Below are 69294 nucleotides of genomic sequence, written 5' to 3' on the forward strand. Positions count from 1 at the left end.
AAATTAAAACCTAAATAAATGGAGAGGTATACCATGTTCATGAATCAGAAGACTCAATATTCTTAAAATGTCAAGATTCAAATTAACCTAAAGATCCAAAGTAATCACAATAAAAATCCCACAGCCTAGTATTTTTATTTTAGAAATTGACAAGTTGATCCCAAACTTTGTATGGAAATGAAAAGAACTTGGGATAGTCAAAACTATTTTGAAAAAGAACAAAGCTGGAGGACTCACATTACCACATTTCATATCTCTTACAAATTTATAATAATCAAAACTGCAGTTTTAATATATGGTAGACAGATTGATGGAACAGAATAGAAAGTTCAAAAATAGGCCAGGCACGGTGGCTCACGCCTGTAATCCCAGCACTTTGGGAGGCTGAGGTGGGTGGATCACCTGAGATCAGGAGCTCAAGACCAGCCTGGCCAACATGGGGAAACACTGTCTCTACTAAAAACACACATAAAAATAAGCTGGGCATGGTGGCAGGTGCCTATAATCCCAGCTACTCGAGATGCTGAGGCAGGAGAATTGCTTGAACCCGGGAGGGGGAGGTTGCAGTGAGCCAAGATCATGCCACTGCACTCCAGCCTGGGTGAAAAGAGCAAAACTCCATCTCAAAAAAAAAAAAAAAAAAACTTCAAAAATAGACCCACACATATAAGTCAATTGGTATAGACAAAGATGCCAAGGTAAATAGTTCCAAAGGAGAAAGGATCGTCTTTTCAACAAATGGTGATGCTGGAACAATTGGACATAAATGTGCAAAGAAATGAAATTTGACTCTGACCTTGTATCATATAAAAAATTAACTCAATAGGCAAATCTATAGAGACAGAAAGTAGATTGATGATTGCTTATAGCTGAGGAGATGGGAGAAGGAATGAAAAGTCTCACTAATGGGCATAGGGTTTCTCTGTGGGTTAACACAAATGTTTAAAATTAGATCATGATGATGACTGCACAACTCTGTAAATATACTAAAAACCATTGAATTCTACACTAGAATAGATTCAATGTGTGATATATGAATTATATTTCAATAAAACTGTTAAAAATTTAACTCTAAATGAATCATAAACCTAAATATAAGAGCTAAAACTGTAAAGGACTAAAAGAAAACATAAGAAAACTCTGTGTCACCTTCAGTTAGGCAAAGATTTCTTAAATAGAACAAAAAAAGGACAAACCACTCAAGAAAACAAATACATTTTATCAAAACTTAAAACTCTTGCTGTTCAAAAGACACTGTTCATGGGCCAGGCGTGGTGGCTCATACCTGTAATCCCAGCACTTTGGGAGGCCGAGGAGGGCGGATCACTTGAGGTCAGGAGTTTAAGATGAGCCTGGCTAACATGGTGAAATCCTGTCTCTACTAAAAATACAAAAATTTGCTGGGTGTGGTGGCACACACTTGTAATTCCAGCTACTCTGGAGGCTGAGGCTGGAGAATCACTTGAATCTGGGAGGCAGAGGTTGCAGTGAGCTGAGATCACACCACTGTACTCCAGCTTGGGCGACAGAGCGAGACTGTCTCAAAAAAAAGAAAAAAAAGGCACTGTTCAGAGAATAAAAATTCAGGTCTTAGCTGCTTTCAAAAAAGAAAAAAAGTAAAAAGACAAGTCACAAACTGGGAGAAAATATTTGCAAAAACACATCTGTGATAAAGAATTTATATCCAGAATATATTAAGAATTTACAATTCAGGCCGGGCGCGGTGGCTCAAGCCTGTAATCCCAGCACTTTGGGAGGCCGAGACGGGCGGATCACGAGGTCAGGAGATCGAGACCATCCTGGCTAACACGGTGAAACCCCGTCTCTACTAAAAAAATACAAAAAACTAGCCGGACGAGGTGGCGGGCGCCTGTAGTCCCAGCTACTTGGGAGGCTGAGGCAGGAGAATGGCGTAAACCCGGGAGGCGGAGCTTGCAGTGAGCTGAGATCCGGCCACTGCACTCCAGCCTGGGCGACAGAGCGAGACTCCGTCTCAAAAAAAAAAAAAAAGAAAGAAACAGGCCGGGCACGGTGGCTCATGCTGTAATCCCAGCACTTTGGGAGGCCGAGGTGGGTGGATCCCGAGGTCAGGAGATCAAGACCATTCTGACTAACATGGTGAAACCCCATCTCTACTAAAAACACAAAAATTAGCTGGGTGTAGTGGCGCATGCCTGTAGTCCCAGCTACTCGGGAGGCTAAGGCAGGAGAATCACTTGAGCCCGGGAGGCGGAGGTTGCAGTGAGCCAAGATTGCGCCACTGCACTCCAGCCTGGTGACAGAGTGAGACTCCATCTCAATCAATCAATCAATCAATCAATCAATCAAATCTCCACAAGCATCATAATGGGTGAATCTATCTGGCATTTTGCTAAGTGAAAGAAGCCAGGCACAAAAATGTCCATGCTTACAGTATGATTCCATTGATATGACATTCTAAAAGAGACTAAACAATAGGGACAGGGAGAGAGTGGAGACAGGAGATGGACTGCAAAAAGGGCAGGAGAGAAATTTGAGTGTGGTGGAAGTGTTCTTTTTTGTTTTTTATTTGTTTGTTTGTTTGTTTGTTTTTTAAAGACAGAGTTTCGCTCTTGTTGCCCAGGCCGGAGGGTAATGGCATGATCTCGGCTCACTGCAACCTCCGCTTCCCGGGATCAAGTGATTGTCCTGCCTCAGCCTCCCGAGTAGCTGGGATTACAGGTGTCCGCCACCATGCCCAGCTCATTTTTTGTACTTTTAGTAGAGACAGGTTTTCACCATATTGGCCAGGCTCGTCTTGAACTCCTGATTTCAGGTGATCTGTCTGCCTCAGCCTCCCAAAGTGCTGGGATTACAGGCATGATCCACCATGCCTGACCTGGAAGTGTTCTATATCTTGACTGAGGTGGTGGTTACATGACTGTACGTTTCTCAAAACTCATCTAACCATAGACTGTTTTTTTTTTTGAGAGAGGGTCTCACTCTGTTGTATAGGCTGGAGTGTGGTAGCACAATCATAGCTCACTGCAGCCTCAATCTCCTGGGCTCAAGCGATCCTCCCACCTCAGCCTCCCAAGTAGCTGAGACTACAGGCACATGCCACCACACATGGTTAACTTCAAAAAAATTTTTTAGAGACAGGGTCTTACTATGTTGTCCAAGCTGGACTTAAACTCCAGGGCTCAAGGGATTCTCTTGCCTTGGCCTCCTAAAGTGCTGAGATTACAGGCATGAGCCACTGTGCCCAGCACCATAGACTTTTTTTTTTTTTTGAGATGGAGTCTCGCTCTGTCGCCCAATCTGGAGTGCAATGGCATGATCTCAGCTCACTGCAACCTCCACCTCCCGAGTTCAAGCAATTCTCCTGCCTCAGCCTCCTGAGTAGCTGAGATTACAGGTGCGTGCCACCACATCTGACTAATTTTTGTATTTTTTTTTTTTTGAAATGGAGTCTGGCTCTGTCGCCCAGGCTGGAGTGCAGTGGCGGGATCTCAGCTCACTGCAAGCTCCACCTCCCGGATTTACGCCATTCTCCTGCCTCAGCCTCTCAAGTAGCTGGGACTACATTAGCTGGGACTACAGGCGCCTGCCACCTCGCCCGGCTAGTTTTTTGTATTTTTTAGTAGAGACGGGGTTTCACGTTGTTAGCCAGGATGGTCTTGATCTCCTGACCTCGTGATCCGCCCGTCTCGGCCTCCCAAAGTGCTGGGATTACAGGCTTGAGCCACTGCGCCCGGCCTAATTTTTGTATTTTTAGTAGAGATGGGGTTTCACCATGTTGGTCAGGCTGGTCTTGAACTCCTGACCTCATGATCCGCCCACCTCGGCCTCCTAAAGTGCTGAGATTACAGGCTTGAGCCATTGCACCAGGCCCACCATAGACTTTTAATAGGGTGATTGTACTGTATGTAACTGTTACTTCAATGAAGCTTCAATGACTATATTATAAGTAATATAAGTACCAAAAAAGATTTTAGGGGTAGGGGAAAGTAATGCATTATATTTAGAAAAAACTCAAAGAATATAAAAGCATACAAAATTTTTAAAATCTCCTCTTTGCCATTTTCAATCCTAGCTCTATTAACAGTTTGTAACTATTATTCCAGATTATTTTTATATAATCATTTATATTTGTAAAAATATGTAAATATGATACCACAGTACATATTGTTTTGTAACCTGCCTCATTCATATTACTTTTCATTCTGGACATCTGTTCCTCTCTTATCAGTAGATTAAAATCTCTCATCTCCCACATCAGCACATCTCACTGTCAAGGATGGAATGGGCTTTCCATTATGTTGACCATTTCTGCTTGCCATAGGTCAGCTGGCCGGAGAGGGTCGGCCTGACCGACTAGAACTAGAACAGACATCTTCCAGCGGCTGTCAACGTCCAAAGGACACTGTGTTCCTCGGACCTCTTACCAAACCAGCCAGGTCAGTTTCTCCTCCTATTTCAAAGCATATTTCCTCTCATCCTCTTGAATTGCCACAGCATTTGGCCTGTCATTTCACTACAGGATCTGGGGAGAAAGAGAGGACTGTGTCCTAGAAGAAAATATTTCTATAAATACCGAGCAACTGTTCACACATTATAATTCCTGTTATTTTAATCAATATACTTCGGGCTTAAACAGTTCTACTAATGCTTGAGAGACCTTTTCAAGGTCACACAAGGGACTGGTAGTGATGAGAAGGGAGAGAGTAAGATGTATTCAGCCAAGACAGCCTGCGCCAGGGGCTGCTATCTCTACCAAGCCCAAAGTGGAATGACAGGAGCATGAAGTTCAACATTGGCAGCTGGAAGTGACAACTGGATTGTGGAAACTTACATCACAGTGTGGTTGGCGTTTGCCCACTCACCCCTAGAAAGAGCACCTGAGTGCTCTAGACACCCAGGTTCTCTTTCACAGACCGCCGCCCTTCTCTCCCTGACATCCCAGAACACCTGTCTTGGTGAAGTACGTGGCAGCTTCAGACTGTGCTGATCACATAATGCTCTCAATCCACAAAAGGAGTTCACAAGCTGGAGTTCTCCAGATCACTGTTCTACAAACTGGAGTTGGCGAGGAGCTGACAAAACTGGAGAGGTCACAGCCACTATGCTGTGGTTGATCGAAAGGTGTGGTTTGGGGTTTCTCAGGGCCTTTAACATAATTTTTCTTTTTTTTTTTTTGTCATTAGTTTAGATATCATTAGTATGTTACCAAAGAGAGACATGGAAATTATACATGATGAAATATTTTGGAACTTCAGTGGGATGGGCAGGTTCATGTTGATGCTATTTCAATACTGATTTCTTTCAATCTACGTACTTTGCAAGAATATCACCATCTCTAAATAAGAAATAATCCTTGTAGGTCGGGCACAGTGGCTCACGCCTGTAATCCCAGCACTTTGGGAGGCCGAGGTGGGTGGATCACCTGAAGTCAGGAGTTCAAGACCAGCCTGACTGGCCGGGCGCGGTGGCTCAAGCCTGTAATCCCAGCACTTTGGGAGGCCGAGATGGGCGGATCACAAGGTCAGGAGATCAAGACCATCCTGGCTAACACGGTGAAACCCTGTCTCTACTAAAAACTACAAAAAACTAGCTGGGCGAGGTGGCAGGCGCCTGTAGTCCCAGCTACTCGGGAGGCTGAGGCAGGAGAATGGCATGAGCCCAGGAAGCGGAGCTTGCAGTGAGCTGAGATCCGGCCACTGCACTCCAGCCTGGGCGACAGAGCGAGACTCTGTCACCAAAAAAAAAAAAAAAAAAGACAAAAAAAAAAAAAAAGACCAGCCTGACCAACATGATGAAACCCTGTCTCTACCAAATACAAAAAATTAGCCGGGCGTGGTGGCGCATGCCTGTAATTGCAGCTACTTGGGAGGCTGAGGCAGGAGAATCCCTTAAACCTGGGACGTGGAGGTTGCAGTGAGCTGAGATTGTGCCATTGTACTCCAGCTTGGGCAATAAGAGTGAAATTCTGTCTCAAAAAAAATAAATAAATAAATAAATAAAAATAATAATCCTTGTCATCTAGAACTACTTTGGTAGGGCCCTTCACATTCTAAAATTCTTTGCTATGTTTCTAATCCAAGGCAGCAGTGCCATGGTTAAGAGCATATGCATTTCAGTGTCAAAAACTTGGGCTCAGGTCCTGGTTCTGCCACCTACTTGCCAAGTGTTGTTGGACAAGTTATTTGACTTTGCCCGACCTGTTTCTTCATCTTTGCTGGGCTGCTGGGAGGTTTCTGTGGTATGATGCAGGACACAGGACAGCACTTGGGACCTGGAAGGTGCTTAGTACCATGGCTATCATTGTTACTATTATTAAGAAATTTCTTGGCCGGGCGCGGTGGCTCAAGCCTGTAATCCCAGCACTTTGGGAGGCCGAGACGGGCGGATCACGAGGTCAGGAGATCAAGACCATCCTGGCTAACATGGTGAAACCCCGTCTCTACTAAAATACAAAAAACTAGCCGGGCGACCTGGCGGGCGCCTGTAGTCCCAGCTACTCGGGAGGCTGAGGCAGGAGAATGGCGTGAACCCGGGAGGCGGAGCTTGCAGTGAGCTGAGATCCGGCCACTGCACTCCAGCCTGGGCGACAGAGCGAGACTCCGTCTCAAAAAAAAAAAAAAAAAAAAAAAAAAAAAAAAAAAAAAAAAGAAATTTCTTGAGGCTTGAGGCTGGGTGTGATAGCTCACATCTGTAATCCCAGCACTTTGGGAGGATCACTAGAGCCCAGCCTAATTCGATACCAGCCTGGGCAACATAGTGAGAACCCCCATCTCTAAAAATAAAAGTAAAATAAAATGTGGGTGCTGTGGTCATGCCTGTAATCCCAGCACTTTGGGAGGCTGAGGCAGCTGGATCACTTGAGGTCAGAAGTTGGAGAGCAGCCTGACCAACATGGTGAAACCCTGTCTCTACTAAACATACAAAAAATTAGCCACGCGTGGTGGCACATGCCTGTAATCCCAGCTACCCAGGAGGCTGAGGCAGGAGAATTGCTTGAACCTGGGAGTTGGAGGTTGCAGTGAGCCGAGATTGCGCCACTGCACTCCAGCCTTGGCAACAAAGCGAGACTCAGTTACAAAAAGAAAAGAAGAAATAAGTCACTTAACATCTCTGGGTTAAGAAAGGTGCAGTGGCTCATGCCTGTAATGCCAGCACTTTGGGAGGCTGAGGCAGGTGGATGGCTTGAATCCAGGAGTTTGAGACCAGCCTGGGCAACATGGCAAAACTCCATCTCTACGAAAAATACAAAAATTAGCTTGGTGTGCTGGTGCATGCCTCTAGTCCCAGCTACATGGGAGGCTGAAATGGGAGCATCTCTTGAGCCTGGTAGGCAGAAGTTGCAGTGAGCTGAGATCACGCTGCTGCATTCAAGCCTAGGCAGCAGAGCAAGACTCTGTCTCAAAACAAAACAAAATAGATAAATCTCTGTGTTGTATTAATGTTAAGCTATTGTTTATTGAGTACTCACTATTTGCCTGGCACTGTGCTCTCATCATCATTCATCCAATCCTTAAAACACCCCATGCGTAAATGCCTCCATGTGAAGGTGAGAATGGACCCACATCAATGCAAAAAGTGAAGAGGGAGTCTGTATCTTGGCACAAGACTTTCAGTTCTTCTCAAATTGGGAAAGGATGGTCATTCCACCCCACTTTCTCACATATAGTTAGACTGACAAGAGGCTTTCTTCCCAGAATACCTCTGAAGATATGTAATTTATGGCATGGTTCTGATGAAGCTAGTAAGGCCGAGAGCCCAGGACTGCGCCTAGAAGAGAAGCCCCGTGACACAGCAGCAGCTAATTTTTGTATTCTCAGTAGAGACAGGGTTTCACCATGTTGGCCAGGCTGGTCTCGAACTCCCAACTTTAGGTGATCTGCTCGCCTCGGCCTCCCAAAGTGCTGGGTGTGAGCTACCACGCCCATCCAAGGAAAGGATTTATAGTTAGTACATGAAAGGAAAAATCTTAGAGGCATTCCCAGAACTAGGGTTAATCAGAAGTCAATATGGCAGATTAGCATCCATGATGGAGTTACTTTAGTCCCCACAGTAAGTATCACTTATGCACAGAGAAACATAGGCACAGAGAGTTAATCATCTTGTCCAAGGTCACATAGCCCGTGAGCGGTGGAGTCAGGACTGCAGCAGTGATCTATTTTAGTGGATACAGGGGATGAGACTATATTATTTCCAGGGTCCCTGTCAGTGACAAGCAATGTCTGTGGATGTTAGGGTTCCAAGGTTTTCTGAAGCACTCAACATTATCTCCCTAAAATTATGCCTGTAGTCCCAGCCACTCAAGAAGCTGAGGTGAAAGGATCGTTTGAGCCCAGGAGGTGGGAGAATGAGATCCTGTCTCAAAAAAAAAAAAAAAAAAAAAAAAAGGTTTGGCTACGGGTGTCTGAATTTTGCAAAGCTTCAGAGAGCCACCTCCTTTCAAAGTCCCAAGTTTTGTCATAGGGAGGAGACAAGGAATACCTGTTTAGAGGAACCAACTGCCCCAGGCATGTTCCTCCAAAATAAAAGGAACTTGGAGTTTGTAAGCAAAATATTCTTGCTTTGATAAGATTCTTTGCTTGACCATACCTTTTTCAGGCTTCTGAATTGTCTGTTAGGCCCATCTGTGCACTTCCTTGTAAAATCTGGTTTTAGCAAAGAACCCTAAGTCCATTTATCAAGAAGGTCCTATCCTTGATATCATCTTCAGTATCTGATCAGGATCCTCATCCTCCATTATCCCCCAGGCAATGTTTAATCACCCTGGCCTATCTTCAGCAAGAATCCTATTAGGAATGTTTGGCCAGAATCAACCTTACCCCGATGTTTCCTCTTGGTAATTTTCTACCCACTGATCCCTATAGTGCTCCTTGGCTACAAACTCCCATTGAGCCCAATCTCTTTACCCCTCTGCAAGACCCCGTTGCAGTGGTCCCTCTATACTTGGTGGTCCTGAATAAAGTCTTCCTTACCATGCTTTAACAAGTGTTATTGAATAATTTTTTCTGTTAACACTTTTAAACTGTCTCTTGAACTACATTTTGCCATTTGGAGAGCATCAGAATGGAGACCCTGATCGAATTATATTTTAAACAGAAGTTATTGTTCCAGGCTGGGCACAGTAGCTTACACCTTTAATCCCAGCACTTTGGGAGGCTGAGGCGGGTGGATCACCTGAGGTGAGGAGTTTCAAGACCAGCCTGGCCAACATGGTGAAACCCTGTCTCTACTAAAAATACAAAAAATTAGCTGGGCGTAGTGGTACACGCCTGTAGTCCCAACTACTTGGGAGACTGAGGCAAGAGAATCGCTTGAACCCGGGAGGCGGAGGTTGTAGTGAGCTGAGATTGTGCCATTTTGCTCCAGCCTGGGCAAGAAGAGTGAAATTCCATCTCAAAAAAAAAAAAAGTTATAGTTCCATTCAACCTCAAACATCTTCATTAAGGATCTGTGATTTTTTGTTTGTTTGCTTTGTAAGTTGGGCTTTGACTATAGGATGGGACATACTATAATGGGTGCAATACTATTCCATTATATTAAAATTTCTCCTGTATCATATAAAATCTGTTGTACATTATTAACAGTAGCCAAAGTGATCAATCAATCAACTTCCATCAACAAACTTACAATGCATATTAGGCAACTAACCCTGGTGTTAACAAAACATCCTCTGCTGGCTCTTTCTTACAAAAACTATGAACAAATGCCTTTGGTTTTCTGACAAAGGAGTCAAATTAATTCAAGGACTTCAAGTAAGGTATAGACTAAGCACAGATCAGCCCTTGACATTAATCTCCTCTCCACCATGACCCCGAAGTCCTCAGGATTGTCTAAACACATTTGGAGAATAATTCAAAGCTAAGCATTAATAGCAGGGACTGCCCTGCCAAGCACACTGTGTGGAACAGGACACAACAGCTTCTTTGTTATCCATCAACCCTGGGATGGGTTGCTCTTACCTCCAGGTAGGGAAGCTCTTCTTAGCTCCCTGGCAAATGTGAAACAATCTTCATGATTTGTTTCCAGGTACTTCTAGGTGTGAATTAACATTTATGCAGTCTGTAAAATATGATGAAATTAAACATTTGTGAGATTCAGTCCCCCAATATTTATTGTCTTAGAACATTCAGGCTGCTATATGACAAAATACCATAAACTAGGTGGCATATAAACAATAAACATTTATTTCTTACAGTTCTGGAGGCTGAGAAGTCTAAGATCAAGGCACCAACAGATTCAGTATCTGGTGACAACCCAGTCCTCATGGACACCACCTTCTCATTGCATCCTCACATAGTGGAAAGGGCAGATGTGCCTCTTTTATTATTCTTTTTTATTTTACTTTTTTTATACAGACAGGGTCTTGCTCTGTCACCCAGGCTGGTCTCAAACTCCTGGGCTCAAGGAATCTTCCCATGTTGGCCTCCCAAAGTGCTGGGATTACAGACATGAGCCACCGCCCCTGGCTCCTTGTGCCTCTTTCATAAGGGCACTTATCCCATCTATGAGGACTCTGCCCTCCTGACCTAATTATCTTCCCAAAGGCCCCACCTTGTAATACCATTGTATCATTGCTTGGGGGGATAGGATTTCAACATATGAACTTTGGAGAAACACAAACATTTAGACTATAGAATATTGTGTGCCTACCATGTGCCAGGTACCATGCTAGGTACCAGGGATATGACTAGAAACAAAATGGACAAGGTCTCTGGTCTCATAAAGCTCATTGTGGTCTAATAGGGCAGTAGCCAATAAATAAACAAACACCGAATAATAATCGATGTCAGCCGGGCGACTCATGCCTGTAATCCCAGCACTTTGGGAGGCCGAGGCAGGCGGATCACGAGGTAAGGAGATCAAGACCATCCTGGCCAACATGGTGAAACCCCCATCTCGACTAAAAATATAAAAAACTAGCCGGGTGTGGTGGCACGTGCCTGTAGTCTGTTACTCAGGAGGCCGAGGCAGGGGAATTGCTTGAACCTGAGAGCTGGAGGTTGCAGTGAGCCAAGATCGCACCACTGCACTCCAGCCTGGCCTGGTGACACAGCAAGACTCTATCTCAAAAAAAAAAAACCAAAAAACAAAACAAAACTATGGCAATAAATGCAGCCTACCTGACAAGGTAAGAAGGCCTCTTGGAGCAGCTAAAAGTGAGCAGACCACTCCAAAGCCGGGGTGACAAGCATCCAGCCGGGGGAACTGCAAGCACAATGACCCTGACTGGAAGGAGGTGAAGGGAGGCCAGGGGAGACCTGGGGGGTAGTGACGAGGTGGGGGCAGTGACAGCTGAGGTCAGAGAGGTAGGCAGGGGCCAGATCACACAGGATCTCACAGGCTAGTAAAAAGGTGATGTCAAGGTCACTGAAAGTTAAGCACAGAGCAACATGATCTGATTTACCTTTGTAACCAATCATGCTGGCTGTTTGAGTGGAGAACAGATTAAAACGGGAGAAAGGACAGAAGTAGGAAACCAACTTTTTATTAATTCAAAACTTTTTATTAAATGCCTACTACATGCTAGGCTCCTTGACTAATATGAGATGGTAGAAAAGGAAGAAAATGAATAAAGAGTGAGCTCTGTTCTGGAGGGAAAACCAACAGGACCTGCTCATGGTGAGAATTCAGGCACCCTGCAGAGAGAGAAAAGCAGAATTTAACTCCCAGTTTTCTGGTTTTGGTAACTGAGAGGATGGTGGCACCATCTTGGGAAAAAGGTAGAAAACCAGGTTGGGGAGGGGTGGGAGGACTCGAGCTGTTTGAGGGCCAGGCGCAGTGGCCCACGCCTGTAATTCCAGCACTTTGGGAGCCGAGGCAGGAGGATTGCCTGAGTAGAGACCAGACTGAGCCACATGGGTAAGACCTGTCTCTTAAAAAAAAAAAAAAAAAAAAAAAAAAGTTGTTTTGAAGAGGTAAGTCTGAGGTGTGAGGTGCTTAGTTGACACCTAACAGGAGATACCAAGTGCTATGAATGAATGGAGGGCTTCAAGGAAGATCTGAGCTAGAAGACCATCAACATATACATGACAGTGGACATGAACATCTAGAGGAAAGAACTGAACCCCAAATATCTCCAGCAAGCAATCAGGTAGAAGAGTCAGCAAATGTGACAGTGAGATGAGAGTGAAACCACTGAGTGCAGAGCATTGTATACCTGAATACACACACCCCAGGATGCAGAGGGAGCTATCTTTGAGGAGCTTACAGTCAATCTAGTGCAGGAGAGAGACATACAAACAGGAAGTCACAAAACAAAAAGAGTCCTATGAGAAGGAACACACCAGGTGCAATGGGAACAATAGATGGGCACCTAATCCAGCCTTGGAGAATCCAGGAGGACTTCCAGGAAGAGGTGATGGATAAGCCCCAAAGATGAGAAGAAAATGGAGATAAGTGGGAGGAGTTTGGGGGAGATAACACTTAAGGCAGAGAGCGCAGCACGTGGAAATTCCTGGAAGCAAAAGAAGACATGATCCTTTTGGGGAAAGGCAAGAAATTCTGCACGACTGGAGTGTGGAAGATGAGAGAGCAGGAACTGAAAGAAGAGGCTGACACCGGGGCCAAATCATGGAGGGCCTTAAGTGCTAGTCTAAGGAGGCTAGTCTTATCCCCAGGTCACTGGGAGGGAGTGAAACATTTTATCGACTTGGTGAAGATACTTCATTCCGCACAGATCACTCTGGCTGCTGGTGAAGAATGGCAGGTGGCATGGAGACTCACCAGGGAGCTGTGGCCCATGAGAGATGGTGGAGGCCTGAATGAGGCGGGATCTGCAGTGGAAACGAGGGGTGTGAAAGGCCTGGGATATAGCAGGCTTCCTGAGTGACTAGATGAGGGATTGGTAGGTGAGGGAGGGATGTTGAGGTTGAAGAGGGCCAATGGATAGCATCCAGGCCTCCTACCCTGAATTTGGAACCAGTTCAGACAGAGACACAATCAGACAGATGGAGACAAAAGTGGTAGCTTCATTATTGATAAGGCTTAATTGGAGAACAAGGTTCAGCCTGTGTAGCTTCCCTGACATTTCTTTCTTTATTACTTAAATTATTTTATTTAATTAATTAATTTATTCTTTTTTTGAGATGGAGTCTCGCTCTGTTGCCCAGGCTGGAGTGCAGTGGCACAATGTTGGCTCACTGCAAACTCTGCCTCCCAGGTTCAAGTCATTCTCCTGCCTCAGCCTCCCAAGTACCTGGGACTACAGACATGCGCCACTACGCCTGGCTAAGTTTTGTATTTTTAGTAGAGACAGGGTTTCTCCATGTTGGTCAGGCTGTCTCCAACTCCTGACCTCAGGTGATCCACCTGACTTGGCCTCCCAAAGTGCTGGGATTACAGGTGTGAGCCACCACTCCTGGCCGTCTTTGTTTTTGTTTTGAGGCAGGGTCTCACTATGTTGCCAAGGCTGGCCTTGAACTCCTAGGCTCAAACTATCCTCTTGCCTCAGCCAGGTAGCTGGGACTACAGGTGTATACCACTGCGCCCAGCCTCCTTCATATTTCTTGAATTAACTGTACCCACACAGTCATAGCAAAACTAGGCAAACATAAGCCTCCTCCCTAAGGACAGCTCCCTACAGCTCAGGGAGAGAGGGCTGAGCCACATGGGACCAGTTTCTCCTTGCAACTCACCAAGTTGATGATTTAGTCACTCACCCACCAATGGGAAATGAAAGAGAGGGCAGAGAGGCCAGAAGTATTCCTCCCATATTTTCCCTTTCCTATAGAGTGGATTGGAAGTTCTCAGCCTTCTCTAAAAATGTGAGAAGAGGAGGAAAGGGTCCCTCAGTGTGCTTGGAGATCTTCCATTTGGCCTTCTGGATCCAACCACTCTGGGCCATGGGTCTAAGTTCTCTCCATACACACAATCTCCAACCCCCCAGTTCTGGTCACTACTCTGTCCCCTCTCCCCTGTAGACCTCGGGGTGAGAACAGACTCCCAGTGGTACTGTGCAATCCCTTGCAGTTTCTTTAGAGCCTGCCCACGTATTTGCAAACAACCTCTTTATTAAAAACTCAAATGATCCTAATTTGAGTGTGTCAGCTGTTTCCTGTGGGGAACCTTGGCAGTCACACCCCTTCCCCCAAATAAAGAGAAAGAAAGCACAGCTGACATGGGAAATGATTAGGACGGTCTTCCTAAGGGTTATGGCTTGAGAAGTTTGCTGCTCAGGAAAGATAGTGGGCTTATTGCGATAGCAGTTGTCTTGTAATAGCCCTACTATTTTGGTGAGAATGATGCTACTCAGTTAAAAAAAATCATTGAAAATTATTGAATCATTGAAATTTTTTTTAACTCGGAAACAAACATTATTAAAATGTTTTCTCTTTGTGTGTGTGTGTGTGTGTGTGTGTGTGGAGATGAAGGTCTCGTTATGTTGCCCAGGCTGATTTCTAAGTCCTGGTCTCAAGCAATCTTCCCACCTCAGCCTCCAAAGTGCTGGGATTATAGGCATGAGCTACTATGCCCAACCAGCTATTAAAGTTTTTGATTAATACTATTCTATGTATTTCTCTACACATATATGCTCCTACAGATATACTTGATTTTACTTGAATGAGTCATACTCTAAATGCTGTATCAAAACCTGCTTTTGGCACAAATATTCTCAGGATCTCCTGAGGGCTGTGTCACAGGAAATAAAAAAAAGAAAGAAAAAAAAGAAAACCTTGCTTTCTCTCCCTAATCCATAAGCTTGTGTTTTGAGTTTCCTGTGGAATAATTCAAGTAGATGTGTCCAGAAGTAAACTGCCTATAACAATCCAGAACTAAAAAGAGAGGTGTGGTCTTGGGGTCACCATCAGAGAGCTGGTCACCAAAGCCTCAGGAGGTAGAAGATCCTAGCAGGCAGAAGGTGGAAGACAGAGACGCAAGTGCCAACCACAAAGTCCCTGGAACGCAAACAGTGATGGTGGGAAGGAGAAAAGCACAGCGATTCTTGGTCTTCAAGAGAGGAGTGGCCAATAGCGTAGATGGTCAACATTAGGTCAAATAAGATGAAGGCTTTGGATTTGGCAATAAAGTGGTAGCTAGTGGCCTGGAAAAGAGTGATTTTAGTCAAGTGGTAGTGTAGGAGCTAAATTGTAAAAGAGCTAAAGAGATAACGGAAGGAATCCACCCGCTCACACCACCACTACTCCACTCCCTCTTCATCACAGCTCTCAGACTCCAATGTGCATATGAATTACCTGGGCATAATGTTATCATGTAGATCTGATTTAGGAGGTCTGGGTGGGGCCTGAGGCTCTGTATTTCTTACCAGCTTCTTTGTGATGTGTTTGCAGTTCAGCCCTGATAAGCTAACCTGGGGCTTTACCAAAGATACTCAAGTGTGGATGAAAATGAGTTCTTGGGGTCCTAGATGCACATCAGAGAAAAACTGAAAAGGAACACTAAGGAACTTCTCAGCTGCTTCATTCTTTGCTGTGTGTATGTGCCTCACTCATGAAAATCCCTACATTTGGGTCATTTAAAAGTTAACCTTTTTTTTTTTTTTTTTGAGTCTGAGTCTCGCTCTATTGCCCAGGCTCACTGCAACCTCCACCTCCCAGGTTCAAGTGATTCTCCTGCCTCAGCCTCCTGAGTACCTGGGATTAAAGGCATGTGTCACCACACCCAGGTAATTTTTGTAGTTTTAGTAGAGAAGGGATTTCCCCATGTGATTCTCCTGCCCTGGCCTCCCAAAGTGCTAGGATTATAGGAGTGAGCCACTGTGCCTAGCCTAAAAGTTTCTTAAATCCTAAATGTAGGAGACTTTTCTAGTTAACTTTTTGTTATTTTTCTACTTTAATTGCACTAGGTCCAAGAATACACTACTATTACAGTCCTTTAAAACTTGTTGAGATTTGGCCGGGCAGGGTGGCTCATGCCTATAATCCCAGCACTTTGGGAGGCTGAGGCAGGCAGATCACCTGAGGTTGGGAGTTTGAGACCAGCCTGACCAACATGGAGACACCCCATTTCTACAAAAAATACAACTTTAGCCGGGCGTGGTGGCTCATGGCTGTAATCCCAACTACTTGGAAGGCTAAGGCAGGAGAATCGCTTGAACCCAGGAGACAGAGGTTGTGGTGAGCCGAGATCATACCATTGCCTCCAGCCTGGGCAACGAGAGCAAAACTGAGTCTCAAAAAATTAAAAACTTGCTGAGATTTGCCTTATAGCTAAGTATATGGTCAATTTTTGTAAATGTTCCATGAATGCTTGATGACAACATATTCTACAACTGTTGGGTGCAGTCTTATGTCTATTAGGTCAAATTTGTTAACCAGGTTGACAGGTCTTCATATTCTATTGATAACTAAAAGGAGATGTGTAAAAATCTCCAGTCTCTCTACCAGGAAAACCTTTCCTCCTCACCTCAGTCCACCTTATTCATGATAAGCAAAATGTTACCTGGTCTTTGCAGACCCAGCCCTTACCCTAATGAGAGTGTCAACCTAAGAAGACTTCCTTGATCACCAACACCTCCCTAACCCCACCTCATACCTGGCACTCCTTCTCCCTCCTCAGAGCCCTTACAGCATTTGCTGTCTGTACAAACAATTTGACACTTAACCTAATTTGTCTTCATCACAATTATTTGAGTTGATAATTTACTCCTGTCAGGTTTTAAATTCCACGTGGGTAAAGATTATCTTATTTTTCTTTTATAACAGTTTTATTGAAACATAATTATTGACATACTATAAAATTCACGCTTTAAAAAAGCAAACAATTCAGTGGAAGACTATCTTATTTATTCTGGCATCGTCTATAGCTGTGGTTCCCAGTCTTGGGTGCACACTGGAATTACCGGAAGAGCTTTAAAAAATAACCTTCAGTCTGGAAAAAAAAAAAAATCCTTCAGTCTGGATCTCACCTCCAGAGGTTCTGGCTTAACTGGTTTGGGGTGTGGCCTGGGGGGACGGGAATTTTTAAAGCCCCTAGGATGATTTTAACTTGTAGCCGGGGTTGCCCTAGAGTGCTGTTCATAGCAGGCACCCAACAACTGTTTGTTGTAATCATCAATTAGCTTTAACTTCTAGTATCCAGTTAATTAACCCACTCAAGAGTGGCCATCTGTCTCCCCAATAGCCCAACAGCTCTTATCACAGAATGGTCAGCTTATATCTGTCTACCCAACGCAGCAGGAAAGTAACACTATGAGACAAAAGCATGTAGAAAAGGTAAGTTCACTTGCAAAGATCTGCAGACTTCATTAAGACTTGATCACGGAGTAAGAAATACAACAGATATTAGACCGTGCGTGGTGGCTCACGCCTATAATCCCAGCACTTTGAGAGGCCGAGGCCGGTGGATCACGAGGTCAGAAGTTTTGAGACCAGCCTGGCCAATATGGTGAAACCCTGTCTCTACTAAAAAATTAGTCGGGCGCGGTGGCGGGCGCCTGTAATCCCAGCTACTCGGGAGGCTGAGGCAGGAGAATCGCTTGAACCCGGGAGGCGGAGGTCGCAGTGAGCCAAGGTCGCGCCCCTGCACTCTAGCCTGGGCGACAAAGCAAGACTCCGTCAGAAAGAAAGAGAGAAAGAGAGAAAGAGAGAAAGAGAGAAAGAGAGAAGGAAAGGAAGGAAGGAAGAAGGAAGAGGAAGGAAGGAAGGAAGGAAGGAGGGAGGAGGCGAGGGAGGGAGGGAGGGAGGGAAGGAAGGAAGGAAAAGAAAGACAACAGATATTAAAGGAAAAAAATTAAAAGGAAAAATTTACCACATTTACATTTGTCTTTCAGCATGGATGACACTCTCAACGTTGAGGAATGCATGTCACAAGAATGTGGTGGACATATCCCAAGATTTCCAATTCAAAAGTCAAGGGATAATCGTGTTTTCATCCGGGAATCAGTAACTCATGGGAAAGCTCAAGATGTCATTCATTTTGGAGATCAGATGTAAAGGAGTAGTATGGGTACTTCGTTTCAAGGTGGAAATGTCTTTCTTGTTTTTTTTCCTTCCCATGGGACTTTGTTGCACACTCTTAATAATGGCGGGCAGGGCAGGCACGTTTGCTTGCACAGCTGTGAGCTGCATGCATAAAAGCAGGGCAGGTTTTGGCCTAAGAAGGGGTGGTTTTGGTCTTAATCCGTTATGCATCCCCTTGTGGCACATGTTTAGGTTTCAATAAATATTGGTGGGAATGGAGTGATTACACTTCATGCCACAGTATATAAAATATGGATTTTGACTGGACAGGGAACTGCACAAGTTTCCCATATTGTCCTTTTTGCGATCTTAATTATGGTACTCTGAGCTGGGATACTGCCTAAACTGCCTGGGCCTACAACAAACTCTAAAGGCTTTTACTTTACGTCCACAGTGGTTGAGGGTTCGCGTCTGTGATGCTGGAACCTCACGCGAGTAGCTGAGTAGCTGAGGATAGTCACTCCAGATAAATGAATAACAGGATTCCTCCGCGGCTGGGAGCGGTCGCCCGGCGAGGTCGGTCAATCCTGCTGTCCGGTAACACCACGAAACACCTGCCACTGATACCTCCCCACCCAGCTCCGAGGGTTCGCGCGGGCATCCGAGCCGCACCCCTATTCCGACCGTAGCCGGATTCCTCCCGGGCGGGTTACGCCCCCTAGGCGCGCAAAACGGAACCAACTTCGCATCAAGAAAGACAAAGTATAACCAGTCACACCAAAAAGAGGCAGCATTATTGAGACATGCCGGTACTCCCCCAGAGACTCCACCCATTCCTTGAGCTGCCACCCCCCAGTCCCCTGGGGCCGGGCGTTCACGCCGCCCAGACCGGTGCCGGCTGCCGCCAGGAGGCTCCCAGCCTCCCTCCCACGTGTGCCTGTCTTCCAGCAGCCTCCCTCTGGCCGCTCCTGGAGGAAAATCTCCCTGACAACTCCCCGCCGGTCCTGCCGGACTAGTTGACGACTGCGCCAGGAGGGCGCCGCGCCCGCGGCCTCTCCGCCCCCCTTCCCGCGACGCGCAGGGTCCCTGGGGCTCCATCTACCAGCGCTGCTGGCGTCGCTCTGGATGCGGTCTTCTTCCGGGATTTGTAGTTTTCTGGAGCCTACCCGGGGCCGTCTGTCCAAAGGGACAAGAACTAGCAAGTCACCCCCCCCCCTCGGCTGCCCCATGCGCTGCGAGCCTGGTCCAGCCGTGGCCCGGGGGCCGACGCGGGCGTGCGTGCCGCCGTTGATCCGGTGCTTGGCCAGTGAGGAGTGGTTCTTGCTCCGTGTTGTGTGTGTGTGTGTGAGATGAGAGAGCGAGTGAGTGAGTGGGAGTGAGTGTAGGTGTGTGGGTACTCGGCTTTTGTTGTCGGTGACTTCCCCCCTCCCCCTTCACTTCCCCTTCCCTCGCCGGCCGCTGCAGTGGCCGCTCCCCTGGGCCTGTAGGAAATGAGGCCGACTAACGATGACATCGAGGTCGGAAGAGGCGACGTGAGTCCTGGGGCTTCTTCCTTACCCGTGGCGGGTTTGTCCCAGGCGGGGACAGCGGCCGGGGCTCTCAGGGGCCGACGGCGGAGGGGGCCGGGCCGCCGCCGCCTCCTTCCTTCCCCTTCCCACTCGGGGCCAGGACTGGCTCCGTCCCCGCGTTCGGCTCGCTCCCCTCCGGCTCCTGGCCGGAGCGGCCTCCTGGGACTGGAGGTGGGGGGAAACACGGGACGGGCCTTCTGGGACCCCCACCTTCTCCCGATGGGGGAGGGTGCTGCGGCCCTCCCGCTCCCCCACCTTCCGGGCTCAGATCGGGGGACAAGATGGGGGCGCCCCGGGATCCCCATTGTCCGGATGCGCAGGGGAAGGGGACGGCGTTCAGGACCTGCCCCTTCGGAACGCCTATCCTCTCTTCACCGTGGACCCCGCGGATCCTGGCGAGGAAGGGCGGAGAGGGGGTTGGGGGGTGCCTAGATGCCCCGAGCTGGTTCTGCAGGGAGGAGACAGTGCCCGGGACGCCCCTCGGCACCGGTCGGATCCGCGCGGAAGAGGGGGCGGCGCTCGGGACCCCTCATACCCCGCCTAACCGATAGCCGCCCGAGGGTGAAGGGTGGGGGCAGGGGTGGGCGAGGGAGGAAGGGGTGTCAGGTACGGCTGACTCCCCACCCCTCCCGGCTTCCTCTGCCGCCGGCATTTTCTTTTCTTATTATTGAATGTTAAGTGTAAAAATAACTTCTATATTTTCTATTTTTTTTTTCTCTCCTATTCCAGGAAGAGCAACCGAGGTTTCAATCTGCGGTACGTCTCCTACTCTCCATTTCATTTTTATTTCCGTTCAGTTCTATTCCTTTTTGGGGTCAGAGAGAAAAAGAGATCGTACTGTTACTTTTAATATTGTAGTAAATCACTAATGTTAACCACTAAGGTGAAGTGGGGCCTGGTTCTGGAGGGTGGGGGGGTTGCAAATCCTATCATTCTAGATTCTCAGGTGATAAGTTCAGTGAGTAAGAGGAGCTGTATGCAAAGAATTGAATTGTTCTGTAGTTTTCAAATAGGGGATCCAGCTGCCACTATGTAAGTGGAAATGAGAAATGCAGCATTCTGAAGTCAGTGGTAGTATTATTTCAGGGCAAAGTGGTCAGAAGATTTATTTAGGAACAAGTAGGTTTTAAACCATATCTGTATAATTGTGTGAACCTGAAGCCACATGCAATAATCGCCTTTAAGCAAGTCATGTGACTGCTATAGACCCCTAGAATCTAGCACAACGTGGTATTCTAACGCAAAAACTGGAAATGTAGAGGAGCCAAACGTTGCATCATCAAAGTGTCACATAAAGTTATTATGGTCTGATTCTCTGTATTTGAAGAAGAGGTAAAGAAAATTTAAAAATAGCTGAAGAAAAGTGGCATTGCAGAGACAGCTTTGCTGAAAGGTGATGGATGAGACCATATAATGTTATCAATAATTTCTTAGGGCTTTGGTATTAATGTTCCCAGTAGATGGTTCTGTGGATTTAGATATGCACTAATTTCATGTCTTTGGAGTCTGAGACAGTGATATGGGTTTTTCATGAATAGATTAGAGGAGAAAAAAAGAAAACATATAGAATAAATCAGAATCAGAGGGGAAGAGAAATAAGTATATCAGAGTTCTAATATTTGAAATTGGGAACAGTAGGAAGTGTGTAGAATGGGGGTAAAAAATTTGAATGCCCATGAGGGCCATAAAGAATAAAGAAAGAAGAGGTGAGGACTTGGGTACTGGAGAGCAATGCCTCTTCTAAAAAGTCAGCCACTACTGAATTCCAGTGGTTTGTTATGTAGGAGTGAAGAGTCAGTATTGCCAGATCTTCCTATTTTTTATTTATTTTATTTTATTTATTTATTTTTGAGATAGAGTCTCGCTCTGTCACCAGGCTGGAGTGCAATGGTGCTGTCTCGGCTCACTGCAACCTCCACCTCCTGGGTTCAAGCGATTCTCCTGTCTCAGCCTCCTGAGTAGCTGGGACTACAGGCGCATGCCCCCACACCCAGCTAATTTTGTATTTTAGTAGAGACGGGGTTTCACCATGTTGGCCAGGCTGGTCTCGATCTCTTGACCTCGTGATCCGCCCACCTCGGCCTCCCAAAGTGCTGGAATTACAGGCGTGAACCACCGCGCCCGGCTGATCTTCCTATTGTTTAAGAAAGATTAGAAATCCAAAGCGTTATGTTATTTTTCTGATTTTTAAAATGATGTGTGGAACAACTGTTTGGGCTTGTTAGAATTTGCAGGATGTCACTTTGATACCTCTTGTATAAGAACTTAATAACCACAGGATAAAGGCAAGCCATCTCAGTTGTACCTGCTCTTCATTAGAGCAAGCAAAGATTATGCAGATTGTCTAAGCAAATAGGCATTAAGAAAACTTATTTATTGAGAGCTGGTATTTTCTTAAAATCCGGGGATGTAGTTGTTCCAGAAATCTTAAAAATTATCCCTGGGTAATAGTCATTAAAGATAATTTGTTTTGTTTTATTTATCCTTGAAGTATTCTCATATACTTACGTATATATTTGAAAATTGAATTCCTTTTTTTCATTTACTTTTATCCTTCATGTTTGGGGCCTAGTCTGTTGAAAACTTTTTTTTTTTCCTGCAAGTCTCCAGTTGTAAAATCTGTGCCAGGGCTTGATCAGAGACAGAGGGTAAGGATCGTTAGGCTTCCTTTGCAGAATTATCCTTTGAATTGGAATTATACTGAATCGTAGTAAGAGAAAGTTTTTTTTTTGTTTTTTGTTTTTTTTGGTGAAATTTTGGCTCACAGTTCTTGAAAGCTTTCTGCTTTTCAAAATATTCATCCACATGATTGTTGATGTAAATTTGTTTATTAAATTTTTATAATGTTTCTGCTTTCCTGGAATGCTAATCTCACTGTTTTGTCTAGATGTTTTTAGTTTGCTATTAAGGTGCCTAGGGTTTTTCCTTTTGATTTTCGGAGTAGGCAAGGGAAGTTGGTTTGACTCTTTGTTTTTAGTTTAACACATCTATTTGTTGAGATTTCTAAGTATTACTCTGCACAATATAATTACAACAGCAAGGAGAGAAAAAGCAGATGTGTTTTAGACAAATTTTATAGTGTATCAAACAACTATCGTGAATGTGTAGGGTAAAAAGGATTCCATTTTTTCACCTCTGTGAATGCATCTGCTTACTTCTTAATATTTTAGATAATAAATATATTTGTTAAAATTTAAGAGGGAGCTATTCTTAAGTTTTGCCTTAAAAAAAGGTTTAAAAAAAGATATGGACTATGAACAACCAAATACTTAGGTATTTAGGACTACAGAAGAAGTTGAAAAGTTATTTGAAAATGTTCTGTGGATCCTAATATAAAAACATTCATGTATGTTTTATAATGTCACCTAATTATCTAGGCCTTACTACATGAGAAATGTAAGATACTGAGAACAGAGTTAGGAAGTTAGGCTAACTCTAACAGAAAGTGAAACTGATTTGGCAAATATTTTTTTCTATTGCTTCAGTACAAATGGAAAACAGCTTCTCCAATGACCAGTAAGCTTTGTTAAAGGAAGTAACCCCAAAGAGTATTCTTATTACTAAATTCAGTACATCGCAAAATCCCACTGATGTTATCTTATTTTTATTATATTTTGGAGGGAAGAGGTTGCATTTTAAAGATAAATTTCTGGGACAGGTATATTATATTGCAAGGGCTTCCTTTTGCTTTCTTTCTGTTTGGGAAATTTCTTTAGGAAAGACTGAAAGTATACAAGAAATGTATGGGTTAGTGTGTTGGTCAGGAAATGCAAGTTTTTTTCCAGTGACCATGCTTGATGGCACCTGAGTGAGTTGCAGTTGCAGTATGCCTATGAGGGGTTTGAAAACAGATTTGTGCAATTCTGCTTCTGGACCTTTCTGGTATGAAATATTTTTAACTTCTCAGAGCTCTTTGCTTCTTTAGGAATATTCAGAAGAGAACAAGCTTGGTAGCATGAGATTGGAATTCACTCAGGAAACTGCTCTCTGTTTTACCTGCAGTCAGTTGCATGACAGAAGTGCTGCACAATGCATGTACTTTTTCTCTGCTTAGAGTGTTGACAGTGATAACAGAAATGCCAGAGTGAGTTCCTAAATGTGCCTGTGTTAGAGTAAAAGTTGTTCTTATGTCTAAAAGAATTTTTCCAAGATGCCAGTAGTGGTGAAATCGTTGGTCAAAGAATTCAGGTTGGTTTTTAATTAAAATTTCCTGACTAAGGCATCCTTCTCTGAAATGGTTATGGTATGAGGCCCTGTTTGAATAACATTCGCCAGTTGTTTTAGGCACCAAATGAAAAAAGTTTGAAAACAAATACATACATTAGATAGTGTTGGAAATGTATACCAGGCAATCAGCTACAAGCAGGACAGATATTGGAAAATTGAAATCGATGTCTTTCTTTTAGGGAGCTTGGTGAGTTTATCTCATCCTACCTGCCTATTATTTTATGTTATAATTTTGGGGTTGATTAAAATGAGTATTTTAAGTTGTTTAGAAATTGAACTTAATCTTATCTTGTTCTTATCTATCAGAAGTAAAAAACAGATCTTTTCGGATGAGATTTTTGGGTCTGTGTATTCTCAAGTGTCCTTAGTCTCTAACAAGAATAGCTTGATAAGAATCATAAGCAACACAAGCTTCCCTCTAAAATACAACCTTCACATTTTGTAAAGGTAGTAAATATTTAGTGGGCAACTAATTGCCTATGTGCTGAGAATTTTCTGTATTAGAATTGAGATGATTCCCCTTATAGGTGGGGTTATCTGTCAGGTAGCCTGCAAGACATGGCATTGTTCTGGAAAACCTTGTGCATCCTGGAATAATGAAGCGTTTATTTCCACATGCTATTTGTCTAGAACTTGGAGAAAATAAGCTTACTGACTGATGTGATGCCTTGAACAAAGATGCAGTCTCTGTGCAGTAAGTTGGAAGGAGATAATTTTAAGAGATTTCCCTCAATTTTCAACAGACCTCCTTAGCCTAGATGACTTCCTGCCAATGTAGCAACTTCTTGGCTAACAAAATAATGTTTGCTTTCAACATCTAACAACACAAGATACACGTGCTTGGTAGTGTCAAAAATGGACAAATTGTAGGTGAAGATTTTTATTCTGGCTACCAGTGTGGAAAGTTGGGTAGAAATATAACTGAAAGGCTGAATAAAAACCTTGGCAGAGATGTCAAAGCTGGAAGTGATTTGGTGCAGGAGTTTCTGTTGAGCATCTGTGGACCACTGCATAGCCCCTTAGTATTTCTGTTAGGGATGCCCTGGAGGAAGGGTTTTCTGGCAGAAATCCAGATGTACAAATTCAGTGTACTAGAAGAGTGGGCAGTGTCCAGCCACTGTTCCCATAGGATGTATAGGGGAGATGTTTGGGAGCCTGCTGTACAGTCCAAGAATACCTCTGTTGTCTCCTAGAATAGGGCCTAATTAACTCCACAAGGAGGCTTTCCGTACCATTCGTTTTCATTATTGAACATCATTCTCAGTACAGGCTTATCTGAGTAGAGTTTTATTTGTTCAAGAAAATTGTTTGGCCCTGTTTTTTAAAACCAGTTTTGCATTTGTGGGAGGTTATTAGATGCCTTACAGTGGGAGTCTTCACCCAGTTTTTCTTCTTCAACTCTGAAATCTTGGCCCTCTCAGAAAGGGTTGCCAGCAAGCAAAGACAGTTAACAAGGCAGTGATAAAGCCTGCAAACTGGTCCTCCAATGGGGGTGGGGGTGAGGCGCGGGCAGTGTTATCGGGCTGGGTGGATCTGTGGTTTGGAAATATTTCCCACAGAATTCTCAGCCTCCTGTAAAGGTTTTTATGTTTTTCATGTGCTCTTTCAAAACATTAGTGATAACATTTAATTCAGAGTTGCCTGGAATTAGGCTTGTTAGTTGTGTATGTTTTTAACTTGTTCTTTCAAATCAAGCTTGGGGAAGAGAAAAATACATCCTTGCCATTATCTCTGAGAGATTTAAAATTGACTCCAGTAGTAGCTCAGGGATGGACATGGCAGCAAGGATTGGTCTAAGATTCCACTCTTCTGCTAGTTAAATTGGGCCTGGAACCACTACAGAAATTCCATCCACTACTTTGAGAACAACAGTCCCCAGCCCAGGCTTTCTACCAGGCAGTGGACTGCTGCCTTTCCTTGTTGAGCCAACTTCTCAAACTTGGCCGGCTCCCCAGATGAGAAGCCAAGATTTCTGCTCATGATCTACAGCCAAGTTCACTTACGATCCTCTAACCGAGAGACTTGTCCATTTGAGTCCTTTCAGAGCTCAGTGAATGGGAGGGGGTAGTGCACTGTGGGGATGATTTTGATGTTAGATTATACTTAGCTCCACCCCTTTAGTGCAGGTCCACGTGAAACCAAGTGCAACTGCATTCTAGCCGTTTGAGATTTGCAGGGCTCTCCCAGAAAGAAAACAGACAATTAGAATTTTATTTGTATCAACAGGAGGGATTGTGGGTAATTCTGGTGCACAGCTCTTACCTGGGAGGAGGGCCAAGAATCAGGGTGATTTAGTAGACAGGAGTATCTTGGGCTGCTCTGGAGACCAAAGATGGGCGATTAATTTGCATGTAAATAAACCACCTTAGGTAGTATATAGCAACAGGAGCTGCAGACACATGCCAAATGTTGTCTCTTGGCCTTTAAGCTCCTTAGGTATAGTCCCAGCCCAACTTATCTTTATGTAGATGATCAGAGGGAACAACAGGAAGTTCAAAAGGACTAGATAAATAGGTTTAATTCTGTTGAGCTATTTCATGCTACTGTTAGAAGGCATCTATAATTTTGCTCTAAAGTTGTATGATACAGAGTACCTGCCTCTAGCCTCAGATTACCTGGTGTTCCAAGCTTGACTGTCCTCAGCTTCTCCGTAATATTTCATATGTGACTATAGTTCAGTAAACATTCATTTTACAGTGAAACCAGACTTAACAAGATTAGGACAACTTTAGAAGTGCTCCAGGCATCTGCCCCCAAAAGAGAGAGATGCTGTGGAGAACCATGGTTGTCATGGGAACCTTATGTCCAGTTCAATAGAGCTGTAGAAGAGGTGCTATGCTTAAGAGACCAGGAAGTACTCAGATGACCACAGGTGCTCCCAGCCTCCTCTTCCTCTGTAATGAATAGGACTTTTAGGATTAAACAACAGGAGAATTTCAAGTCCTTTGGTTCTCACAACTCTTGATAGATTTTTGTCTGTACATCTTCTCTAGTACAAGGATTCATGTGAGGCAGCATTATTCTTGTGCTAAGCCAAGTTATTTACTCTTGTTCCATTTTTTGAATTTCTGGCCCCGTGTGTGTAGATTTAAGCTACCTGAACTTCCCATATACAAACTTGCTCTCTAGGTTAGCTCAATGCAACCATGTGCATTGAAGGTGAATGTTCAGTGTATAATTTCCATAATTCTCAGTGTAGGTGTGATGAAGTTCCTCTTGCTTTGGGTTTGTGTTCCTTTTGGAGGGGATACCCCTCTGATGGGGGCCTGCTGAAGTGTGCTTACCGTGCTCTTCAGCACTGTCTCTTCTGCCTGAAGCCAGAGCATTTTGCGATTCCTGATTTGGTGTTGGCAGTTTTCGTCCATCTCCAGCTGACTGTTCTTTGTGATTACAAGTAGGCTAAGACTTTGACTTGGATATTTAGATAGTGCCAAAGTAGCCTGACCTGCCACAGGTGCCTGAGGGAATTTATTCTGAGTATGTGGTGTCAGAAAGTGTGCCCTCTAAGAACTGCCTGTCTGGCACTGCCTGTGTGCGAGAAAGCCCTTGGCAGGATAGCACCTTGGATCTACTTTTAAAAAACAGGAACTCAGAATTCAGTTGTCATCTTATCAGCTCTGTCATAATGATCTCAGATTCATGCATCTAGGTTTTATAGAGATTTTAGTTTCTATTATATGATTTGATGAGAAAGTCTTAAACTAGTGCCTTTTAGTGGGCTTGGGGCTCATGGTGATGGTTTCACATGAAAGAAGCACCAGTGACTTAACTCTTTTTTCCCCTGGACACCCATCTGGGGAATCTCTTACAGTGGAGGTGATCACATCTTAAGAAGGGGCCACTGGAGCTTTCTCTAGTCACTTCCTAACCACAGACTGGTGGCTCTTCTGTCACATAAGCAAGTTGAGGGGGGGACCACTGATGTTACAGGAGAGTCACACTTTGTTCCCCTGAATAACTTTTATTTTACTTATGCATGAGCTGGATGCATCGAGCTACTTTGGATGTTCCTGTCGCAAGCCTTGCTCACCCCTTTCTCCCCCTTTAGCAGAGCCTAATTCTGGAGACTCCTAACTGCCCACCTCGAGAAATCCTTCCCAGTCCACTCGCCAGGGACAGTGCTGACAGCGTGTACTTCCAGGCTATACCCCACCCACCTTGTACCAAGCAAAAGGAGTGACATTCCTAATGTGTTCTTTCTCCCATTCTTCTAGGCTGACAAACGGGCTCATCATAATGCACTGGAACGAAAACGTAGGGACCACATCAAAGACAGCTTTCACAGTTTGCGGGACTCAGTCCCATCACTCCAAGGAGAGAAGGTGAGTCTCTTGAGAAAGCTGAGTAGCTGGCCACTACTAGCTTTTAACTTGTTGCAGAGCTTAGGAGAGCACTCACCTATTGGGAAGGAAATGTAGTCAGAGATATTCAGGTAGCATGGTTGCCTTATTTTTTGACTGTTTGGAGGATCACCACACGCCTTACCTACTCCAGTTTATCCTTAACAAAATATGTCAGATATAATGGAGCTATTTGTAAGATATCGGTAGGAGTCATCTTTATAAATTTGTATTATTTGTAATAAATTCAAGAAATTATAACTATATACTGTAGTGTAAAGGGTGGCCCAGAGTTCATTTGGGATAACAGTAAAGATTCCAGAGGTGGTTAATACCCTAGACCTCCATGAGAATTTCTTTCCTGTGGTTCAAGGTTAATACTTATTGTAAATGAGCACTTGCAGAAATGCATGTAATGTATGTTAAAAGCAGCCTGGGCACCATTGATTTTCTAGCCCCAATAATTGTTATTTCCAAGGCGTATAAAGAGCATTTTAAGCTGTGGGACAAAAGACTTGAGTGAAGAGACGTGTTCATGTGAAATAGAAAAAAATAACCATTCTTCCCCACTCCCTTCTGGAACCTAGCGTTTTCCCTGGAGGGCTAGGCACCAGCTGTTTCTACATTTTAAAAACAAAATTAGAAGCTTTGAGTAAAAGCCTATGGGTTAGGGTCACTCCCTGGAATTTGGAGAAAACATCTGCACAGCTAGTTCCATCCTTGACAGAGAGTATAGTTGTCTGCAGCAATTCAGTGGAATAACTGGCAAGCTGGGAAGAGGACCTATGTTTTTGCTTTAGTGATTCAGTGTTTTATAAAGAAGCAACTATTCTGTTAAGAACAATTTTTGCTTTTGAGTGCACTTTGATTTAGTTCTGTGGTGGAGGTCCTGGATTTGTTTGGCTATCCAAGATCAAATTTGGAACCCTTATGCTTTCATTTTTTATATTGTCACTCTGGTAAGTTATATGCTCTATCCTTTATCTAAGGTGTGGCTTTCCATGTGGCGGAAACATGGAGAAGATGTGACCTTTATAAAGAACAAAACAAGCCATGTGCATACCTGGTATTGCAAAACCAGAATTTGTCATGGGTTAAGCGTGCTAAGTGTGGACTTGATTTAATGACCTTAAACCAAAGTACTTACCTGGAATAACAACCTTCCTGAGTACAACACTAAGTACCACAGAAATCTTTATGACTAGAGACAGACTCACCCCTTTAGTCAAAGTAAACACATGCCAAAGATTATCTCTTAGGCTTCATTGACCTGTTGACAGTTGGTGCTTATTCCTGTACCATAGTATCCATTAAAATTGCTTTGGTAAACTATATGGACAAGCGCTGCCTTCTCCTAAGTCTCACATCTAACCAGGAGTGGCACTGGGGCAATGTTTCTCGGGGTGAATTGTGGACCACCCACATCAGATTCACTACTGAATCAGCCTTTCTGGAGGGAAGCCTGGGAATCTGTATTTATAACAAGCAGTCAGATGATTCTTAGGCATTCTTAAGTTTGAATACATTGGGAGAGGTGGGTCATAGGATCACAACTATACCTTTTCCTTATCCAGCCTGTTTTACAATGCCATAACATTCTTCCTTAACTCCTTATAATTACATTATTCTAAATCATATTTTCTCCTTTCTTTCTTCAAGGAAGTTGAAGGTTTGAATTTGGTAGTCTTACAGAGGGAATAATTTGTCCTTTGTTGTGGCTCATTTATTTACTCATTCATGCCATTCAACACATATTTACTGAGGGTCTACTACCTGCCAGGTACTATTCTAGATACTGGGAATACAGCAGTAAACAAAACAGACAATAACAGGAGTTCTTGCTCTGATGAGGAAATGATAAAAAAAAGAAGAATTAAAAATATATGTATTATGTCAGGTAAGTATCATGGAGAAAAATAGGGAAGAAGAGTTGCAATTTTAATTATGGCAGAGAAGAAGAGTGTTGCTGGCAAACCTTTGAACAAAGTGAAGCAAAGAATAGTGCATTTGTCTGGTAATGAGCATTCCAGGCAGAGGAAAGGCAAGTGTGGTAGCACTGAGATAGGAACCTGTAAGCATTCCTGGGCCAGGCAGGGAAAACAAAGAGGCCAGAGTAGCTAGAGTGGAATGAGTGAAGGGATGGTGGCAGGAGATGCTGGCAGAAATGTAGCAGCACTAGGAGAGAGGAGTGGTCCAGGGGAACCAGATTCAAGAGCCAGTCAGCACAACCCCAGTTTGAGAATTTACTAGATACCATTCTAATTTCCGAATCCTCCTATGCTTTGTTACAATCCAAATATGTCCTGCTGACAGTGAATGAAGGAAATGTCTATAAGCTCTCAACCTCTTCCTCTTTAAAAAGCAAGCTGCCAGCACTGTTTCATAGGTGTCGTGAGTCTAACAGAATACTTTGGTCCCTCAGACTTATGAGTTCTCACTAAACGTGGCGTTTTTTAAAATGTGATATTTGAACCAAAGGAAATGGGCTCATTCTTAGATTGTGGTAATTAAGGTTATGACATTATGTAAATAATCATGAGATGATTATTTTATCATGTGAAGTTTGGGAACCTTAGATTCTTAAAGGGAAATTTAGGTCTCTCTGTGTTCCAGTCTCCTTTGACTTAAGCATGTTTATGTTCCAGCTGACTTCTTCCTTAGCATTTGGATTATCTGTCATATGTGTAAGCTTTTTGTTTTTTAAAGAGAAAGCAATATATTAATTGAATTGGATCCTAACCAAGAAGAGGGAATACTTGTTTAAAAAAGAAAGAAGGCTTTAAATGTGGGACCCAAACTCTATTTACCCTTTGTTTTCTGTATTTCTACTATAAATTAAACATTTTAAAAAATGGTTGGCCAGGCGTGGTGGCTGATGCCTGTAATACCAGCACTTTGGGAGACTGAGGCAGGTGGATCGCTTGAACCCAGGAGTTTGAGACCAACCTGGGCAACATGGCACAACCATGTCTCTACAAAAAATACAAAAATTAGTCGGGCGTGGTGGTGCTTACCTGTAGTCCTGGCTACCTGGGAGGCTGTGGTGGGAGGATCACTTGAGTCTGGGAGGTCCAGGCTACAGTGAGCCGTGATGGCACCACTCCAGCCTGGGCGACAGAGTGAGACCCTGTCTCAAAAAAATAAAAATAAATAAAGAATTACCTTTTTCTTGAGGAAAAAAATCAGTAATAATTGACACTGTATTGCAATGTAAAATTAAATCCACACAGCAGTTGTATAAGGTATGGTACTGTTATTAGACAGTTATTACTGCTATTGCTCCTGTCAGTGTTATTAACAGGCTCAAGATCATTATCCCATCTGTAGCAGGACAGGGGCTAGAACTCAGGATTGCCAATTAATTGCCAAGTTCCATCTTTTTCCTGTACCATATGGGTAAACAGTTTAAGGATATTTTAAAGAAATCTTGCTTACTTATATCTTGTCATTGTCCTGGGAGCTTCCCCTGGATAGGCCTGTTAATCTTGGCAGTGTGTCATACCACGGCTACTATAAAAATACTCTCCTCTGAGGTGGCATATGTAGGTAACACTGAAGTGCAGGGTATTAAGGATCATTTAAAGTCTGTAATTTCTTTCTGAGTTCACATAGTTGCTCTGAGCCCAAGAAAATAGACCATTACAGTTGGTGGTTCATTTGGGTTTTGCCATAGGTCCCAGCGTTAACAAGTAGACCCTCGAACTCTATTGTTGGAGTCTTTTGTGTTCCTTGCAGTTTCTCCACTGTACATGGAGCCCACTGGGAACAATAGGATGGAATTAGAACCATCAGCCAGCCAACCAGAGTAATGGAGTGAGGGCAAGATCAGCTGTCAACTGTGGCCCCATTTTTTTTTTTTTTTCTTTTACAGAGATGTTACTTTTACAGAAAGTATTGCTTGGGTACTAGGGAGTGTTACACAATGGTTCACTGGCACTGAGCTCACCGTATTTATGTTGGGGAGCAAGACCTGATAGCCAGCCCATCATTTTGCCTTTACATGGGAGTATAATTCTGTCCTCCATCTCGTAAGCCCCAGTACCTGAGCCAGAATGATTATAACCAATCACACTGTCTCTTTATCATGGATGGCTTTAGCAGTAGGTTATTTTCATCATTGCCATTTGTAGCTCTACAGTGGTTTATAGAAATTTCTCATCTTTTAAGTCTCTCCCTCAGTGCCTGTTGTTATCAAACTCATTGCTCTCTCAGGCAGTTGAGCTCTGCATTTCTCCCTTATGGGGAGAGCTGTGTTGAAGAGAGAGAATATAACTTCAAATGAAAATAAACAGAATTTCTTGATTTCAAGATGAGAATTTGAGGCCACTGCCTTTTTCAGTTCCCATCAGAGATTCTGGCTCATAGTAGGTTCTCAGTAAATTGTGGTGGTGAAGAGAGCCAGAGGAAAGAGCACGCTGCTCAGCCATTAAAGAAAACAGCAACAGTCAACATTATATGCTTAACTGTATAAGTGAGACTCTGTGAGTGCTATGGAGGTTCAAAGACATAATAGATGGTGTCTACCCTTGAGGGTCTTGCTCTCTTGTTGGGAAAGAGGATTACACCTAACAATTAACAATAATGAGATAACATGCTGAGCATCAGATAAGAGCTTTACATTGAGTTAATCTCAGTTTCATTTCCATTAAAGTCTGGTTTTCTTAACAGGTAGATGTTGAAACCAAATATTAGTAGTTCGTTTATGGCAGGGAACATGGTTCTTAAGGATAAAGGCTGTCATAGCATTTATACTTTTATGTGCACACATTTATATATTATACTTAATATATGTGGTTTTACATATATTTGTGTGATTATTTAATGACTGTCTGCTGCCACTACACTATAATAAGTACCATGAAGGCAGGGAAAATGTCTCCTTTTGGTTATATTCCTTCCCTCAGTGCCTGCACATAGTAGGGAGCATAGTGAATGTTTATTAACTGAGGGGAGGAATCCCCCATCACCCTGGCCACATTATTTTGAGAGATGGCTCATTCCTGTTGATGGTTTTAAGGCTGACAGTTCATTTGGTAACCTGTGTCTATAGCATATCTGAGCTGCTGGAGGGATTATCTTTTACATGAAATGTTAACCACAGTCCTATCCACTTCTCATTACTCATTAAGGTTATATTAGCTGGCCAGACTCCAACTTGGGCAATTATCTTTTTAAAGTTTCTACATCTTAAATTGTTGCCCATAGTTGCCCACGTCTCCCTTAGGCTCCAGGCTCAGCAATTGTAAATGCATTTAATTTCTTATAAATTATTTGCGTGCTGCTGAAAACCTCCAAGGGCTTTTCATTGCCCATTTAGGTAAGGACTGGTATTCCATGTTCTGTAAATAAGGTACCCAGCTTGCCCACCGGCTTTTTCACCACCTTCCTGCCATTAACCCTCCAGTTACTGTACACCCTTGTATTAGTCCGTTTTCATGCTGCTGATAAAGACATAGACTGGGCAATTTACAAAAGAAGGAGGTTTAACGGACTTATAGTTCCAAGTGGCTGGAAGGAAGCCTCACAATTGTGGCGGAAGGCAAGGAGGAGCAAGTTATGTCTTACATGGATGGCAGCAGGCAAAGAGAGAGAACTTGTGCAGGGAAACTCCTGTTTTTAAAACCATCAGATCTTGCAAGACTTATTCACTATCATGAGAACAGCGTGGGAAAGACCTGCCCCCATGATTCCATTATCTCCCACCGAGTTCCTTCCACGACACATGGGAATTGTGGGAGTTACAATTCAAGATGAGATTTGGGTGGAGACACAGCCAAACTATATTATTCCGCCCCTGGCCCCTCCCAAATCTCATGTCCTCACATTTCAAAACCAGTCGTGCCTTGCCAACAGTCCCCCAAGGTCTTAACTCATTTCGGCATTAACTAAGAAGTCCACAGTGCAATGTCTCTTCTGGGACAAGACAAATCCTTTCTGCCTATGAGCCTGTAAAATCAAAAGCAAGTTAGTTACTTCGTAGATAGAATGGGGGTACAGGCATTGGATAAATACAGCCATTCCAAATGGGAGAAATTGGTCAAAAAAGGGGCTACAGGACTCATGCAAGTCCGAAATCTAGCAGGGCTGTCAAATCTAAAAGCTGTGTAATGATCTTTGACTCCATGTCTCACATAGAGGTCATGCTGATACAAGAAGTGGGTTTCCTTGGTCTTGCGTAGCTCTACCCCTGTGGCTTTGCAAGGTACAGCCCCCTTCTTGGCTGCTTTCACAGGCTGGCATTGAGTGTCTGTAGCTTTTCCAGGTGCACAGTGCAAGCTGTCAGTGTATCTACCATTTTGGGGTCTGCAGGATGGTGGCACTCTTCTCACAGCTCCACTAGAGAGTGCCCCAGTAGAGACTCTATGTGGGGGCTCTGACCCCACATTTCCTGTCTGCAATGCCCTAGCAGAGGCTCTCCATGAGGGCCCTGTCCCTGCAGCAAACTTATTCCTGGACATACAGGTGTTTCCATACTCCATCCTCTGAAATCTAGGCAGAGGTTCCCAAACCCCAATTCTTGCCTTCTGTGCACTCCCAGGCTCAGTACCATGTGGAAGCTGCCAAGGCTTAGGGCTTGCACCCTCTGAAGCCACAACCTGAGCTCTAAATTGGGCCCTTTCAGCCACGACTGGAGTGGCCGGGATGCAGGGCACCAAGTCCCTGGGCTGCACACAATATGTGGACCCTGGGCCCAGCCCACAAGACCAGTTTTTCCTCCTAGGCCTCTGGGCCTGTGATGGGAGCAGGTGCTGTGAAGATCTCTGACATGGCCTGGAGACATTTTCCCCATTGTCTTGGGGATTAACATTCGGCTCCTCATTACTTATGCAAATCTCTGCAGTCGGCTTGCATTTCTTCTCAGAAAATGGGATTTTCTTTTCTATCACATTGTCAGGCTACAAATTTTCCGAACTTTTATGCTCTGCTTCCCGTAAAAAACTGAATGCCTTTTACAGCACCCAAGTCACCTCTTGAATGCTTTGCTGCTTAGAAATTTCTTCCTCCAGGTACCCTAACTCATCCCTCTGAAGTTCAAAGTTCCACGTATCTCTAGGGTAGGGGCAAAATGCTGCCAGTCTCTTTGCTAAAACATAACAGGAGTGACCTTTGCTCTAGTTCTCAACAACTTCCTCATCTCCATCAACCACCTCAGCCTGGACTTTATTGTCCATATCATTATAAGCATTTTGGGCAAAGCCATTCAACAAGTCCCTAGGAAGTTCAAAACTTTCCCACATTTTTCTGTCTTCTGAACCCTTCAAATTGTTCCAACCTCTGGCTGTTACCCAGTTCCAAAGTTGCTTCCACATTTTCAGTTATCTTTTCAGCAGTGCCCTACTCTACTGGTACCAATGTACTGTATTTAGTCTATTTTCATGCTGCTGTTAAAGACATACCTGAGACTGGGCAATTTACAAAAGAAAGATTTAATGACTTACAGTTTCATACGGCTGAGGAGGCCTCACAATCATGGTGGAAGGCAAGGAGAAGCAAGTCACATTTTACATGCATGGCAGCAGGCAAAGAGAGCTTGTGTAGGGAAACTCCCATTTTTAAAACCATCAGATCCCATGAAATTTATTTACTATCACCAGAACAACATGGGAAAGACCAGCCCCCATGATTCAGTTACCTCTCACCAGGTTCCTCCCACAACACATGGGAATTGTGGGAGTTAAATTCAAGATGAGATTTGGGTAGGGACACAGCCAAACCATATCAACCCCTCTTCTGTTTGCTCAGGAATTTCATTCTCAGCTAATCTGAGTTCTTTGCTTTTCTCAAGGCCCAACCCCAGCCACACTGCCCAGGTGACTTGGGGGTTCCATATTGATGAGCCCTGCTCACAAGATCTATGTGCAGTCTGTCCTCTATTTCCTGCCTGAGTTCCTCCTTTCCCTCAGTCTCCAGCTCCTTGCCTTAGAGACCCATATCAAATACTGCCCCACCCTTAGAACCCTCCCATAAACCTCTGTGGCCTTTTGTGGGACCTCTCCTCTCCTCTGTCTCCCTAATTTCTGTGATTATCTTATCACCTAACTAAATGGTATGCTCCTGTAGGGCAGGAATCTAATTATTCCTTCTGGGAGACTGTCATACAGAGTGGGAGACGTCGCACTCCCCCAGGAGTACTAGAGAGCTCTTCACCTAACATTTTTTGTATCTTGAGATTCAGAAGGATAGGGATTGATTACCAGGCTTTGACTTTAGCATTTTTTTTTTCTCCAACAAAGTTGCAAAACTTTAGAAAATGGTAAGAAGAAAAAACATGAGTCCTTCCTTCCTGTAACACAACTACAGCCTTCTCTTTGATCCTGTGACAAATGCTGCCCAACAGAAATTTAGTGTGAGTCACAAATGCATTTTAAATGTAACTTAAATAAAATTTTCGAGTAGAACCAATTAAAAAGTTAAACAGGTGAAAATTTGAATAATATAATTCATTTAGCCTAATATTCAAAAATAAATATGATCTCAACATGTAATCAATATATTTAAAATTATTCATTCACCAAGTCTTTAAATTCAACTTAACAGTACATCTCAATTCCGAGTACTCATATTTCAAATGTTTATTAGCCATATGTGGCTAGTGACTATCAGATCAGATAGTATAATCCAAAAATAGACTCTCCGTACCCCGCTGCCCCATTTAATGTGACTGAATTTGTCATCATCTTAGAGTGGATGTGAAAAGAAACCTGCCTCCTTTTTTTCTCCCCAAAAGCTGCTATTGTTCAATCCATGGATTTATTGATGGAGTCTAAGAAGCAAGGAAATACAGTGTTATCAATTTGTGTATTCCTTCCTGGTCTCTTCATCTACATGCTTCCCACAGGGAAAGTGCTATTTATAGCTTGCTGCTTTTACATAATATATTTTTCCCCCAGGTCATACAGTGTGCTCATGTTTAGTCATTAGGCATGTTTCTTTTGGGCAATTGGGGCTGCATTCAGTTTTTAAAATTTATAATTAATTTGGTGATGGACATCTCTGTATATGTAGCCATTTCCGTAGATTCCAAGAAGTTGGATTTTTGGGTTGAGGGGTATGAGCATCTGACCTTTTTCTGTGTATTGCCAAAATGCTTTCCAAGAAGATTGTTTTATATCCTCTTTCTTCCACTTCTTTTTTTAAGCAAATTCTAGAGTAGTCTTTTGGTAGTGTTTTGAGAGTACCAGTTTCATTATCACTGGAATTTTTTTTTGGAAGAGGGTGACTAATTCAGTAAACAAAGGTTAGTAATTTTGTATTCTATTTATTACTTCTGAAATTAATTGCTTTTCCACATGTTTACTAACTAGCTCTATTTCCTCTTTTGGAAATTGTGTACTCCTGTCCTTCATCGTCAAAGTTCGATGCAGAAATGCCACGCCTTCATTTCAAGCTACCAAGGGCACAAGAAAAAATAATGAAAGATTTAAAAAAGAATTGTTTTGACCCCTTAAACAAATGTCTTACTCCTGGCTTTAATTAAGCTGCTTGCAGGGCTGATAGCTCTGCTTTCCCTGGTGATCAACAAAATGGTCCTGTGGCTGGGGAGGCCCTGGCAGCAGGAAGCCTTCAAGGAGCCATGGGTCTGTGCTGACTCTGACCTTACAACCTTCCAGGCTCCCTTGCTGGCATTGATGGGGTTCCATTTTTGAATGAACTAGTTTAATGTGGATCCAGATTTATTGTGCATATTCTTTCGTTTTGGTTTTCAAAAGATGGCTTATTCACATGGAAATGTACACCAGTTTAGCCCTGGGCCCTCCCTTTACCTTCATATGTATAAAAGCTTACACTGTTTTCAGAAAATAAATTGTTTCATTTTCTCTAAAATAACTAGTGAAAAATAAAACAGATGTCAGTTGTTGAGTCCAGCAGTACCTCTTTTTTCATCCCTCCAGATACGGCATGTTGGTTCTTAGGGAAACAAGACAGCTGTAACATCAGCCCACTGGCATCTGTTTTTGGCACTGAAGAGCAAGAGTGTTCAGTAGAGTTAAGATTATTGTTTCTCACGTCAGCACTGGGACCCTACGGAAGGGCAGTGGTGTTCCTAATGTTAACAATCTAGCACTACTGTTCTTTTCCTCACCTCTCCCCACCCACTTTCTAAAACAACTTGAATTTTTACAGAAATCCAAGTTACTGTGATAAGATTTATAACTCCAGAAATGTTTGGAACTCTTGCCTTACATTGAACATTTTTGAGAACCATTACCTTAAATGAGATTTAATAACCTTAGACTTCATCTGAAGCATCAGTGCTAACAACTTCAGGAGTCATTTGGGGCCTTAAATGGTTCTATTTAGAATCCACATCTTTTGGGTTTGGGGCCTTTTGTGACATACGTAGTCGATTCTTGGTGTGATGTGTGGAGTGGGTGGATGCTGTTCAAAAGCAGAGGTCTGACAGTGGGCGCTTCTGCTTGAGAGGGTTGCCCTCCCCTCTGTCTGCTTACTGCCTTGGGAGGGAATGCAAATGGACATGCAGCTGCAGCATAAACAGTAGGAGGGACAGGAACCTGCCAGACCCTCTGCCACACCCTGGGTCTTCTACATTCTTCATTTTGCTTTTATCCTTCTGGGCTGCCAAAAGGTAATGAAGCCAGCAGTACTGTGGGAAGCTGACATCCCCCACCTAACCTTCCACTTCCGCCCTCCAGACCAGATGGTTAGGTCATTTCTCCCAAGCTAGCTTGCATCTTAAGGCTTTTCTTCTCAATGTGTTTCTGCTAGAAGCCTGTTTAATTCTCACCTGTCTTTAAAATAAAAAAAGAAAGAAAAATAACCTTCCTTCAGTGCTGCTATCCTGCTATTACAAACTACTGGTTTTCACTTTTTTTTTGATGGAGGGTCTCACTCTGTTGTTCAGGCTGGAGTGTGTTGGCACAAGCATGTCTCACTGCAGATTCAGCCCCATGGGCTCAAGAGATCCTCCCACCTCCGCCTCTCAAGTAGCTGGGACCACATTTGTGTACCACCATGCCCAGCTAATTTTTTGATTTTTTTTATAGAGCCTGTGTGTCTTGCTGTGTTTTCTAGGCTGGTCCCCAACACCTGAGCCCAAGTGGTCCTCCCACCTCAGCCTCCCAGGGTGCTGGGATTACAGGCATGAGCCACCGCACCTGGCCTACTTCTTACCTTTCAACCAAATTTTGAAGACTAGTCTTCATCATTGGCTTACTTGCAACTCAATTCCTACACCTGTTACCCGTGCAGAGACAATTTACCATTGGGCTTTGGCTGTCACCCCTCCAAGAAAACCACGTTCACTAGGGTCTTCCATTGACGTCCTTGTAGGCAAATCAGGTGACTCTTTCGTGGTCCTTTTCCTCCAACTTTCCCCTCCATGACAACACTGTCCCTGCAATTCTATTGATCTTTTTAAATTAGTTCCATAGCTTCCCCTGTGTTCCCAAAATATCAGTGTTCTGGAGGCTTGGATTCAAATCCTGACTCAACTTCCTACTAGTTTACAAAACATTGGGTAAATTACAGCTCTGTGTCTCAGTTTCCTCATTTATAAAATAGGGAAAACATCAGAAGGTTGTGTGAGGATGCCTGACACTTAGTAAGTACTCAGTAAGTGTTAGCTGCTGCCATTGTTACCACCCCCATCATCATCATTGTCATTTGTGTTGCTGTGTGCAGCCATGGCTTTGGAGCAAGTTCTGGCAAGGCTACCCAGCATCCTTTTGTGTGGCTCCCAGAGGTGAGAGAGAGGACTGCTGAGCCCTTTGCGTTTACTCACATGGCTGCATGAGAGGCCTGGCTACCTCTTCAGTCCCTTCAGCCACCATCCACCCTGTCTCAGGGCTCCATCCAAACCATTTAAAGAGCCATTTGTGTTCACAAAGACAGAATCAAAATGATAATTCTGCTAATTATAAAAACTAGCAGGAGAAATAATTTCAGGTTTTTACTGAGTACCCAAGGCAGCACTTGTTCTGTGGACATGTTGACTTACCAAGTTCTATCTGATCAGTCATACTCACATGAAGATAGGCAGTTGACTCAGCTGACTTAGAGCAATTTTCAGAAAACAGAAACTGAAAGCCCAGGGTTATTCCATAGTCCATGCCATAAATCCCAGGGTTTCTTGCTGGCTTCGTGTTTACTAGTCACATATTATAAGCTCATAAAGACAAGGAATGGCCTTGCCCCCACCTTCATGCTGTGATTGGCAACATGATCTCGTATGTAGTGGAAAGATGGGAGTGGAGGATTGCAGGTGAGTCTAGCATTTTTAGCTTCAGCCTTTTGCTTTTTCTTCCCTGGACTATATGCACATGCAAATTTGGGGTATTTCTATATTTTGTGCTTTAAATTTTTTTCTTGTTGGATCTTAATTCTTGTTGTGTTCCTTGGGAAGAGTAAAATAAAGTTAACTCTGAACCATTCTTTTGGACTTGCTGAGGGATCAGGGCACCCTAAGTGACCTGGGGCAATTCTGCTTTCAGCAGAGGATGGAGGAAGGGCTGTGCTTAGCATTCTGAAGGCCTCATTCTGGGTTTGAACCAATCCAGCCTTCTTTGGCCTCCTCTTGTTCCAAAGACACTATGTTCTGAACATCCGTGAATTTTATCTTCATCCAAAAACTAGCCCTGAAATGGAAACTGCCATCCCTCACAGATCTTTTTCTCTCTTCTGGCTTGTTTTGCTGTGCTTATTGGTCACTTTTCACTTCTTGATCCTAATTCCCTGGTTTCATGTATAAATATTTGAAGGAGAAACTGGTAACACAAAGGCTGTTACTCAGTCTGGTCATTCATTAAAAGTTATCACTGAACATTTGCAAGTGCTCTCTGGTTTCAGAGATTGTGCATTTTTTCCCTTGTCCCAGATGCACATGGGTAGTTAGGAGCTAATGTTGCCTTCTGGAAACTGTTAGTTGAAAAAACAGCTTTTACATAGGCAAATTTAAAAAGAGGGATGTAAATATGCATAGCAATTACATCAGTGATGGAAAGGGTAGAATTTGGAGGGCTAGATGGGGTCTTAGAGAATTTCTAATCAGATGAGGAATAGGCAAGGTGAGAAATGTGTCTGCAGCCACAGAACCCATTAATGAGAAGCATGTAGAGCACTCCTCTGTCCCCAAATTCCCAAATTCTTCCTCACCACTCTACCACCTCTCATCAATACTAATCATTTTTCATTCCATCTCCAGTATCCAGAGAGGAAGGCATTTTAATTAGTCACTTCTAATTATGTCCTTCTTTTTTCCACCCCATTTTGTCACGTAATAATCAAACCCTAATAAGGCCCCTTTGCAGAAATGGGAAACAGTGTCTGAAGTATCCATTGCTAGGCTAGGAATTCTCATTCCTTCTATATAAGCTGACTGACTCAACTAAAGAAACGCATGTCACTTTTTCCCCATCCCACCTTGCCTGTGCTATTCTCCCTATTCAGAGTGACCTTTTCCCACAAACGCCACCTTGGTCTAACACAGGGCTCGCCGTTTTAGATAGGAGCGCATTGCATGCACACATGCAGCACCAAGGCCAGTGCCTGGCACACAGTAGGTATTCACCCCAGCCAGAAGCCATCTTTCCCGTGGTATCTCTAATCTCTGCTAGTCAGGTTACGCTTGTCAGCACTGCCCTGTGATTTGTCTGTGTATAGACATATTTATCTCCTCAACTAGATAGTAAGTAAGCTTTGGGGCAAAGAAGCCATGACTAATACATTTTGTTTCCCCACAGTATCTGCCCAGTACCTTGTACGTAATTTGCACCTGATAAAAATGGTTGGTTATGAACAGTTTCCTTGAGGAAATTACCTTAAGGTGCTATAAGAGGAAAGCCTGGAAATTCTAGTACTTGTGAGGACTTTTGAATAAACACAGGCCTTACAAACCTTTCTGAAACGCAGCCCAAACTGAGGTCTATAAATTGAGATTGTTAGGATTTAATATGAGTAGATCTGGTTTTGCTAGCCATGGTGTACATGTTTTCTTTGTCTTTCTCCTGCTGTTGTGTTCTGGTTCTTTAGGACCCATTGCGCTTGTAATATAGAATTGCCAAGCACTCCCTACCCTGGGTAAGAAGCTTTTCGGCTGCTCAGGAGCCTCTGGCTGGAAGGCCATACTTAAGCTACTAGGCTACCCTGCCTTGGGCTTCTCTTGGCTTTGTACTATTCTACCAGTTTGGCTGGCTGCCTGGCCATAAGTAACTCTGGCTATGTTTATAGCCTGGAGAGAATCTCCCAGACAAGTTTGATGTCTAGGGGCACAGTAACATGACATCCATGTTACTGACTTACGAACTTACTCTAACAAGGCAGTACCCAGGCAACCCACAGCCATTGTAGAGGTGTGGTTGTTTCCTGAAATGGCCCAATTTCATGCTCTTCCTGTGTTGACATCAAGCACCGACAGCTTTTATGAAAGTCTCTTTAGCCAGGAAAGCTGAAATAGTGACACAGCATCGTTCAGTTGGGAATAGTTAACAATGGTTTCAGAGTTTGGCTGGAATCTTGGGTCTTGATGAAACACATTGTACCCATTCCCATCTCAAGCCAGGCCCTAGCAGAATGAGTGACCTAAAGCTTTCATTTAAGTAGTATTTTAATGTTTCCAGACATAGCCAAGCTAAAGACTTTAAAGCAACCTAAAGAACCAGAGGGGATGAGAGGAGTACAATTCAGGAATCAGATGGCTCTGATTTTAAATCCAGGCTATGCCACTGTCTAGCTGGTGATTTTGAATAAACTGGTATACTTCTCTGATCCTTGGGTTCCTAGTAGAGCTACTTCTGAGACTATGCTTGTGAGGTAAGCTCTGTAAAGCACTTGGGACCTTGTATATCACAAAGAAGGCCTTCACAGATGCAGTGGCTCACACCTGTAATCCCAGCAGTTTGGGAGGCCGAGGTGGGTGGATCACCTGAGGTCAGGAGTTTGAGACCAGTCTGGCCAACATGGTGAAACCCCATCTTTACTAAAAATATAAAAATTAGCCAGGCAACGTGGCATGCATCTGTACCCAGCTACTCTGGAGGCTGAGGCAGAAGAATCACTTGAACCCGGGAGGTGGAGGTTGCAGTGAGCTGAGATCACACCACTCTAGCCTCGGCAACAGAGCAAGACTACATCTCCAAAAAAAAAAAAAAAAAAAAACAGGCTGGGCACGGGGTAACCTGTAATCCCAGCACTTTGGGAGGCCAAGGTGGGCAGATCACCTGAGGCCAGGAGTTCAAGCAGCCTGGCTAACATGGTGAAACCCCATTTCTACTAAAAATACAAAAAAATTAGCCGGGGGTGGTGGCGTATGCCTGTAATCCTAGCTACTCAGGAGGCTGAGGCAGGAGAATCACTTGAACCTGGGAGACGGAGGTTGCAGTGAGCCAAGATCACGCCATTGCACTCCAGCCTGGGCAACAAGAGAGAAACTCTGTCTCAAAAAAAAAAAAAATACAACAAAAAAAGAAGGCCTACAGTAGCCATTACTGTATTTCTTCAACCTTTTCCCACCTTATCCTCTTGATTCCAGCTACCCAAGCAGTTGCTGCAGGCCGGGTTCCCTCACTGCCTGGATTCGGTTTTTATTTTGTCCCCTGTGCTTTTTCTCATATTGCCACAGGCATCCCGGGCCCAAATCCTAGACAAAGCCACAGAGTATATCCAGTATATGCGAAGGAAAAACCACACACACCAGCAAGATATTGACGACCTCAAGCGGCAGAATGCTCTTCTGGAGCAGCAAGGTGAGCACCCAAGCTCGTGGGGCAGCTGGCCCTGCTGTGCTCTGGCTGGGTCAGGCTTTGGCACCTGGGCCTGCAGAGTCAGAGCCAGTCATGGAGTATGTGCTCAGAAGCAGGCTTGGTCCTGCTTCTTGGGACCTGAGTAGCTGAGTGTTAGAGCCATCCTGAGGAAGGACCTGAGGTGCCAGTGAGGAGACAGTGGAAGCTAGGAAGTTGGACCTCTGGAGACTTGTATTTTTTCTGGCCTGACCTCTCCCCTTCTTGGGGCTCAGGTGCTCTGCCTGCAGTAGGGATCACACCTGGCATCAGGTGTCTGAAAAGAGCTTTGAGGTCCTTAGAGTGGAATGTGCTATGTAAGTACCAGAGTCCAGGTGTTCAAGGACAGTGAGCCCTCCCCATTGTCAATGGTAGTCCAATCAGGGCAGCCTGTGGGCTAGGCCCATGCTGTTCTCAATGCTCACACCCGCCTTTTCCTACAACCACAGGGGAAAGCGAGAGCTGATCAAGTTGTTTGTTCCTGGGGAATTCACTTCTCTTCCTCCCTCATGGAAGATGCAAGTAAAAGGAAATGCAAGTAACCACCTGGGTTAGAAAACCTCAAATAAAATAAAATAAAATAAATAGGTTGACATTCCAGGCTCAAGCTGAGCTGAACCAAGAGATGGGCAGTGGGTGGTGTCAGTGGGTTGGTTACTAGGCCAAGCAGCCTGCATGTAGGGGCTATTGGAAAAGCCCAGGTATTTTATGTGTATTGGTGACTTGCTTCCAAGTGTCCAGCTTGTCATTTCAAGTGGATCTTGTACACGAGAGCTAAGCCAAAACTGTTCTTTGGCTGATATGTCTTATGTCATCCTTTTCTACTGTTGTGTGGCCTCACACCTTGTGGAGCCTCATGCTCCTGGGCCAGCCTCTCCTCTGTTATTGCACTTCTACATCCCACAGGGAGCTCACGCTCCAGTCTCTCCGCAGGGGCTTCCACGGCAGGATGGTGACATCACAAGCCTTCTCTTCGGGGTTGGGTGGGATTGCAGAGTATCCGCTGGCTCCCTGGTTCAGCTGGGAAAGGCGGGAGGGAAATGAAGTGTGTGAGTGAACAGCCACCGGAAGGGAGTACTTCTGAGCATCTTGAGCCTCAGGGGCCAACAAGCAAGCCCTTAGGAAGAACAGGCTGGACCCTGAGTCTGAGACTCGGTTACTCCCCAAGTCTCCAGAAGGCAGTAACACACTCCCTTGGTTGCCTTCTAGTCCGTGCACTGGAGAAGGCGAGGTCAAGTGCCCAACTGCAGACCAACTACCCCTCCTCAGACAACAGCCTCTACACCAACGCCAAGGGCAGCACCATCTCTGCCTTCGATGGGGGCTCAGACTCCAGCTCGGAGTCTGAGCCTGAAGAGCCCCAAAGCAGGAAGAAGCTCCGGATGGAGGCCAGCTAAGCCACTCGGGGCAGGCCAGCAATAAAAACTGTCTGTCTCCATCGTCTCATCCTCCTTTCAGTTCATCGGTAGAACCCTCAGAAGCATCTAAAAGACTCTGTTTTTCTCTTTCTCCCTTTTCTTTTTTAAATTTTATTTTACGTAGAAGCTCTTGGACAACAGCTCTTGTTCTCCTTCCCCATTTCCACTGTATATTTTTTTTAACGTATTCCCTTCAGGGATTCCCTGTCCCCACCAGGAATTTTTAAACCAAAACACCCCAACTTGGCAGCTTTTTCTGTGGAGGACAGACGGCCGGCCAGACCTCTGAGCACATAGTGTCCTGCCCACCCTACCATCTCCTCCAGTCCTGCCGGGCACATGCCTGGAGGACGCCTGCCCTACCTAGGCGGCCTCCTGGTCTGCCCTCACCTCTGATAGACTTTGTGAATCTGAACTGCTCTACTTTGAGAAGATAACCGGTTTGGAGTAATCAGAATGAACCCTCCTCCTTTTTAAGGGTTTTTTTTTTTTTCCTTTTTCTAAAAAGCTATGTATCGCTCCTATTGAAAGACCAGATTCTTAAAGAAGTTTGTGGTATAAAAAGAAAGTGGGGACAGACTCGCAGCACAGAGTCCCTGGCATGTTTCACTCCTGCTTCTCTCAGCCAGCTGTTTAAGCCTGCGGTGCCAGCCTCACGGAGGGCCGTGTGACACTCTTGTGGTATGTATGGGAGATGGCAGCAGTGAAGCAGCAGCCACCAGGGAATGGCCATTTAAGGGTTGGGACGGGGGGGTGTTTTGGGTGGCATAGAGGTTTTGTATTGAGGGCCAGTGATGATGTTTTGATATTTATTTCCTGCTACTTAAATTTGAATCTGAGTGAATTGTACCTATTTCTGATGATGTCGGTCTTGCAAAGCGACAGATTCATAAAGTAATGATGAAATCTTTCTTTCTTCCTGTGTGTATTTCTAAGAAATAGAGCCAACTGATTTTGTATGTAAATACCAAGAGCAATTTACCTGGTACTAAACCCGCACCCCAGTGCGGACCCTTCCCAGCCCTCACCCCAATTCCTTTCCTACTGTCCTGGAACCTGTCTCCATTGCGTGATCCAGCCCTGGTTCTGGCTGTGGTCAACAGATCCCAGTGAAGGGTTTTGTGTGTTTAGGCCTCATTTCTTTGTCTTTTTCCTACTCCGTTCCTGGCATTTGCTGATTTCTAGTGTATACTCTGTAGTCTCTATTCGTGTTTGATTCCATTCCATGGAAATAAAAAGTATGTTGTACATACTGCCGAAGAATTGTCTTGCAAGTTAAGGCTTCCCCCTTTACTATAAGACTATAAATAAAAACTTATTTTATCCTTCTTGGTGGTGGTGTCTTCTTGCCCTTGTTAAGGCCAAGGTTGGTGAGAGACCCCTCTGGAAGCTGTTAGGGTCTCAGTGAAAGCCTGAGTGAGAAGTGGAGGTAGCTTACCTGGTCTTGCAGAACCAGGAGCAGCCATAAGTCAAAGTTGCTTCCGCCTTTCTCCCCCTTTCTCAACCCAGCCTGAGAGTAAATGGGTGGTGATGGCTTTGTTCATTGGATGAGGTTTTTGAGGTTCAACGGGGATGTAGCCTTAGCTGTGGCAACATTTCTAGATCTAGTTTCTGCTAAGCAAGTGACCTTTGGGGGAGTTGGTGGCTCAGAGCTGTGGTTCAGGTTCTCCTGGTAATGAGTGCCCAGTTCAGAGGTGGCTGTTCTCCAGGACCTTTCAGTTTCTAGACAGTTCCAGTTTATTAAGAGGAGGCAGCAGAGCTGCCAAGGACTGGAAGTCAAGAAGGCTCCAACTGCACCGAGTTAGCTCTATTCAGACTGGGACCCAACACCAGACTGAACTGGTTTGACCTTGGAAGAAAAAGGAATTATGGCCAGAACACAGCTCAGCCTTGGTTTTCCTGTCTGGCTGACAGGAAATACTGCTATTCCTAGACCCAGAGAGGAAGTCAAGTCAAATCAGTTCTTGGATTTGTCACTATCTTTAGAATGGTGGAGAGCACTGTGGCTCTTATCAATTGTATGTCAAATCCATAATATCTTTTTTTGTTTAATGGGAGCTGGGGCGGATGGGTCATGTCTCTATAAGAGGCAATTTGAAACATGATCAAGCCTCCAAAGGCCATGATTACATTAAGGAAAAGAAAAATGTTGGGAAAGCAAGATCCCATTTATTAAAGGTACTTCTTTTCAAGGAAGAGGAAAGAGACTGTAATAAGGAAGAAATGGAAATGAGAATCAGGTTATTGCCTAAAGCCCTCAAGGTTAACATGCTTTCCTCTTTCTTTGCCCTTAACTGTATCTCCTTGTATATCTGGGCTTAAGTATACGTTGATTTGCTTAGTATTGGTGTTAGAAGTGAGCTGTGGGTGAAGCCATGTTGATGCAGAGATGGAAGTCATGTGAAGCTGGCACCCAGTAGGGAGATAGCAAACAGGAAGGGGCAGTCAAGCCAGCATGGGGACAGGTGGTGTCCCTGAGAGCCAGTCCCTGGTCCAGTATATTGCCTAGACAAAGGATTGAGCTTAGGCTTCTCTAGATTTCAGTAAACCAGTTAGAAGACAAGGGGCACAGTGGCTAGGTGGCTGGAAAATCCGAACCACCTGATTGGCATGGTGAGCGGACTTTGGCATGGGGTGGAGGTACCACTGGAAGCAGCTTCCTGGACAGGAACACAGGGCAGGGGACCTCCGCCTGGAGACTGCTCAGCTGAAAGGGACAAGTCAAAGTCACAGCCAAAGCTCCTTCTGGAATGTGTGTCTAGGAAGTGAGTGTGAGTATTCCCTCGGGATACCCAAGTCTGACCATAGCTTACTCTCTCACAGTAATGGTAATCTCTGGTTTATTTTTTTACATTACTCGGGACAGTCACTTGCACAAAGCCAGATAAGCTGTAGATTTGCTTGGTCACTGTGGCAGGTGGCTTCACTGAGGGGTCTGTTAAGCTTGTTATTTCCCTACCTTTACTGTTGCCCCAAGTGCAAGGGTATTTAAAATGGCCCAGTTTTTAAAGTTCTTGACATGCTAACCCCATTGTAAAACATTGACAACTTCTTAGGTAAAGAACCTAAGCTCACAGAGCTGTCATCTTAGCTGAGACGTTTAAAAAACAAGACTGAGTAGACGACGGGAGCCAGAGCCCTGAACTGGGACTAAAGTAAGCAGAATTCTGTTTCTGATAATATCATGTGTGTTTTATGCTTGGCCTCTGAAAGCAGACCGGCTGGGTTCACAGTCCTGTCTCTGCCACTCGGCGGCTGTGTTACTTCTCCCAGCCTCAGCATCTTTATCTATAAAATGAGGATAATAATAGCACTAGCCTCATGAGATGGTTATGAGGATTAAATGAGATAATGCTTATAATGTGCTTGACCTCAGGACTAAGCAAGCACTGAGGTGCCTCTGCTGCCATTATCTACACAAAACATGTGAGCAGGGCTGACTTAGCAAGGTGGAAAAAGCCAGCACCCGGACACCTTCCCTAAAGTGAGTAAGGGTTGACTTCTTGGTGTGTCACAAATGCTTCCCACTCCTCAGAGATGTGCCCCATCCTTAGCAGGCACAGTTACTAAAGAGAGCAAGGTGACACCAGGACTGGACTGACAAACTCTTCAAGACTGAAGCGGCCCCTGTGGGTACAATAATCAGATCTGGTGTCAACACGAGCGAGGCTCTGCCCGTTCCCTCCCACCACGATTCAGTGGCGTCACTCAGCTTTGGACACTGTTGGAGGCCCAGGCAGAACTGCTCAGAAGCCCCATGTGGTGTTACTCAAAGTGGGATCCTTGGATCATGCCCAGGGCTGCTTGTTAAAAGGATTCCTGGGCTCTAACTCCTCTGATCTAAAGTGTGCATTGGCCCACCAGTCAGTTTAACAAGCTCTTTCAGGTGGTGCTTAAGTCACTCAGGTTTGACTCCCAAAAGTAATATAACCCGGGGAACCAAAAGGACGCTGTTGGGGAAGTTAGGCACAGCTGAGCTGAATTAGCGAAGTGGCTCTGAGGTCAGGATGAAAGTGGGGGAGGTAGGCTTGTTATAATTCAACCCTTAGCGCTGCCTTCATGAGTCTGCGTGCTCCCAGTGGGGCTCCGATGCTCTAGGGGGCTGGCTGAGCTACCAAGTTATTAAACTTAAGAAGGAAGAAAGCTGAGGGCTGCCTCCACCACCCCCTTTAGAAGCCCCAAGCAGGGGTAATGACATGGGGCAGCACTCATTTCTGTAGCATGCCTTGGCTGGCCTCTGGTCCCCAGGCAGGTTTTATAATCCATCCAGAGCAAGGCTCTCTCTCAGGCCTGGTCACCAGGCTGCGTTCTCAAAAGCCTCTGGGAACATGAAACTAGAGCATTCCTTTCTTCAAAACTGTTTTCTTTTTTTTTTTTTTTTTTTTTTTTTTTTTTTTTTTTTTGGGGGCGGATTCCCTCTCTGTCCCCGGGAGTGGAGTGAGGGGCCAAGTTCCCAGCCCTCAGCTACTGCAAGCTCCGCCTCCGGGTTACGCCATTCTCCTGCCTCAGCCTCCGAGTAGCTGGGCTACGGGGCGCCCGCAGCTCGCAGCTAGTTTTTGGATTTTTAGTAGAGACGGGGTCTTCACCGTGTTAGCCAGGATGTCTCGTCTCCTGACCTCGTGATCCGCCGTCTCGCCTCCCAAGAGTGCTGGGATTACAGGCTTGAGCCACCGCGCCCGGCCCTGTTTTTCTAGCCTGAAGAGGAAACCCAGGTAGGAAAAAAGAGTTTGCCAATGTCTACACTGCTAGATAGCGAATAGTCAGAGAATTTCCTTCAGTGCCTGGGGTCTACTCAGGCAGCAGCTAACTCATACATCCCCAGAGTTTCCTTGGGAAGGGAATAACGTATTTTCTAGTTAACTTCCTCAGGTAGAAAACCAATTTGGCTAAGCCAGGCCTAACTATAGGTAGGACTGGGTGACTGCACCAGGCAGGCCTGTGCATGGGTTTTGGAGGCTCTCCTGGCAAACCCTCATCACCCTGCTGGTAAGTGTTGTCATTTCTTGGTGTTTTACTGGGGTCGGTGTGGGGAAGGAGCCCAGGGAGCTTCAGAATGACTGCCAGAGCGGATAGGGCTAGGGGCTCTGAGCCGCCTGTCTGGACTGCCATGCCAGCTACAACTCTTAACTTTGGGGTGACATTGCTCTGGCTTCCTGAGCCATAATGTAAGGACAATAATAGCACCAAGGGCCATTGTGAGGCTTAAAGGAGTGTGAAAAGCCCATGAATTGTTCCTGGCATTTAATACTCAATCAATACTGTCAAATCTGAGGTCGGTCTGCCATCAGATGTCCTGGACAGTGCAGCCATTTTTGAGTTTTGTTAAAATGTGGAGTGAGGCTGGGCGTGGTGGCTCACGCCTGTAATACCAGCACTTTGGGAGGCCAAGGCGGGTGGATCACTTGAGGTCAGGAGTTTGAGATGAGCCTGGTCAATGTGGTGAAACCCCGTCTCTACTAAAAATACAAAAAAATTAGCTGAGCCTGGTGGCGCACGCCTGTGGTCCCAGCTACTCAGGAGGCTGAGGCAGGAGAATCCATTGAACCCGGAAGGCGGAGGTTGCAGTGAGCCAAGATCACGCCACTACACTCCAGCCTGGGTGACACAGCAAGACTCCCTCTCAAAAAAAAAAAAAAAAATGTGGAGTGAATAAACTCTCCTTTTCTCTGATGTAATAAGAGTTTAGTGTATTAAAATCCTTGAAAGGGGAGGCAAATGTATGTTGAATGCTCAAAGGCAGTAAAAATTTGCATGTTTTCTGAAGGAACTTGGGCAAGACCACAAATCTGTTACCTTTTGGAGAAAAAAAATGGAGTTGGGGAATGAAATACACCCTTGCGGGCTGGCTCAGAGCCATTAACCATTAACATACTGGTGACTTTGTGCTGTTCTTCATTCCAGTTTCAGTTTGTGTTTCTGCAGTGCCGGGTGGCAGGCGCTGTGCCAGGTGCAGATACTGCAAGCGTGTCCTGTGCCTGCCCTGTGTTTCTTGCCCAGGGCTGGTTATGACAGTGGGCAAGCCATCGCTTTTCAGCCTTCCCCTTCAGGCACCCCTTGAGCAGAATCTGCCTGGTGGGTGAGGTGGGGCAGATGAGCCTCATGACTGGGCCGAGGGGCCCTCATGCTCTAGCTCACTCTGGGTCCCACGTGCACACGTGCACACATGCACACACAGCACACCCAGCAGGATGGGTGTGTCTAGAAGAATGCCGAGCAGGTGGCCTTGGACAATTCACAACCAGCCGAGCAGGTCCCCTCCTGTGCCCTCTACTAGATGCCAGCTGCCCCGGCAGGCCTGTTGTGACTGCCAGGCCCTATTTAGGATTGTTTTCCTCTGATGTCCTTTGCAGGGTGGGGCTCTTGTATACCCACAGCCTGCTCTGGGCAAAATTATGTAGCACAGTCTCTGCTATTAATTTTTTCCAGTAAATTAAAGGCTAGAGAAGAAGAAGAAAAAGAATCAAGGATCCAATATGAAGAAATCTGAGCCCAAACCTTGACTCCAGTGCTGAACATGGTGAAGGATTAAGCCTCCTGTCAAGAAAAACAAGCCTGACAGCCTGTAGGCCTATAGAGGGAGGTGCGCCTTCTCTCCAGAAGCCTACTTCTGCAGGAACCCAAGAGTATGGAATGAGCCGTGCAAAGTCTGGTTCAAAAAATAACCCAGTGGGCATGCACCCCTGGTCACTCATCCAGTGTCCAGCTGGCAGCCTGGCAGCCCATGGCTCCCGTGCACAGTGCTTGAGAGCTTCATTATTTCCTATCTGCCGGTGCCATCAACAGCTCTGGGGTGGCAGGGGCAGATGTTGGGCTAAAGGACAGTGGCCAACGGCTTTGGGCCAGAGGCCACAGCAAAACCAGCCAACTAAGAGGAGGAATGTCAGGTCCACAGCAAATACCTACTGCAGCAAGGCTGTAGGAGACTTTGGGGAGGAAGGAGGGACCCTGTTTCCAACAACTTGACCATGTTTCCCATCCAGGGCCCTTTGTGCACAGTGGTGGTGTGCAGGTATTTCCAACTGGGAGCCCCCACAGGGTCAGTGGCTGGTCTCTGCACTTGCTACTGGACCCCTAGCACTGTGCCTGGCACATGCAGATGTGCGTGTGCCAGTGGACTCCAGCCTTGCGATGTACCTTCATCTCTGTGCCCTTGATAGGGTGGTTCCAGGGTTGCCTCTGCATAAGTTCAACCCTCAGGTATTTAAACAGCACATAGCCTCAGCCCAGCACTGTGCTGGCTACTGGGGCAATCTGGGCAGCTTATAAAGGCTGGGCCTTGCCTTGAAGCTTAGTTAGAGATGAGACTTAGGCATTTAACACAAATGGGCATGTCTGGGCTCCGAGTGCCAGAGGAGTTCAGGAGATGGGCCCTCAGTGAGAGTGGTTTGGCACTATGGGTGGGGCAGGACCGCCAGGTGATTGCTTCTCAAGCTCTTGATGGGCTCTCCTTCTGTCCTGCCCACAAGAGCCCAGCCTTGGGCTCCCCATCTAGCTGTCCAGAGAGGCTGGGGGAGGCTGTTGGTGAAGGGAGGGTGGGCCAGAGCTGCCTGCTCTGCACAGGTTGGGTCACCGTTCCTATTCCATTTTCACTGATCCCTTGGTATCCAGGCACATGGCAGCCACTGCCCCGGAGAGTGAGGGGAGGGGCTGGGGGTGGAGCCTAGCAAGGATCACGGACACCCAGCACTTCTGTCATCACCATCACCATCTGCATCTGCCTTACCTGGCTACCTCTCCGTTCAGCACACCTGGGAGCAGTGCCCTTGCAGCCCTTTCCCCTTGACAGAGCTGTGACATTGAGCCCTGCCCTGGTCCAGCAGCTGAGGGCCCAGGCTCCCCTTGCCTCCTTTGTCTCATCAGCCCAGGCCATCATGGGTACAGAAGGTGGCAATGAAGTCTCACACTCGGGGTAACCAACATGCAGTACTCATGGAAAGACTGTAATGTGATCAAGGGTTGAGAGAATAGTCTACTGAACCTAAATGTACCCATTACATAGTGTGAACAATTATCAACATGCAGTACTCATTGAAAGCAAAGGGATAATAAAAATGCACTATTACTGAAAGTAAGAAAGTATGGGGTATGTTAGAGAGACAAAGGAGCCAACTGAGAAAGCTCCCAAAGGCAAAACTGCAACAATTTGAGCAACAACATAAATGTAGCATTGGAACATAATATGAAGTATAAATATTTATGAGTCCATTAGTGATATAAAGAAATGATTGAATAAATTGAGAATAAACATCTCCCATGTATTCCCATGTAGAATTCCAGGTAGTTTATGTATTTGCTCTGCCTTCAAGGATGTGGAGCATAACTCCCCACTTCTTTTGTGTTTTTGAGACAGAGTCTCATGCTGTCGCCCAGGCTGGAGTGCAGTGGCACGATCTCAGCTCACTGCAACCTCCGCCTCCCAGGTTCAAGTGATTCTCCTGCCTCAGCTTCTTGTGTAGCTGAGATTACAGTTGTGTGCCACCATGCCTGGCTAATTTTTGTATTTTTAGTAGCTATGGGGTTTCATCATGTCGGCCAGGCTGGTCTCGAGCTCCTGACCTCAAGTGATGCACCTGCCTCATGCTGGGATTACAGGCATGAGCCACCTCCCCACTTCTTAAGCATGGACTGCATATAGTAACTACCTTCTAAAGGATACATTCAGGAAAGGGAGAAAAAGTAACCTTATGGAGGAACCTGACAAACACTACCTCAGCCAGGCAATGAAGGGTAACACCAGCATAAGCATGATGAAGCAGGTTGATAGTATGTACCCTTGATATGTGATGAGAGTGGTACTTTACCTCTGTGGCCTTCCTCCAAAAAAACTTATGCATGGCCCTGGCACGGTGGCTTATGCCTGTAATCATAGCACTTTGGGTGGCTAAGGGAGGAGGATCGCTTAAGTCTAGCAGTTCAAGACCAGCCTGGGCAACGTAGCAAGAGCCTGCCTCTACTGAAAAAAAAAAAAAAAAAAAAAAAAATAGCTGTACATGGTGGTGTGTGCCTGTGGTCCCTGCTACTCAGGAAGCTGACCAGGAGGATTGCTTGAGCCCAGGAGGTTGAGGCTGAAGTGAGCCATGATCCACTGTACTCTAGCCTGGGCAACAGAGCAAGACACTGTCTCTTGAAAAAACAATAACAAAAAAACATAACCCCATCTAGTCATAAGGATAACATCAAACAAATCCCACCTGAGGGATGTTCTACAGAATACCTGGCCATACTTTTCAAAACTGTCAAAGTCGTCAAAAACAAGGAAAGAATGAGAAACTGTCAAAACCAAGAGGAGTCTAAGGAGACATGAGACATGACAACTCAGTGAAATGTAGTGTTCTGGATGGGATCTTGGGACAGAAAAAGGCCATTAGGTAAAAACTAGGGGAATTCAAATAAGGTATGGACTTTTGTTAGTAATGTATCAAAATTGATTCATCCATTATGATAAATGCCACCTGTTAGTGGAAGATGTTAACAACAGGGAAAACTGACTAATGGGTCTGTGGGAGCTCTGTGTACTATCTGCAATTTTTCTGTCAATCTCAAACTATTCTAAAATGTTTATTTTTTAAAATGCTTTTTTTTTTTTTCAAAGACAGGGTCTTGCTTTGTCACCCAGCCTGGAAGTACAGTGGCATAATCATGGCTCACGGCAGCCTTAACTTCTCAAGCTCACGTGACCCCCCATTTTAGCTTCCCAAGTAGCTGTGAGCACAGGTGTGTGCCACCACATCCGACTAATAGATACAGAGTCTGGCTATGTTGCTCAGGCTGGTCTCAAACTCCTGAGTTCAAGTGATTTTCCAGCCTCAGCCTCCCAAAGTGTTGGGATTATAGGCATGAGCCACCACAACTGACCTAAAAAATACATTATTCTTTTTTTTTTTTTGGAGATGGAATTTCGCTCTTGTTGCCCAGCCTGGAGTGCAAGGGTGCAATCTCAGCTCACCGCAACCTCCACCTCCCAGGTTCAAGTGATTGTCCTGCCTAAGCCTCTAAGCCTCCTGAGTAGCTGGGATTACAGGCATGCGCCACCACGCCCGGCTAATTTTGTATTTTTAGTAGAGATGGGGTTTCTCCTTGTTGGTCAGGCTGGTTGTGAACTCCTGACCTTAGGTGATCTGCCCACCTCAGCCTCCCAAAGTGTTGGGATTACAGGCGTGAGCCACCACGCCCGGCCATGCATTATTCTTACTGTTATTTTGCAAGCACTGTATTTCTTCAGGGGGAGCAGGGGGCAAGGGAAAGTTTCCATTAAGCTGGACCAATGACGAGCGCCCTGTCCCTGCCCTGCCTGGTTTTGTTCTTGGATGTGCCAGAGAAGCGGGAGGGAGGAACGAGAGGCCATCTGGCCCCAGTTCCCCAGCTGGTGGAAAGCAGAGGCAAGGAGGGTTACTGCAGGAAAGTGACAGGATGTGCAGGAACCTGTTAGAGGCACCTGGGCCAGGTTGGAGAAAGCTGGCTGCTGTTAGGCTGTGGTCAGCTCCCGGGAAGACGGACTCCACGGCCTCACTGAGCCACATCGCATCACATTCTGCACTGGTGTGGCATGCACCTAGTGCAGCAAACATCACTCTATGCCACACACTTGGCGGCAAGTGAAGACCTCATTAGAAGGGTGAGGGGCCTGCCCTGCTATTTGCTGTCACCATCCCTGACTTAGTGACAGATGGAAGCTGGCATTCAGGGCCTCAGTCATCCAGCCTAGAGGTAAACCAAGCATGTTTCATCAGTGCCCCCTGTTCCCTGAGACCTCTCACCTTCCTTCAGAGGCCTGAGGTGGTAGAAGGGCATGGGCTTTGGAGGCAGCAGATCTGGGCTCAGGCTCAGGCGCCACCACTTGACAGCTGGGAAACCTTGGGTGATTCACTTAAGCTCTCCGACCTGTTTCTCCAGTTGTAAAAGGCAGATAATACACCTACTTCACCCACCTTACAAGGTTAGTCAAGGATCAAATGAGAGGCGGTAGACCAGGAGGGACTGTCTTAGGGGTTATTGTTTGGGTAGATGAGGCAAGAGTGGTCAGCACTTTTTAAAGCAGCAGGTAAAGCCTTGGTCTTGGGGCTAATTGGTAGTAGAGTTTTGTATATAGTCATGCCACATAATGTTTTGGTCAACAACAGTGCATGTATGACAGTGGTCCCGTGAGATCATAATACTGTATTTTTACTGTACCTTTTCCATGTTTAGATTCACAAATACCACTGTGTTCCAATTGCCTACAGTATCCAGCACGGTGACAAGCTGCACAGGTTTGTAGCTTAGGAGGAACAGGCTACCCCATCTAGCCTAGGTGTGCGGTAGGCTGGGCCATCTAGGTCTGTGTAAGCGCACTCCATGATGTTCACACAACAACGAGATCACCTGACTGCTTTTCTCAGGGCGTATCCTCGTCATTAAGTGACATGACTGTATTAGGTTGCTTTCAGTTGCAGGTAATACTAAATCCAACTCACATTGGCTCATATAACTGAAAATTCAGAGGCCACATGGGCCTCAGGAGCCATGTGATCAGGGCCATATTTCTCAGTCTCAGAGCATGTGCATGTGTTGGCTTCTCATGCTGATTTTCTTCTAGGTAGAAAAATGTTTATAGGAGGCCCAGGCCACACATTCTACCATCCCCTAAGAGGAAAGAGCTGCTTTCCCCACTGTCATACAGTGTCCATGATGTCTCTCTCTTTAGACTGTTTTAGGTCACATGCTTGTGTTCTGAATTGATCACTGGGGCAAGGACAAGCAAGTCATGCCAACTGGCTTAGGCGTGAGTTACTCCCAACCTGAACAAATTACTGGGGCAAAGAGAGATAAATGATAATGATTGGGTTAGCCAATCGGGGCCTGGGCCTGGAGGTAGGAGGGCATGAAGCCCAGGCAAACCTTTTGGCTGCTACAGGCGGGGAGGAGTGGCATGCATGCCAACAGTGTCCTTACAGGCTTCTATCCCAGTAATAATCCACTGTTTGAGAACAATGGCCATTTGCCTCTATAGCATCCATTTACCCCTTTGGCAACAATCCTAATTTGCATGTGGAGCATTGTTCCTTCTCCTTTCCCAAAAACTACGTGCTTCTAATGAAGCCTCATTTCCCTCTCATGGGAGAGGCATGTGACCAAGATGGCCAATTGGTGCACTGTATTCTCCAAGCCACCGGACTGCTTCTTGGAAAGGCACTTGGTTTGATTAAAGCCAGTGAAACACAATGATACTCACTGGGAAGGAAGGCTGGGGCGGCACCAGGTGTGCCTGTCTGCTGAACCTGACCTCAAGAGGATGTAGGGTCTAGAGCTGTTGGTGCTGCCATTTTACAACCCCATGGAGAGCCTGAGATTGAGGCTAATGTAGAGAGATGGAGGGAGGGTGAGGAACCTAATAGGGCCAGCCTAATTCCTGGACTCTGCAGTTTCAGAGTCCACAGATGGCCTCTTTGCTTTAAAAGCCAGTTTGGGTCAAGTTTTCTACCAGTTGCAATGGTGTCTTATTATACTCTCCTCCCTATTCAAGGGCAGTAAATGCCACCAAGCCGTGCATGTGGGCGACTAGAATGCTTAGTCCAATCCTTACTATTTGTCACTTGACACTAATATTACATGAAAAGCATCCCAGTCATGAAAGATACGGAAGAATGCTCAGTAATACCATGAAAGGAGAACAGTTTGGAACTGTTGTTTACTGGTATTGTCATCTCAGGGGTGTTTCCCCTGATTATCCATGAGGTTCTCTTTGTGCTCCGCTCCCTGTAGGGTCTGGCAGGCTTCCCAGCTTATCTGGTGTTCAAGGTGGGTCTAAGGGTGAAACTGGAGCCCACCTGGATATAGAGATCTATATTAATTTTGTGTTTATTGATGGGAGAAAGTCTTTATTTGGGGTAATCCACCTTGAATGCTACATAAATGTCTTCTACTCAAGGATTCACATAATAAATCTCTCCAAAGGTGTGGTGGCTCAAACACCTGTAATCTCAGCACTTTGGGAGGCTGAGGCAGAAGGATCGCTTGAGCCCAGGAGTTTGAGACCAGCTTGGGCAACATGGTGAAACCCCATTTCTATAAAAAAATACCAAAATTAACTAGCTGTGGTGGTGTACACCTGTGGTCCTAGCTACTTGGGAGGCTAAGGCAGGAGGATCTTCTGAGCCCGGGAGGTCGAGGCTGCAGTGAGCATCCAGCTCACTCCAACTTGGGTGCATTTGAGCAAGATCCTATCTCAAATTAATGAATAAACAAATCTCTAGGACCTACCTTGAGAGCTGTCAGGAAACCCTCCGGAAAAGGATGTCTCATGGATATGCCAGCGTAAACTCTCCTGAAATAACCCTTTCTCTTTTCTACCCAGACTAACTTGACCTACCCTTCGGGTAAAGTAATGATGCCCTCCTACCTCCAGATCCCTCCCTCTTGGTAAAAAGCCAGTTCAGACTGAAGCAGTCCCTTCTGTTAACCACACTAATTATTACTGCAGTTAATCTCACAATACCTTGAGGCTCCTGGTGCTGAGAGGATTTTGCCTTTTGTTATAGTGATGGAAAGGATGCATTTCAATATGTTGCCTTGCAGCGCAAACCTTTGTTAACAGGGCAAAAGTAGCACGGGGGCAGGAATTACATTCCTGGATGCGCATTTGGCTTATTTACATGGATTTGGGTGTCCTCTAGGGACACCATCTTCTCTCCCCTCCAAGAGGGTCAGGCCACAGGACATCCATGTTCTTGGCCTCCCATGGGAGAGGGGCTCTCGCCAGAGGAAGGGAAAGCCAAGTGGCCACAGAGTTCCAGCCTGTCCCTGGGACAGCCCCTGCCTCTGGCCAGACATCCACCCACCCTTGCTGAGTCAGCCTGCTCTGGGGCTAGGGCTCAGTCCTTGCTGTCTGTCAGAGACAGACCATGAAGTGCAGTGTGTGGAGGGTTGGGGCATAGCACACCGAATTACCCCAGGGAGCTTGGAAAACAACTCTTCCCACTCTCTGTTAGGCCCACGGCTTCCTCTACTGGAGAAGACAGCATGTGAGGACAGAACTCAGTCACTCCTCTGTCACCACCAATACAAACAGTCTGGAATCCTGCGCACAGGAGACTGATGATCCCTGAGCAACCTTTAATAGCTCCTACCATTGGGCATTTTCTTGGTACAGATCACAAACAAGAGACATCATAGAAAATGTTATTCTTTTATTATTTCAAGGAGGTAATACATAGCCCAATATGTCAAAGCAAAAGGAATTAGAGGCAGCAAATGGCCAGGTTTTTCTAAGAGCCTCATGCTGCATCTCTGAGCTCCTGTTTGCCCGCTGCCCACAGCTGCTTACATGAAGGCCAGGTCAGTGGACAGATGGCCCAACTCGACACTCCACTGACTGAGAAAGGGCTCAATGTGCAGCACAGCAGAGGCACTGCCAGGACCCAGCACGCTGGGCGGCACCCCCTGCTGCCACCACCAGCTCCGGAACTAGTGCCTTAGTGGCAGCCAGCGTGTCTAGCACTTGATTTTATTCCTGTGAGCCTAGAGTGGGCAGGACGTGAATAAATCCTGAGTCATAAATTAAGGTGAAAGACTTAGTAGTGTTAATACTCTGGGTGAGAAAAGACAACACAGTCTTGGAGGAGAGTGGGCTTGGAGTCTGGTGGAAGAAAGACAGAAACCCCCAGAAGGACCTCGGCCTGCAGGCACTGCCTTGAGGCCATCAGAGGGGGTTTCATGGTACATGATGGGGAGGAGTGAGGCGGGTGGGCACTGGAGGGCTGCTTCCTCTGGCACAATTGAACTAGAGGTTCATTTTCCACTCATAATTGGTTTCCCAGGTCTAAGTCACCACACCTGGGGCTGAAGCAAGTCTTGCCTGTGCACCAAGCGTGGCCTTGGACCCTGGAGAGATGCAAGGCTCAGTTCTCCAGTGTTGAAGCGGAGGGGCTCCCAACTGAAGGAGATCTTTCTCCCCCCACCTCCAGCTCCTTTCCCTTGCAAATGACCAGGGTGTGAGTCGAGAGGCAGAGGCACCTCCTGGTGCAACCCCACCACAGTCTCCCAGAGAACTCATCTTGGTGGGACTCAAAAGCCCAGGCTTGGCATGGAGCAGACTTATTCCACCCATGGGAGGGCACCCAGTCTGGTGACTGAATGGTGGCGTGCAAGTGGGAGTCAGCAGTGGCTCTGGATGCCGTAATACTCAGATGCCATTCATTTCTATGTGATCGTCCTGGCTGGAGAGCTGGTGAGGAGGGGCTGCTTCCTCCTGGCGTGCACTGTTCACCAACCACACCAGGTGGGCTGATAGATTTTTGGTTTGACAGGTGTGGAAAGAATTTTTAAAACCAGCCACTGTATTCTCCAAACCCAGAGCCACTGGTTTTGTTTGACAAGAAAGGACAAAGAGAACCACAGCTCCACTGAGGCTAAGGCTTGTGTAGCACAGAATGCAGTATGTATCGAAACGTATAAACCTTGTCTGGGGAGATGGGTGAGCACAGAGCTGCAGGGACCCAGGTCCTCTAGTCAGTTGCAGGCTCTGCCGATGTCTCATCCTTAAGCTCCTCAAAACCTGGGACTGGCTTCTGCAGAAAGTATGTAGTGGCCTGGATCACCTTGTCTGGTCCAATGTTGTACACTGGGTGAGTGGGCTGCTGCAAAGAGAAGAAAAGGTGCCAGTTAATCACCCCGGTGGTCCTTGAAAACATAACACATCCTTTGCTCCATGAAAGGCACTTCTAAGAATTTAGTATAAGGAATCAGAGATACACACAAAGATTTATCACACAAAGCCCAAAGGTTCAAAAACTGTGTATTTGCTAAAACTATCTAGTCCATGGGACACAGGGTAATATACAGCCATTATAAACATGCATTTAAATGTTTAATGATATAGGCAAATTCTTACAACATATGTGAGAAAACAGTATGTGCAATACTATCTCAAACTTTTTTTTTTTTTTTTTGAGACAGAGTCTTGCTCTGTTGCCCAGGCTGGAGTGCAATGATGCGATCTCAGTTTACTGCAACCTCTGCCTCCTGGGTTCAAGAGATTCTCCTGCCTTAGCCTCCTGAGTAACTGGGATTACAGGTGTGAGCCACCACGCCTGGGTAATTTTTGTATTTTTAGTAGAGACAGGGTTTCACCATATTGGCTAGGCTGGTCTCAAACTCCTGACCTCAGGTGATCCACCAGCATCGGCCTCCCAAGGTGCTGGTGTTACAGGTGTGAGCCAATGCCCAGCCTCAAACTTTTTAAAAAGTGTATTTGTACCTGAGATGTATATAAATAGCAAAAATCGTACCCATACCAAAATATTAATAGTGATATGATTGTTTTTTAATTTTCTTATTTGTACTTTATGTATCCCAATTATTAAAACAATAAACATGTATTTACATTTATAATCAAGAAAAAAGGGGCTGGATGTGGTGGCTCACGCCTGTAATCCCAGCATTTTGGGAGGCTGAGGTGGATGGATCACCTGAGGTCTGGAGTCCAAGACCAGCCTGGCCAAGATGGTGAAACCCCATCTCTACAAAAATACAAAAATTAGCCGGGCATGATGGTGGGTGCCTGTAATCCCAGCTACTTGGAAGGCTGAGGCAGGAGAATCGCTTGAACCTGGGAGGCAGAGGTTGTAGTGAGCCAAGATTGCATCACTGCACTCTAGCCTGGACAACAGAGCGAGACTCCATCTCAAAAAAAATAATAAAAGAAAAGAAAAAAGGACCACAACCCTATTATGTAGTAAGGCTGTTAGGTCATATTTAAACTCCATGATGTTATTCTAGTACATCACAGAAACCCAAAAAAAACTTTAGATTTGACACGGGGCATAATCTTAGGCCAATAATCAGGATTCTCCCACTGTGGGAGAATGAAGAAGGGAACACAACTGCAGGAGATATTTAAAAATTTTTGAGAGAATACTATGAGCAACCTCATGCTAAAACATACAAAAATTCAGATAAGCAGTAATTTTAAAACCAGGAAAACTGTCAAAATTGACTTAAGGAATTTTAAAGGCCTACATGAAGAAATTAAGAACAACAATTGCTTATTCTGCCACCCCCACATCCCCTAAAAGATACTAGACCTAGACGGTTTCTCAGGCAAGTATTATCAAACCTAAAAAGAAACAGATAGTCTCTGACCTATACACACTTTTTAAGAGACTGAAAAAAAAAGGGGCCAGTGGGGGGCCAGGTGCAATGGCTCACACCTATAATCCCAGCACTTTGTATGGCTGAGGTAGGATAGCTTGAGGCCAAGAGTTCAAGACCAGACTAGGCAACCTAGCAAAACCCTGTCTCTACAAAAATTTAAAAACTAGCAGGTTCTGGTGGTGTGCACCTGTAGTCCCTGCTACTTGGGAGGCTAAGACAGAAGGATAGCTTGAGCCCAGGAGTTCCAGGCTGCAGTGAGCTATGATCACATCACTGCACTCCAGCATGAGTGACGGAGTGAGAGCATGTCTCTGAAAAAGAAAAGAAAAGAAAATGATAAAAGGTAAGAGGAGCAGGAAGCTACCCATCTAATTTTATGAGGCTATGATATTATCCTGAAACACTGGAAAAGGACAATACAATACAATTTTAGATCAATCTTTCTTATGAACACACATGCAAAAAAATCCTAAATAAAACTACTATGCAAACATACTGGCAAACTGAATCCAGCAGTATACTGAACAAAACACACAGACACAGACACACTGTCTCTACTATGACCAAGAAGGGCTTATCCTGGGAATATAAGGCTTAACATCAGAACATTAATGAAACATATCATATTAAAGAAGAAAAATCAGATGCGGAGAAAGCATTCAATAAAATTTAACACTACCTTATGACTGAAACTAACAAAAACAACCTAGCAAATCAGGAATAGTAGCAAATATCACTAATGATATAATGTAACTATCACAACCCTACAGTTAACCCTATCATGCTTAATGGTCAGATTATAAAAAGCCTTCCCATTACAATCAGGAGCAAGACAGGAATGCCCTCTATTACCTTTAGTCAGGACTATGTGGCAATCTTAGCCAACAATACAAGGCAAGAAAAATAAAACGGAAACTTAGACAAACTTAAAACTATTAAGAGAGTTCAAGAAGGTAGCTGGATACAAGATTTATAAATATTATTAGCATTTCTATACACTAGTAACAAACAGTTACAAAATTGAAAATAAAAAAGATTCCAGTCACAAGAGACATAAAAACTGTAAATTAGACATAACTCTAAAAAAAAAAATGCTAGTCCTTTATGGAAAAAATTATAAAAAACCATTGAAAGACATTAAATAAAAGAAAAATTATGTTCATAAATGGAAGCCTAAATACTGAAAAGAAGTCAGTTCTCTTTCTACTCCTGGGAAGACAGGAAGAAAAAAAAAAAGTTGCTTTTCTCCTATTAATCTAAAATGTAGTGCAATTCCAATAAAAATCCCATTAGAACTTGACAAGTTGATCCTACAATTCACAGGAAAACGCAAAAGGCAAAGAATAGCCAAGGCAGTTTTGAAGAAAAGCATCAAGGCAGACAGGACTTGCCTACCTGTTTTCAGACTTGCTTAAAAGAGTGCAGATAGGCAAACAGACCAAAGGAACAGAATAGAGAGTCCAGAAACAGGGCCCCTTCATGTATGGAAGCTTGAGGGTGTGGCACACATGACATACACATCAGCAGGAAAGGCTGTAGACTTCAGTACATGGTGCTGGTTATCCATATGGAAAAAAGACAACATTATATCCAAGCCTCGCTGTACACAGAAACCAAATCCAAGAGAATTAGAAATCTAGATTAAAAAGGCAAGCTTTAGACTATTTAGAGGTTACACTTAATGACTTGCTGCAGTGCCTTGTTCATTCCCTTCAGAGCATGCGTCACAATTTGTAATGTATTTGTTTAATGTGTGCCTCCTTTTGTCTGCTTCCCTCAAAAATGGTAGATTTCTTAAGTAAATCCTCACCTACCCTCCCCCCAAAACAAACCCCTGAACAACAGAAAAGACAAACAGATTTGACCACTTCAAAATTAAAATATTAAAATATTTTTGGGGAAAGGGTGCTGGGGCAGGGTCTCACTCCATCTCCCAGACTGGAGTGCAATGGTGCAAACAGAGCTCACTGTAGCCTTGACTACCTGGGCTCGAGCGATTCTCCCACCTCAGCCTCCCAAAGTGCTAGGTTCACAGGTGAAAACCACCATATCTGGCCTAAAATCTTCTATTTAACAACAACATCAAAAAACACTAAAAACAAAATGCTATGGTTTTGATGTGGTTTATTTGTCCCCACAAAAATTAATGTTGAAATCTGATCCCCAAGGTGGCGATGTTGGGAGGTGGGGTTTATGGAACGTGTTTGGGTTCGAGGGGTAGATCCCTCAGGAGTGCCTTGGTACTGTTCTTGCAGTAGTGACTGAGCTCTCACTCTTGCTCTGGGGAGTCTGGATTAGTCCTGGAGGAAATGGATTAGTTCCGGCAAGGGTAGGCTGTTACAAAGCCAGGGTGTCCTCAGGCTCTCCTCTCTTTGCATGGGTTGGCTTCCCCTTTGACTTCCACATATTACAATGCAGCACAACCCTTGCCAGAAGCCAGAGCCATGTTCTTGAACTTTTCAGCCTATAGAACCATGAGCTAAATAAACCTCTTCTTTATGTATTATCTAGTCTCAGGTATTCTTTTACAGCAATACAAATCAGAGTCACAAAATGAAAAGACAAGTCACAAGCTGGAAGATATTCACTACACACATGTAACTGACAAAAGATTAGTATCAAAAAGATACAAAGAACTACAAATACTTAAGGGAAAACAACTGAAGCTATCCATCAGTAAGAAAACGAGCACAGAAGACAACACAAATGGCCAACGAACATTTGAAAAGATTTTCAACCTCTCTAGTAATCAGGAAAATGCACAAACAAATACCATTTCACATCCATCAAATGGCAAAAAGGAAAAGGTCTGACTATGGATCGGTTCATCTTACACAACCATGCTGGGGAGCAGTTGAGAGATATCTATCAACGATGACAATATGTGTCCCCTTCAACCCAGCAGGTCCCCTCCTGGAGACATTCTAACACATGAACCCAATGAGACAGATACCAGAACATTCACTACAACACTGTAATAGCAAAAAATTGATAACTAGCAGGAGAACAGAGAACTACACTGGGGTACATTTATACAAGTGAGTATCATATAATAGTTAAAATAAATAAACTGGAGCAACACATGTGAACACAGATAAACCTCAAAAATAACAATGGTCAGTGGGAAAAGTAATGCAGAATAACTGGTATAGTAGGTACCATTACAAAAAGTTTGAAAACATGCAAGCAACTGTTATATTGCTTATAAACAACTATATATCGCTTATAGATACATATGTATGTAGCAACAGTACAAAAACATCCACAGGCATGATACATGTCAAATTTGGGACAGGGTTACCTCTGGAGAAGGAGAGAGGAAAAAAAACTGGAAGAGGACTATGTAAGAGGCAAACGGGGAAAATAATTAGGGCCTGGAAAAGCTGGATGGCTGTTTTTCTGATTAAGAATGAGGCTGAGCATCTTTTCAACTATCTATTGGCCATTTGTGTTTCTTCCATTTGAAATGTTTCCCAGTTAAAAGAAACAAAGACGGAGCCAGGCGTGGTGGCTCACACATGTAATCCCGGCACCTTGGGAGGCTGAGGCGGGCGTATCACTTGAGGTCAGGAGTTTGAGACCAGCCTGCCCAACATGGGGAAACCCCATCTCTACTAAAAATACAAAAATTAGCTGGGTGTGGTGGCACACACCTGTAATCCCAGCTACTCAGGAGGCTGAGACACAAGAATTGCTTGAACCCGGGAGGCGGAGGTTGCAGTGAGTGAAGATCATACCACTGCACTCCAGCCTAGGTGACAGAGTGAGACTTTGGCTCACAAAAAAAATTAAAAATTAAAAAAAAATTTTTTTTGAAAGAAACAAAAAGGGAAGGTTAAAACGACACAGATGAGAAAATAAGGCAGTGACCTAAATGGTAGCAGCAGCCATGTTTACGCTGGTGGAAGTAGGGCTTAGTAAGAGTCGGGCCCTGTGATTTGGTCACTGGGGACAGTCTCCATTGGATTCATGTCTCAGGCTCATGTCTAGGCTCAGAGTACCTCCACGTTGTCCTCAGCTGGCTGCAGCAGTGAGCATCCTGCCCTCACAGGGCTATTATTTTTTGAGGAAAACAGACAAACACACATTAAACAACACACCACCAACTGAGTAAAGTACTACAAAGAATATGAACAAGGTGCTGAGGCAGAGCGTTCCGGGGATCTCATTCTCTGAAGAGAAGGCATCTAAGCTGAGCCTCTGGGGGAGATGCGGCAGGCAGTACTGCGCAGCTGCAGTGCTATCATAAGCCTGCTGGGACTCACAGCCTCAGATTGACACGTGACTGTGGCCTCCTTGAGGGGAAGCTAATACCAGCGGTGGGCTAGGTCCTCAGCGCTGGGATAAAGGCACAACAGCTCTGTGACAGATCAGACCTCCCATTCAGAACCCTGAGCTTGCCCAGAGGTGCGTCTCCTCTGCGGTCACATCCTCATTAAAAGCCGCACACCTTGAAGGGCAGAGAGACCACAAGCTTCCGCCTGTCCACACAGGAAACACAGAGCCAGTTCTGCTCACTTGGAAAGCCTTCTGTCGAGGTCCCTGTGGAGAAGGGGTGTAAAGCCCTGCACCCGCCTTACCAGAGCGTTTTCGGGCACACCCAGGACCACATCATGCAACATGGCTCCACTGCCGAAGTGCTGGGCTATGGACAGGCCGCTCAGGCAGTAGCAGGTGTGGTAGAAATCACGCGACCTGTAAGGACAGGCAGCTCTGAGCAGGCGCTCCTCTGCTCCGCACACATCTACGGATGCAGCCACACCAATTCAGAGACCACTGGTGCTATCACATGTCCCCCTGTCCTCTACGTGGCTAGAGGAGGCACAGTTTTCCCAGCAGTGTTATTTAAAGACCCACAGGCTGAGCACAGTGGCTCACACCCATAATCCCAGCACGTAGGAGGCTGAGGCAAGAGAACAGTCTGAGGCCAGAAGTTCAAAACCAGCTTGGGCAACATAGGGAGACCCCGTCTCTACAAAAGATTAAAAATTAGCTAGGTGTGGTGGCAGATGCCTGTAATTGCAGTTACTTGGGAGGCTGAAGCAGGAGGATTACTTGAGCCCAAGAGGTGAAGGCTGCAGTTAGCCGTCATTGTGCCAATGCACTCCAGCCTGGGTGACAGAGGGAGACCCTGTCTCAAAAAAGTAAGATACAATAAAATAAAAGCCCCATCCTCCAGCCCTGCCCAGCAGCAGGAACTGTAATTTTTTTTTTCTTTTCTTTTTTTCTTGTTTACCTTAAACTATTAAGGGTTAAAGGAAACTGTAATTTTACAGTCAGTCTCTCTAACTGTCTTCTGGAAAGGGCTCTCCAGGGGCAGTACTAGTGATAAATTGATACACTTCTCTAGAAAATATCTAAATATCTAGACATGGGCCACATTCTTCCTGATAAATTCCTGGACCAGGCCTTCCCCTGGACACCAAGAGCAGCAGGACGTGTGTTGGGGTCGGGGGAGACAGAGGGTGGGGAACAAAGGTTAGAGGACTTATTTTATTTCCCTTTTTCTCTTATAACACATAAGCCACCTCAGATTTGAGCTTAATTATTTAATCCACTCTATAATAGTTGTCATGATTACAGTCTCTGTTTACAACACTCAGGGGTTTTAAAATCCTGTCTCCTGTTCCTATTCTATTTAGATCAGTTTTTTTGTTTGTTTGTTTGTTTTAAAGAAGAAGAGTTATCTACCCAGCAATCTGTTTCCCTGTCTGGGGGAGGTGGTTGCATGCAAGCTGGGGGACAAGATGGGCAGCTGGAGGTGCCAGGATCAATGGCCTCGAGGGCTGCTCCCAACTGGGTGCTTTTTCCCATACAACCTAGCACTATGCAGGTGCTAAGGGTGACATCTCTGCTCTTGAGGTCTGGCTCTGAGTAGGCCTGAGGTGCATGCCCCTCTGCTCTCTCCTCCCCATGCTTCCCTCCCCAGAGAGAAAGCACTCACTTGCCAGGTTTATCCAGAAGTCCCCCTGCAGGGCACTGGCAGCACATCAGGATGTACTCCTGCAGGGCCTGCTGATGGAACATCCAGTGGCTCATGCTAAGGGCAGGGTCACCTGTTGAAGGGCAAAGGGTCAGTAAGGGCCTGGCGGATCCAGCCAAGTATCAATGACCTAATTCCGCTTTCTCACCTGGGGGAATAGTCGAGGTTTCCCTCTCCCCTTCCTCTTCCATTCATTCTTGGTACAACTGCTATCTTCCCCATGTCCTACGCACAGCATGTCCCTTCTCCTGAACTTTGACACGTGTCAAAGAGCAGCAGTTCAAAGTGGCACTTCCACTTTCTTGAAATGCACCCTGTTAACGTGGATGGTGATCCTCAACCACATCTCTAGCAGGCAATGAACCGGCCTAGCTGTTGAACTTACCTTTCCAGACTGACCTCGGTGGCTGTTCCCAACTTGGTCCACAAATCTACCCTGGACTTCAAGAGACCTTCCCTCTAGCATATCTCTATAACTTGTTAACCAGACTGATTAGCTCAGAGAACTCTTAACAGGGGTAATAAAGTCTGTTTCTTCTACTTTTCTAAGCTTGAATTTAATCAGTCTCCAAAGGGAATTCTCTAACTTGTCTCTCGGCTCAAAGAATTTACCTAAGAAACGTTACTAGTAGCTGCCCTCCTGCATCATACGATACCCCAGCAAAAACTGGGTATTCTGGTAATACTACTAAGGTACTGACAAGCAACTGGACTTCTTCACTCTGAAGTTTAATCACTGTGGTCAAAGAATTCTGTGGGCCACACAGTTATCAAGTGGGAAGGAGGGACAAATCACGGACAGGTGTGCAGAAGCATCTGTGTAGAAATCGATTAAAAAAAAAAAAAATATATATATATATATATAGGATGTACATTAAGTCCTTGGTCAATTTAATACTTTGATACCTGGGCTAAAAGATGCCCAACAATAAAACATTAAAAAAAAGAAAAGATGTCCAACAATTGGTAAATGGCACCTGAAAGCTAATTTTTCTTTCTTCCAATCTTTTGGTTTCTATGCATTTTTCTACCTGTTATTATAACTATGTATCTTATG

General features: G+C 45.0%; 2 protein-coding genes and 1 long non-coding RNA gene across 6 annotated transcripts in view; 1 reads left to right on the plus strand and 2 right to left on the minus strand.

Annotated features, from left to right (window-relative positions):
• Window positions 1–19112: 19112 nt before the first annotated feature.
• On the plus strand, window positions 19113–46452 carry MAX (MYC associated transcriptional regulator X). 3 transcript variants are annotated; one of them, XM_017892432.1, is made up of 5 exons: window positions 19113–19369; window positions 20135–20161; window positions 27847–27954; window positions 43550–43673; window positions 44916–46452. In XM_017892432.1, the coding sequence occupies exons 1-5, from the start codon at window positions 19328–19330 to the stop codon at window positions 45101–45103; spliced, it is 489 nt and encodes a 162-aa protein (XP_017747921.1). In that variant the 5' UTR covers window positions 19113–19327; the 3' UTR covers window positions 45104–46452. The 3 variants fall into 3 exon arrangements, with proteins under 3 accessions (XP_017747921.1, XP_017747922.1, XP_017747923.1); XM_017892433.1 differs by lacking the exon at window positions 44916–46452 and adding an exon at window positions 44156–44291 and having other exon boundaries at window positions 19181–19369; XM_017892434.1 differs by lacking the exons at window positions 19113–19369; window positions 20135–20161; window positions 27847–27954 and adding an exon at window positions 44156–44240 and having other exon boundaries at window positions 43653–43673.
• Window positions 27349–31717, minus strand: LOC108542427 (uncharacterized). The gene is made up of 3 exons (XR_001889274.1): window positions 31616–31717; window positions 30987–31099; window positions 27349–28030 (listed from the first exon to the last, which is right to left on the minus strand). It is a non-coding gene; the product is annotated as an uncharacterized LOC108542427 (long non-coding RNA).
• A 12820-nt stretch (window positions 46453–59272) lies between the features above and the next one.
• Window positions 59273–69294, minus strand: part of FNTB (farnesyltransferase, CAAX box, subunit beta) — a 77964-nt gene continuing 67942 nt past the window's right edge. For both annotated transcript variants that reach the window (XM_017892426.1, XM_017892427.1), the window contains exons 10-12: window positions 68199–68310; window positions 66835–66949; window positions 59273–60738 (exon numbers count right to left, since the gene is read on the minus strand). In XM_017892426.1, the coding sequence (XP_017747915.1) occupies window positions 60607–60738; window positions 66835–66949; window positions 68199–68310 (359 nt within the window). In that variant the 3' untranslated portion in view covers window positions 59273–60606. The remainder of the gene's footprint in view (window positions 60739–66834; window positions 66950–68198; window positions 68311–69294) is intronic.

The sequence above is a fragment of the Rhinopithecus bieti genome, unplaced genomic scaffold (genome assembly GCF_001698545.2).
Source record: "Rhinopithecus bieti isolate Rb0 unplaced genomic scaffold, ASM169854v2 scaffold_20892, whole genome shotgun sequence".
Lineage (NCBI taxonomy): Eukaryota > Metazoa > Chordata > Mammalia > Primates > Cercopithecidae > Rhinopithecus > Rhinopithecus bieti.

What these genes read in the sequence shown, in the direction of transcription:
- MAX (XM_017892432.1), top strand. Translation starts at nt 19,328, where the DNA reads ATGAGGCCGACTAACGATGACATCGAGGTCGGAAGAGGCGAC. An exon ending in TCGAGGTCGGAAGAGGCGAC is followed by an intron (nt 19,370 to 20,134) that starts GTGAGTCCTGGG and finishes CTCCTATTCCAG; the next exon opens with GAAGAGCAACCGAGGTTTCA. An exon ending in TGCTCTTCTGGAGCAGCAAG is followed by an intron (nt 43,674 to 44,915) that starts GTGAGCACCCAA and finishes GTTGCCTTCTAG; the next exon opens with TCCGTGCACTGGAGAAGGCG.